At 40.2% G+C, this 72,089-nt stretch overlaps 1 protein-coding gene across 2 annotated transcripts; it reads right to left on the bottom strand.

The window, feature by feature from the left end:
• Nucleotides 1-25,846: 25,846 nt before the first annotated feature.
• ANKRD10 (ankyrin repeat domain 10) lies at nucleotides 25,847-67,542 on the bottom strand. 2 transcript variants are annotated; one of them, XM_089693580.1, is made up of 6 exons: nucleotides 67,267-67,542; nucleotides 61,559-61,711; nucleotides 55,033-55,124; nucleotides 41,259-41,494; nucleotides 36,814-36,897; nucleotides 25,847-28,910 (listed from the first exon to the last, which is right to left on the bottom strand). In XM_089693580.1, the coding sequence occupies exons 1-6, from the start codon at nucleotides 67,498-67,500 to the stop codon at nucleotides 28,474-28,476; spliced, it is 1,236 nt and encodes a 411-aa protein (XP_089549706.1). In that variant the 5' UTR covers nucleotides 67,501-67,542; the 3' UTR covers nucleotides 25,847-28,473. The 2 variants fall into 2 exon arrangements, with proteins under 2 accessions (XP_089549706.1, XP_089549707.1); XM_089693581.1 differs by lacking the exon at nucleotides 61,559-61,711.
• Nucleotides 67,543-72,089: the final 4,547 nt, after the last annotated feature.

Below are 72,089 nucleotides of genomic sequence, written 5' to 3'. Positions count from 1 at the left end.
AATCAATGCCTTCTGCTCTACAACGTCCCTGCACTATTACCTGATCCTGTTGCTTGTATTCTGATCTGACCCTGACTAAGAAAGAACTCCGCCTGCACCAACCTCGGCTATCCCTGACCATTGCCTGCTCCCTTGTACTTGATCTGCCCGCTTAATACTGACCCGGCTTGTCTGACTCTGCTGCATCTACTTACCTGCACCTGGCTTGCATCCTGACAGCTGCCATACTTACAGTACCTGCCGCTGCACCCACGGTCCTGCATCTGGCTTGCATCCTGACTTGTGCCATACTTACCTGCTGCTGCACCCACGGTCCTGCATCTGGCTTGCATCATGATGTGTGCCATACTTGCCTGCCGCTGCACCCACGGTCCTGCACATGGTCTACATCCTGGTCACTGCCATACCTGCATCCACGCTTCGGTGTCCAGTCCCAGTCTGCATCCTGATTACCAGCATACCTGTCTGCTGCTGCACCTACGTTCCTGCACCGGATCATCTAAGTCTTCAGCTACCTGCCGCCAGTTCCAGATCCACCCGGCACTCGTGCCACTCCTGGCTCTGCGCTCTCTGTTCCCACTATCAGGGGCTCCGAGCAGAAGTCGTAAGAGGACTCCTTCTCTCCAACCAGGTACATGACAGGTTGACCATAAATATAGTACACTTGGACTTTGAAAAAGCATTTGACACTGCTCCCCACAAACAATGTGTAAGGTAAAGTCTAAAGGATTAGAATATTTAGTTTGTAAATGGATAGAAAACTGTCTAAAAGACCGTATTCAGAGAGTAGTGGTTAATGATTCATAGTCTGATTGGTCTAGGGTGTTAGTGTTGGGACCCTTACCGAACACAGTTCAGTGTTTTCATCCTTACTTTTAAATCCACTTATATAGAGTTTGGGACTAAAAGTACCATTTCTATGTATGCAGATTACATCAAACTACAGTGGAATAATGTCCTTACAGGATGTCTCCAATGTACAAGCACTGTTTGATTGGGCACAAATGTGGCAAATGAGGTTTATTATTGATATTTGTAAAGTTATGCACTTGGGGGATAAAAACATGCATGCATGATACATTCTAAGAGGAGTACAACTGAGAGAGTCAATGGTCAAGAAGATCTGGGTGTTCTGGTAGATCATAGACTTAATAATAGCATGCAGTGCTTGTTCTGCATTGACATACCCCCTTTAGACCTCATCCCATCTAGCCAGTATGGTCACCCACTGATTAATCACCTTTGACAGAAAGATCAACTCTTCATTAAAACACAACAGTGTACTTCAACATTTCAAATGTTTACCAATCATTTGAGGTATAAAGAGACAATCATTTTCTCAGCCTTATTCCTGCTATGAAGGCTGGTAGCTTGCTAAGGGAACATGAAGAAGAAGGAAAGATTCTGTCAAAGGACTAAACTAACTAGCCCCAACATACAAGAAAGCTGGATTATACAATTAACAGACATAAAAATAACAAGTTGCGATTACACTGAATTGATGCTAGATGTCAGCATCATGACATACATACTATGCAATCCTATGCCACAGCAATAGATACTTGATAAGTGTTAACCTGGCCATACATTATACAATTTTCTTTAGAAATTTGCTTTAGATTTACCAAAAACCATATAATATGAGGTCAGACCTAAACAACACTTTCAATTGTATCCAATTAGGCAGGCCCTTGCACTATATAGTTGAAGGCAAAACTAAAGGAAATTGTGCAGAAAAGTGCAGAAAAGTGGAAGAAAATTGTATAGTGTATGGCCAGCCTTACAGAACAATGCCAAACTGCAGTTTCTAAAAAAAATAATTTCTTGTAATACCAGAGAGATAGACTACATAGACAGTCTGTACAAAGCATTAACAAGACCTCATCTGGAATATGCAGTTCAGTTGTGGGCACCAGTTCATAAAAAGGATATTGTGGAACTGAAGAAAGTACAGAGAATGGCAACCAAATTCATAAGAGGTATGGAGGAGCTCAGCTATGAGGAAAAATTCATTGAACTGAATTTATTCTCTCTTGCAAAGCAGCAATTAAGGGGGATATGATCACCAGGTATACATACATAAGTGGCCCATATAGTGAACTTGGTGTAGAGGTATTCGCTTTAAGGTCATCACAAATGGCAAGAGGGCACTCTTTACATCTGGAGGAAAAGAGATTTAACCTCCACATGTAGAAAGGCTTCTTCACAGTAACAGCTGTGAAAATAAGGAATAGGCTCTCTCAAGAACTAGTTGGTCATCTCAGTAGATTGTCTAAAAAAAACTAGATGCATGTCTAAATACACAAAACATAACTAGATATTTACATTTGTGTGAGAAAAAGGTGAGGAGAAGTGGCTTTGTGGGGGGAAGGGAGGAGGGCTGGGGTCACCTGTAGGAAGGGGACATGGGCTGCGACCTAGCTGGGGTTAACCCTTTTCCACTATGAAGTCCTGGCTTCTGTCTTCCAGCGCTAACTTCCTTATATAATGGAATATATTCACCTCTCATCATCATCATCTGATTTTATAATTCTTCAGGCATGAAAGAGTTACTTAACCCCTTTGTGACCAGTCATTTACACCAGATGCAGATGTATTTTTAAACGCAGCATAAATGCAATGTGAATGCATATGTAAGAAAAACGTATTCCACTGTGGCATGCAAATGCGCATGAACATGTGGAAGCCTGCATTATTGACATTTTATGTTTTTTAGGGGGGCCGTGCATGTAGCTGTATTGCCTAGGGCACAAAATAGTCTAGCACTGGCCCTGTCTGCAACTCGGACATGCCATCCACATGTAACATAAGACTTACCTCAATTTTCACAGAGTTGAACTTTTGACCAGATTAAGTTTCACAAGCAAAATAGGTCATATCCTATATGTACAGTATACCATTGGAGAAGTGTATAAAGTGGTTCTAAAGGTAAAAAGTTTTACCTTAATTCACTATGCCTTGTTGTGGGGCTGCACATGTATTGCAAGGCTTAACTGGAGAAGTGCTTTTATTTACCTGATCCTCCACTTGCCATGGCAGATGGCAGGTAATTATATCTTCTGTTCTGTGTCCCCTAGACCTAAACAGTCAGTAAGTCCTTTCAGTGTGGGTGCATGCCCACTGCAAGGGATAACTTAAAAGTTTCCCTGAGCTGGGCTTTAAAGGATAAGTTCACCTTTCGTAACATGTTATATGTTACACCCATATTCAGGGTGTAACATGTTATGATCAGACTGGCCCCTGCTTCCCACTTTGACAGCTAGCGGGGGATCTTCTCCCCCCTCTCTAGCTGTCACATTTTTTAAAAGTGGCTATGCAGGGCTCCGCCTACACAGCTATATAACTCATTCACAGTCATCTGTGAATGAGAGACTACAAGTCCTGGAAGCCTTAGCGGCTGTCAGCTTGTAGTCCTCAATGAATTACCATGACCAGGGGCAGACTGACAATCTGGAAACTCGGGCACTGCCCGAGGGCCCGGGGTCAGTAGGGGGCCCCATGAGATGCCCCTGGTACCTTTTTTATAGGCTTTTTTGAGTTTGGGCAAGGACACAGGGACCCATGATCCCCTATTGCCCGGGGACCCCATGAGTTGTCAGTCTGCCCCTGACCGTGGCGCTGTGCATATCTTATAGTCCCGTTATCGGATTTTGAAAAAGAAACCTTGAATCACCAACTATTCAGAACTGACCAACAAAGCAGAATGCTGATAAAAGGTTTGCCCATCATGTTTTAAGTTTGATTAGTAATGTTGGGCATAGTTTAGGTATCATACTGCAATAGATGTTTAGATTACTAGCACTGTACTGCACATATATCTGCACGTAATTTTGTAACTCTCATTCACTTATCCACTTTTAGAACTTTTATAACAAAATTTTGTGTGTAGCTTACCTTACATAGTTAGTCTAGTTGAAAAAAGACACATGTCCATCTAGTTCAACCATTAAAATGGAAAAACTTTTTTTTTTATTGTTTGGTTAACTGTTTGCCTTTTTCATATCCTTTATACAATAAGTAATCTATTATTTTCATAGAATATGTGCGCTGCAAACTTCAAAAGTGTCTGTGTTTTCTAAAAATGAAAAAGCCTTCCAATAAAAACCTATCTTATTAAAAAAAAAGACACCAATAGATTCACTTTAATGCATGAACATCAATATGCACCATTTGCAATACAAGTTAGTATACTTGACCTTTTATCTCTATATTTGATCATATACAGTTAGACACTATGAGGGATTATTTATTAAATCTGGAGAGTACAAAATCTGGTGCAGCTCTGCATAGAAACCAATCAGCTTTCAGGTTTTATTGCCAAAGCCTAATTGAACAAACTGAAGTTAGAAGCTGATTGGCTACCATGGACAGCTGTACCAGATTCTGAGTGCTCCTGTTTCAGTAATTTTACAGCTAAAGCTTGCATGATTACATAAAGCATATATACACCATGCAGCCTATACAGCAATAATTGTGATATTACCCCATATAGCTAAAGGCTATTCCTTATAAGTGACAAGTGCACAAGATAAAATATATACTGACAATAGTCTTGTGCTCTACTGTGTAATACACCTTATCTATTAGAGTGCTCTTAGTGCCTATTATAACATTTTATAATCATATGATGTCAAGAGAACCAGAGAGCACACAGAGACAGATTGCACGGAACCCAACGTGCTTTTATTGGGGAGGTTTTTGGGGGACAGACAACAGTTCCTTTAGTCCACACATTCACACCAGACACAGCAACACAGTACAGTTCTCTGGAAGGCAATATGGAACAACAGGGGTATGGTAATCCACAGGGTTAGTCCACACAGGAGGCTCCAGGCAGGGATGGGTTAAGTCCAGGCAGGATCACGGAGAACAAAGGGTTAAGTCCAGGTAGGTTCACGGAGAATGAGGGGTTAAGTCTAGGCAGGGGATAGATCCAGGCAGGTTCACGGGGACAGCAGAAGATTCCTCCACAGGGCAGGGATTCCAGGCAGCACAGACAGTCCAGGAGAGGAGGAGGAGGACGGGGGATGAGAGGAGCTGGCCCTCAGCACAGCGTTCCCTCACACACGCAGCCAGAAGAACACAATGAGGTTTTCCTGCTCACCCTTAAGAATAGAGCTGGTAACCGGATACTTCCTATCGGGTTACCATGGCAACGGGCCCTGTCTCTCAGGTCTCCTGACCTGCCTAGGAATTCATGCATGAGGGGGAAGGGAGGAGATGGCCTGTTTGTGTATTCCTTCAGCAGGAGGCCAAGCTGCAAGCCAGGGGGGTGAGGGGCTGCTGAGGTCTGCCTGTGTCAGGGACAAAGAGGACTAGAAGTTTCAGCATGGATGGGACAGAAGGGTGTCAGCCGGCAAACCTGGGGCATGGGGAAGGAAGGACCAGCTCCGTGACATATGATATCTTAGATTGTAAGCTCGAAAGAGCAGGGCCCTTGAATCCCTCGTGTTTTGTTTTGTTACTGTATTGTCTCATGTTCTGTCCCCCACTATAATGTACAGCGCTGAGAAAACCTTTTAGCGCTATATAAATTCTGTATAATAATGATAATAATATGACAACACCATAATGCAATACATTTTTTCATGTGCTCTATCAGTGATACCTCAGCTGTGAATCAAATCAGTAAGTACTGTGTAAAACTACCTAAAAACGTGCAATCAATGCAGCCTGTTAAAAATTAATTCTGCAATAAAAACAAAATTAATAAGTAATTTAAAAAATAAAGCAATACAAAGATTCATGTGCAAATTCATGTATGTAAAAACAATCTAGAATGTGTGACCGTTATATAATAAATAAATCAATAATTGAATAAATAACCAATCTGCAGTTCATAACTATAAGAAAAGTCCCACTGTGGAGACTTAATTCCAAAATTCTATTTTCTTTAATGCTTCTTTCATCCACCAAAAACATCAAACTGTGCAATCCACCACCAGAGGTTAATAGATGGACTCACCAGAGATAGATGCTGGTAATGTTATAAACCAGCTTATATCATGTTCTCCCTCTGGAAGTAATCTCCTACCAACCCAGCAATTTTCTCAAATACTGTCTTAATCACAAAAGAGTTTTTTATCCTGAAAAGATGAGAGAAAAGCTTACATAGCATAAAATCTTTTAAAACATGCTTCCTTTATTCATAAAACCAATACACTCACACAGGGGCAGACTGACCATTTGGGAACTCGGGCACTGCCCGAGGGCCCGGGGTCAGTAGTGGGCCCCATAAGATGCCCCTGGTACCTTTTTCATAGGCTTTTTTGAGTTTTGGCAAGGACACAGGGGCCCCACGATCCCCTATTGCCCGGGGGCTCCATGAGTTGTCAGTCCGCCCCTGCACTCACATGATAGTGTGTCTCCACTGACACAAGCACAAACAGTATATTCTTATAAAACCGTCTCCCTCCAACCAAAGCTAGTGGCCGCGGTGCTATCTGCGATATATATTTTAGCTGGCTACTTCCAGCTTGAAAGTGGCAGCGCGGCCATTGGTTGATGAGACAAATAGATTCATTTGAAAAATAGATTGATATATATTTTTTGATATAGCATTGCGATTCAAATATTTAATTGGGTGTATTCATTAGTTAAATACTGTGGTGCAGTCAATCAGTATGTTGGTTATAAGTGCACAAGAGCCATAGTGAAACAATGAATAGTAATCCTTTCCATATTAGGGTAGTTGCTTTGTTTTTCTAGTATAAATTCTTGTAATAGGATTGCTAATTTAAATTAACTTAATACTCTTAGATTGTAAACTCCAAGGAGCAGGGCCCTCTTATCCCTCTTATATTGAACTGTATGGTTGCTGTATTGTCTCCCGTTATATTGTAAAGCGCTGAGCAAACTGTTAGCGCTATATTAATCCTGTATAATAATAATAATATTGATTTAAATTATTTATGCCCTGCTTAATTAAAGTGATACTAAAGCTCCAGTGTTTTTTTTTCTTCATTAAAATAAGAAACATGGTATACTTATTTGCTCTATGCAATGGTTTTGCACAGAGCAGCCCTAATCCTCCCCTTCTCAGGTCCCCTGCTGGCCCTCCTGGCTTCTTCCCCTACCATAGGAAGTCGCCTGCTGGTGGGTCCCCTGCTAGTGCTCCTGGCTCCTTCTCCCACCATAGGAACTCGCTTTCTGTGGTGGTCACTCATGTGGGCTCGCTCCTGAGCCAAGCTGCTTGCGTCTATTCAGTCTATTCAGACACACAGCCAGGCTTAGCCCTGCCCCCTGCTCTCAGCCAAGCCTGTGAAAACAGGCAGAGACAGCATTGGACTGAGTTCAGGCTCAGGTGAGTATTTACAGGGGCTTTGGAGAGAGTTTCATGTAAAAGTTTTTTTACCCTAACACAGAGAATGCGTTAAGGTAAAACAACCTTTTAACTTTACAACCACTTTAATCCTTATATTAACCACTTCCCATCCGGCACATGTATATATACAGCCTCCTCGCTTCCCTGCTGGGTCAGGTGGTTGTCTATAAACGGTCTCCCCACACCCTGCTTGTGCGCGCTCCCCGGGAGCACGCAGCACCGCGATCCGGTGCCCGCCGTGTCCTCCGGACACAGTGAAACACCGATCGTCGGACAGGACCTCTGTACGAGGTCCCGATCATGTGATCACTGATTGGCCAATCAGTGATCACATGAATAGTAGTAAGCAAGTTGTCTCTTCTGACATCAGTGCTTACTACGTGTGAAATCTGTGAATGATCACAGAGATCACATAGTACAAGGCTATTCACAACAGTCTTGTACCTTGTGACAAGCTGTGATCAATCACAGCTCACACAGTATTTCTCAATGGCTGAAATAATGCAGCCAGAGAGAAGGAGAAATGATTGCTTTTACAGCCTTTATGGGTGTAAAAGCAATCAGTGAAAACAAAAAAAAAAAAAACCTTCATCACCCCCCACAAGTTGTACAGTGTCACTAATATTTCTTCATAAATCTTAGCCAAAGTTTATTCAGTTATCATCAGTGTCACTATGGTGACACTGTACTGCTAGGGTGACAGTATGTTAAAAAAAAAAACAACTAATAATATAAAAAAATAAAATAAAAATGTAAAAACAAATTTTGAAAATTACAATTTTTGGTTATAAACTAATTTGGGTTTTTTCTTTTTTTTTTACGAAAATGATAACTGAATAAACTTTGGCTAAGATTTATGAAGAAATATTATTTGTTTGCAAAATTTTATAAGAAAAGCACTTTTTGCTAAATTTTTGGACTTTTTCATTTATATAGCAAAAAAAATTAAAATCCCAATGGTGAATAAATACCACCAATATAAAGTTTTATCTGTCTCAAAAAAATGCTAAAAATTCATATGGGTACAATGTTACATGACCACGCAATTGTCATCAAAGTGTGGTAGCACTGAAAGCTGAAAATTGGCCTGGACAGGAAGGGGGTAAAAGTGTTTGGACGTGAAGTGGTTAATATGGTACTCAATGTCCATAGATGCAAATGTGAGTTGTTAAAGTTTTATATATCATGGGGCAGAAACAATTGAGTACTGTCCATGATTATGACAAATCACAGCTTGAACTATCTTGCTTTGCATGTAATGAGTCTATCTCATATATTAGTTTCACCTTTTAAGTTGCATTACTGAAATAAATGAACTTTTGCACAATATTCTAATTTTTCGAGTTTCACCTGTACAACCTTGCAAACAGACAAAACAAGAAGTCTCAAAAACGCAGCCACACTCTTGAGCATCTGTGGCGTAAGACTAAGTCTCACAAAGCTTCAACCAATAAAAAACTGTCCTCCAAAAATACAATTCTTGACTCCACACTGCCAAGCTGACCTAACCTAACCAACCAAATTGCTCTCTTCATTCCTCCCAAGATCTCCTGCTCTCTAGTTCCCTTGTCACCTCCTCCTATGCTTTCCTTCAGGACTTCTCTAAAGCCTCTCCCATCCTGTGGAATTCTCTACCTCAATCTTTCAAACTCTCTTCTACTCTGTCCACTTTTAGGCGATCTTTGGAAACTTTTCTCTTCAGAGAAGCCTATCCTGCCTCAACCTAACAAATGTACTTTTATTTTCTCCATCAGCTCATCTCCCACAGTTATTACGTTTTGTATCACTTGGCCCTCCCCTTTAAGAATATAAGCTCTAACGAGCAAGGCCCTTTGAATCCTCCTATATTAAATTGTATTGTATAATTGGGTGCCAACTTTTCTGCCCCAATGTTTTTGGAAACTACCTCCTGGTATGATCTGTTCGCAAGGTACGGCTGCCCAGGGGCCTGGGATGGGTGTCCTTAAATTTGTGGGATCAAGACTTATCTCCTACCCTCTGTCGGTAACACGCCTATAGGTTGTACTATTATCCTGGTATGTACGTGTTCGTCATATTCCCCTACATGTGTACCACCACAATCTAGCATATTTCTATAGAGGTGTTTCTACCTTAAGATTTTGGTTATCACAATTGACGTGGTGGAAATAGGTGTATCAAGCAGTTTTAGGGTGATAACTTTTCCATTGTATACATACAGCTTGTTATCACTGTTGCCTGTCACTAAGACTGTGATGTCACATCATACTTTTCTGTTCTGCTGCATACCCTTAAATAAAGAATTAAAAAAAATCCCAAAATGAAATATTTAAAGGGGGAAAAATAAAAAGCTTACAATAATATGGTTGCACAAATATGCACACCCTTAAACTAATACTTGTTGAACTAATATTTTGTTTTTGAAAGAAAAGGGTGAGGGATGCCTATTTACACTTAGGAAAAGGGTTTAAGGTGATGTACTGGCTTATTGTGGGAAAATGTATCAGAATTGAAAACATATTGACTGAACAATCTAGAGAATGTACATAAAAGGTCTGCGGGATGAAGCACGCTCAATCTGTCCCTGAAGACGCTGGAAGAGCGAAACATGTAGGGCAGGATTGGTTTTGGAGTGGAGTCATCCCACATGGAGAGCATGTCCTGCTTGCAGCTTGCTGTTGTGTGTTGCTGGAGTTAGCAGTGCTACTGAATACATGTGATATAAAGCTTAGTATTGGGGCAAGACACATCTAAATGTAGGTGCATTTTGTTTTGAATGGTTTTATTTGAATAAAAGGATTTTACACTTTGCAGCACCTGTTTGCTCTCTGTGCATGGTCCCGAGGAAAGAGAAGGTGGATTTGAAGAGGAGAATGGCCTGAGTGAACCCATTATTGAATGGATTAAACAGATTGTAATACATGACACAAAACTAAAGTTTGCTGCTAACGTTTGATAAGTAGCTATTGCTTGTGGTGGAGGAGATCACAAAGTGGACACAGATTGGAGGAAAGATTTTTGGAATACAAACATTTTCTCCTGGATGAACTTTGTGTGCACATGGATTTTGTTGCTCCTGAGCTTGTTAATTTACTGTATATGGGACACTTTACACATTGGAATGCACTGGACGTTGAATATGTGAATAATTGAATACATGAATGTGATTGCACAGGGCACTTTAATATAGGTAATTATAGCACTGGATACTTTATACATTTTTTTCATGCAATGTTTTTATTTTTGCATGTTATTTGTAATATTTGCACATTGTTTTTCATTTTTTTGGGGACACTTTGGGCTATTTATGTTTTTTTTTTATTTTGCACAAATTTCATGGAATTTCACTGTGTATTATATAGTTGTGTGGCAGCACCCAAATATTGCAGAGTTCCCCTTTAAGCTTTAAGGTTTCTAAAGCTTCTGTTTGCAGAAGTAAGCTATCAGTTCGCTTTCTCCCCCTCATTTCCTGTGAAACAGTCTGTTCTAGTTTAGCAGCTGACACCCTGAACTTTCAGTTGGTGATAGTTCAGCAAAATGTGAAACAGCAAAAGGCTATATCCTGTATACTGCTTAAAATGTATTTCAAAGGTACAAGAAAAGTTAAGAGGAAATACATGCATTGTGCCGTAATCATTGGTATATACATATGTAAGATTCTGTTACAACTTACTTAGCTTGCTGGTATGAGCTGCTTGCTAGGTCACTTAGTGCTGATTAATAAACAACTTGTTTTAGGGTCCTGTCCAAGGCAGAAGTTCTAGAAGATCTGGCATTTCTGCCAGTACTCTGCATGGCCGCAGAAGCACACATCAGCCTCAGTTTGGTGCCAGATGGCCTTTATAAGGAGGCTCATCACTTCCTCAAGTTGCTGGATGATCTCTAGCTCTCCGTGCCCTGTTTCCTGTGATTTTCTGTTACCGACTCAGCTTGCTCCTGGACCTGTCTACTCTGCTTTACCCTTGATCTGACCTCGGCTTGGCTTACGGATACTCTCTCTTGCTCCTCTGTGTATGACCTTGGCTATCCCAGCTGACTACGTCTGCTCTGATTCCCACCTGGTACCTGACCATGGCTTGAACCGACTACCCAGTAAACATCTAAATCTTGGAAGGGCTTACATACCATGCACAGGCGCCTCCTGTCTGCAGACCTATCTCCGTGCACCAGCTGTGCTTCAAAGTGGACCACCAACCAGCAATTCTACAGGTGACCTGTGCAACTTTGGGCCTGACTCCCGCTGTCCTACTCTCAGGGGAGTCCGGAACTTAGCCGCAAGGGAAGCCCTCTCTCCATTGGCCTCTATCACCAGGTACGTGATAACTTGTTTTCCTCAAGTTCGTGTCCGGAGTTTTCCTGGTATTCCTAAAATTGCTACTACAGTTGGGTATTGCTAAAAGGGGATAGCATATTTACCATTTAAAGGTTCCATTTTGAGAGCTTTTTAGTGGCAGCAGCTTTCCCTTTTTCAAATATTTGTTTATATATAATTTAGATTTTATTGTGGCACAGGCTTTTGGTAAGCAGGTAATTTTTATGTTGTTCTTGAAGATAGATTTTACCCTATATGGCTGTAATGTGAATGTCTGCACCTCTATAGGGTTTCATCTCTGAAGTTTCAATCATCAAAACAGGCAAAAATGTTTTAGGGTATCAGGGTTTAAAGTGTCCCTAATCTGTGGAGTACTAGTTTTAAAATATGTAATTATTTGAATTCCCTTGCACAGTATGGGTATTATTGCTCTCAAGATGGCATGTAATGCACTGTTTGTATTTACACTTGAACTCTTTAACCACTTGCCCTCCAGAGGATTTAGACATAGACACACAGCGCAGCTTGGTCCTGCCCCTCTCTCGCTCCTCACAGGATTTAAGTCTCCTGTAAGACTAGAAAGAGGGGAGAGAAGCTAGTTTGAGAGAGGACTCCAATAAATGTTTGGGGGGAGGGGGTTCACAACAAGTGGTGAAATATTTTTAACCCTGATGCAGGGAATGAATTACATTTAAATTGTTGACTTTAGAACCACTTTAACCCCTTGTCCTCCTGAGGATTTACCCCCCTTCCTGACCAGGCCATTTTTTGCGATAAGGCGCTGCGTTACTTTTACTGACAATTTGCGGTCATGCAATGCTGCACCCAAATGAAATCTATGTCCTTTATTCCCCACAAATAGAGCTTTCTTTTGGTGGTATTTGATCGCCTGTGCATTTTTTATTTTTTGTGCTATAAACAAAAAAAATACCAACAATTTTGAGAAAAAAACAATATTTTTGACTTTTTGCTATTAAACATGTCCAGTAAAAAAAATAAAAAAAATCCAATTTCGTCATAAATTTAGGCCAAAATGTATTCTGCGACATGTCTTTGCTAAAAAAAAATCCCAATACATGTAAATTAATTGGTTTATGTGAAAGTTATAGCGTTTACAAATGGCGGTATATATACTTTAATTTTTACTGGTAATGGCAGCTATCAGTGCCTTATAGCGGGACTACGGGGGGCATTCTGACACTGGGGGAAACTGACTTGGTTTCACTGATATCCCCAGTGACACCAATACAGTGATCAGTGCTAATAAAAAGCACTGACACTGTACTAATAGCACTGGGCAGGAAGGGATTAACATCTGGGGCAATCAAAGGGTTAACTGTGTGCAGTTTCACTACTTGGGCTGTGTATTTGCTTCACTGTAAGCACACTGCTTTGTACACTGCTTTATACACAGGTGTCCCCCCTGTCGGGGATACTCAGCAATCACCGGGTGCCAGTGAGTAATCACCTGCTGGGACCCAGTGATTGAGGCCGCAAATGGCAGTGTGGGTAGGGCGCACGTGTAGCTCGCTCACGCCCCCTACCCAGAAATGCAAAATCACACATCCCTGCCGCCCTGTAGCAGTATTTCTGCTATAGGGAGGAGGGTTAATACCCCTCTGCAGTTCTTTTTGAGCCTTCCTGTAGGCCAACAAGTCATCTGGTCTAACCGCTTACTAACGGTGTGTCACGGCTGGGCTGGATCACGTACATGTACGTGATCCAGTTCCTCTAAGTATAGGGCTCCCCCACCCCATCTGTGCTGTGATTCGCTACAGCACAAGTTTTGCAGCAGGTCCATAATTTATGGCCAGGACTTGCTGATCGACTATGCCCAATCACAGCACAGGTTCCACTGATTACAAACAACACAGGGTTCTGTACACAGAGCAGCGATGTGGCTGTCGTCTTCCTGAAAAACAGCCACGTCTAACCATCACATATTACACACATTGTTAGGCACACAGTTAACACTTTTATTGCCCCTAGATGTTAACCGCTTCCCGCTCAGTGTCATTATTACAGTGACAGTGTACAGTATAACCACTGATCACTGTATTAGTGTCACTATTGATGTCAGTTAGTGTACCTCCCAGCCAGTACCAGCTAGTGCACGATTGCCTACCTTTTCCATGCAGCCATAGCTTTTGATTTGGAAATATGGTTTAGGTTGGTTAGTAAATCTCAGTACAGAAATGTACAGTGCCTTGAAAAAGTATTCATACCCCTTGACATTTTCCACATTTTGAAACGTTACAACCAAAAACGTAAATGTGTTTTATTGGGATTTTATGTGATAGACCAACACAAAGTGGCACATAATTGTGAAGTGGAAGGAAAATGATAAATGGTAGGAAGAAAAATGATAACTTTTTTTGCAAATAAACATGTAAAAAGTGTGGTGTCCATTTGTATTCAGCCCCCCCGAGTCAATACTTTGTAGAACCACCTTTCACTGCAATTACAGCTGCAATCATTTGGGGATGTCTCTACCAGCTTTGCACATCTAGAGAGGGACATTTTTGCCCATTCTTTTTTGTAAAATAGCTCAAGCTCTCTCAGATTGGATGGAGAGCATCTGTGAACAGCAATTTTCAAGTCTTGCCACAGATTCTCAGTTGGATTTAGGTCTGTACTTTGACTGGGCGATTCTAACACAAGAATATGCTTTGATCTAAACCATCCCATTGTAGCTCTGGCTGTATTTTTAGGGTCGTTGTCCTGCTGAAAGGTGAACCTCCGCCCCAGTCTCAAGTCTTTTGCAGACTCTTTTTTTTCTTCCAAGATTGCCCTGTATTTGGCTGCATCCATCTGCCGTCAACTCTGACCAGCTTCCCTGTCTCTGCTAAAGAAAAGCATCCCCACAACGATGCTGCCGCCACCATGTTTCACGGTGTGGATATTGTGTTCAGGGTGATGTGCGGTGTTAGCTTTCCTCTACAGTGTTTTGCTTTTAGGCCAAAAAGTTCAATTTTGGTCTCATCTGACCAGACCACCTTCTTCCACATGTTTGCTGTGTCCCCCACATAGCTTCTCACAAACTGCAAATGGGACTTCTTATGGCTTTCTTTCAATAATGGCTTTCTTCTTGCCACTCTTCCTTAAAGGCCAGATTTGTGGAGTGCACAACTAAGAGATGTCCTGTGGAAAGATTCTCCCACCTGAGCTGCGGATCTCTGCAGCTCCTTTAGAGTTACCATGGGCCTCTTGGCTGCTTCTCTGATTAATGGTCTCCTTGCCCAGCCTATCAGTCTATGTGGACAGCAATGTCTTGGTAGGTTTGCAGTTGTGCCATACTCTTTCCATTTTCGGATGATGCATTGAACAGTGCTCTGTGAGATGTTCAAAGCTTGGGATATTTCTTTATAACCTAACCCTGCTTTAAACTTCTCCACAACTTTATCCCTTACCTGTCTGGTGTGTTCCTTGGCCTTCATGATGCTGTTTGTTTACTAATGTTCTTTAACAAACCTCTGAGGGCTTTACAGAACAGTTGTATTTATACTCAGATTAAATTACACAGAGGTGGACTCTATTCACTAATTAGGTGACTTCTGAAGGCAATTGGTTCCACTAGATTTTAGTTAGGGGTGTCAGAAGAAAAGGGGGTAAATACAAATGCACGCCACACTTTTCAGATATTTGTAAAAAAAGTTTGAAAACCATTTTCATTCCACTTCACAATTATGTGCCACTTTGTGTTGATCTATCACATAAAATCCCAATAAAACACATTTACGTTTTTGGTTGTAACATGACAAAATGTGTAAACTTTCAAGGGGTATGAATGCTTTTTCAAGGCACTGTACATAGCCAAAACACATTAGTTATATTAACAAAACATGCAGCGCTACAATTGGTTAATATAAAGTAACATATAAGGTGATCCGTGATGAACTACTAGTGCTTAGTAGTGATTTAAGTGTCCTCATAACATAATGCAATAGTCCCAATAAACCGTGCAAACCGTGGTTGACTCCGTGCTGAAAGGTGTCTAATATTATGCACTCACCAGAAAGCGCATAATATGCGCATTTGAGTTGTCAGACCACTCCTGGTCCTAGAAAGTTGAACCTATGTGGATCATCTGGCAAGCTGTCACTCTGATGAGAATAAACTTTTCCTTGGCCAGCAGGGGGATTCCCGACATCCAGAGACCTTTAATAGCATTGATCCAGGTTCCTCACCCAGGGCACTCATATGAAGTATCCACCTTAAGAGAGGGGGGGGCTTGACCAAAAAGCCCACCCCAAAAAACACCGATAGTGTAGTACGTTTCAAAAAAAAATCCTTTATTGCAGAGTAAAAAGACAGGTCACTCACAGGGTTTCCCAGAGTCAAAGATGGCCGCCGGCCTCCATGAGGTACGGAACGGCGTGACGTCACCGGCTAGGCTCCACCCTGACGCGTTTCGTGCGGACGAGCACGTTATCAAAGGGAGCGAGCACTAGCCGGACAAACTTATATATACTGTTTCCCGCGCATGCGCGGTGAAACGAAAAAGCCGGTGACGCCATTTTGGCCCGCTCGCGCATGCGCGAAGCATACGATAGCGGCCATTTTCTTGGTTATCGCGGCTCAGGGTTGGCGATCATTATGCATTTATGTGAATCCATCTCACCTGCACTCCTATATCAAAGACAAGTATACAGGAGACGGAAAACCATCCAAATTACAATGTATACTGGCCATAAGGAGTGTTATATATATTATTAAACTGTCCCTGACTCCCTTGTAATGGAGTTTAGTACAGGTGCAGTCAAATTTGCTGAATAAAGGCTAATTACATAGCACTTATTGCACTTCCCTATAGATATATTTAAATATAGCCAGACATCAATGAAATTAAGAAAAATAATTCATAAATACTAGAAACCATGCCTAAAAACAACCCCCTGAGCCAGGATAATTCACACTTCACATAATATAAAAACCTTATATAAGCCATATGTGTAAAATATATAAACATATAAGTATATGCATTTAGGTAAATAAAAATTAAAACGTAATTAAAAACTTATCAACTTGTATCAATAAAACAATTAATGTCAAGGTCTACATTCAAGCCTTGCGGGAAAAAGGACTGTAACTCATAAATCCACTTTGTTTCCAGTTTGGAAACCGATCTCTTTTTGTAAGTGCCCCTCCAGTGTGGTTTCACAATGTCTATCGCAACAAATTTCAAGCATTTAGGATTATTATCGTGGCACAACCGATAATGTAAAGATAATGAATGGTCCTTAAAACCTTTTTTAATATTTTTTAGGTGCTCACGCAGTCTATCCCGTAACCTTCTTGTAGTCCTCCCAACATATTGTTTCCCACAGCCGCACTCTAATAGGTAAACAACGTATGTACTATTACAGGTGATGGTATTTTTAATTTCATAGGTTCTGTTGGTGATATTGGAGGCAAAGGTTTTCACCGGTCTCTTGTGTGTGCCATTATCAACACAGATCATGCACCTATTACAAGGATAAAAACCTTTATGCCCAAAATTAAATGTTACAGTTTTTGGGGGGTTCACAATGTTGGGGGCTAAAGACAACCTAAGGGGTGGTGCTCTCCGGAAGATAATCTCCGGGCGGTCAGGTAGTTCTTTTCCCAATATTGGGTCATTCAAAAGGATGGACCAGTTTTTCTTAATTATTTTGAAAACGTCTTTATATTGGGTATTAAAATTTGTAATAAAGGGACAGACAATGTTATTATTGGCAGCTATAGTGGGCTTGAGTAATTCATTCCTATCTTTATTTTGTACTTCCTTTATTGCTTTGGTCAAGAAAGGTTCATCATACCCTTTTTCCAAGAACCTTTCTTTTAAAATTATAGACTGTGAAAATCCTCAATATTGTCACAATTTCTTTTTATCCGAAGAAATTGGCCTTTCGGAATATTCATCAACCATTTTGGGTGATGGCAACTATCAAGTGGAATAAAACTATTCCGGTCCGTTTCTTTAAAGAATGTTTTAGTTAGAATATCCATATCTGATACAAAAAGAGTAAGATCTAAAAAATCGATTTGTTTAAGATCATACTGATAAGAAAGTTTAATATTTAATTCATTAAAATTTAATGTAATAAAAAAATTCTTAAGAGTGAATTCATCCCCCTGCCACAATAAGAACACATCATCAATGTACCTCCGATAAAACAAAAGGTTAGGCCATTCCCTAGAGTAGATGAGATCTTCCTCCCATCTGGCCATAAATAAATTTGCCAGACTTGGGGCAAACTTGGCGCCCATAGCGACACCAGTAGTTTGTAAATAAAATTCATTCCCAAACCAAAAATAATTGTGTGTCATGGCAAATTCAAGAAGGTCCAAAATAAATGTTCTTTGTATTATAGGGATGTCTGTGGCCATATTAAGATAAAAATCTGCTGCCGCCATTCCATCATCATGTTTGATATTACTATAAAGTGCTGACACATCTGCTGTGACCAAATAAGTAGGGGAATTCAATTTAATAGTTTTAATGTCTACAAGCATTTGTTTTGTGTCTCTTAGAAATGCTGGTGTCTTGGCCACCAGGGGCTGCAAAAAATGATCGATGTATTCACCAATCCTTGAGCTTAGAGAGCCAATGCCACTCACTATAGGTCTCCCCGGGGGGTTAGTCAGATCTTTATGTATCTTAGGCAAGCAATATAGGACTGGTAATTTGGGTGAGATAGGGCACAAATAATCTTTTTCTTTTTTGGTTAAAATGCCCATATCATAACCTTTGTTAATGATACTCCTCAATGATCTTTTATAGGGGACCAGAGGGTTTCGATCAAGAGTTTGATAAGTATTCTTATCATTTAAGATAAGATATACCTGCTTAACATAGTCAGTCTTGTCCATAATAACTATCCCCCCCCCTTTATCGGCTGGGCGCACTACCAGATCTTTTTCTTCAAGTAATGATTTTACCAGGGAATCTCTGTGTTTATAGTTGTCTCTATTTCTGACCTTAATTTTTTCTAGGTCTTTTAAAACTAAACTTTTAAAAACATTAACATACGAATGAGCTGGGGGGTTGAACAGAGAGGCATTCTTAAGGCCTGAATGTTTAAAAGTACTAGTGGCAGAGTTAGAGGAAATACTTGTGGGAGGGGCATTCAGAAAATATCTTTTCATAGCTAGTTTCCTTGTAAATTTATGAATGTCAATATATGTGTCAAATTTGTTAAGTTTAGCTCTTGGGGCAAATTTCAGCCCTTTATTCAGGAGGTCTACTTCATTCTCAGTTAATTCTTGTTTACTTAAATTAAAGATACCTTTAGAGTTTAAGTCTTTCTTTTTTTGTTGTTGTTTTTTGTTTTTAGTTATATTCATCTAAATCTACACCTTGTGCAAACACATCTCACATGATTTTAAACAGTTCGTCAAGAATGAGGCGGCATCCAACTCAAAGATTTGGACAATTTTATTAGCTGGTCTTGTTCTGCAGATCAGAGATTTGTAGAATGGAATCATCATTATCAGTGAGACGTGATTTGATCGAGATATGGTAAGTTAGTATGCTCTGGGGACACTTGTATATACACTTGTGTTCAAATAATAACAGTGTGTTGAAAAAAGTGAATAAAGCTCAAAAACCTTCTAATAGCTTTTATTTCCATACACACAAATGCATTGGGAACACTACACATTCTATTCCAAATCAAAACAAGAAGAAAAATATATCAAATTTGTGTTGTTCCTCTAAAAAAATTAAAGAAAAGTGAATATTAGACTGTTCAAAAAAATAGCAGCGTTTGTATTCTTCTTTACAAACTCAAACATTCACTATATAAACTGAAAAATGTTTGAAGATTTTGCTTTGTGTTGCATGGAGTCAACCAACTTCTGGCACCTGTGAACAGGTATTCCAGCCCAGGATGATTGGACTACATTCCACAGTTCTTCTCTATTTCTTAGTTTTGCCTCAGAAACTGCATTTTTGATGTCACCCCACAAGTTTTCTATTGTATTAAGATCCGGGGATTGGGCTGGCCACTCCATAACGTCAATCTTGTTGGTCTGGAACCAAGATGTTGCACGTCTACTGGTGTGTTTGGGGTCGTTGTCTTGTTGGAACACCCATATCAAGGGCATTTCCTCTTCAGCATAAGGCAGCATGACCTCTTCAAGTATTCTGATGTATTCAAACTGATCCATGATCCCTGGTATGCGATAAATAGGCCCAACACCGTAGTATGAGAAACATCCCCATATCATGATGCTTGTGCAACCATGCTTCACTGTCTTCACAGTGTACTGTGGCTTGAATTCAGTGTTTGGGGGTTGTCTGACAAACTGTCTCCGGCCACTAGACCCAAAAAGAACAATCTTTCTTTCGTCAGCCCACAAAATGTTGCTCCATTTCTCTTTCGGCCAGTCAATGTGCTCTTTGGCAAATTGTAACCTCTTCAACATGTCTTTTTTTCAACAGTGGGACTTTGCAGGGGCTTCTTGCAGATAGCTTGGCTTCACATAGGCGTCTTCTAATTGTAACAGTACTCACAGGTAACTTTAGACCTTCTTTGATCTTCCTGGAGCTAATTGTTGGCTGAGTCCTTGCCATTTGGGCTATTCTTCTATCCATTCGAATGGTAGTTTTTCGCTTTCTTCCACGTCTTTCAGGTTTTGATTGCCATTTTAAAGCATTTGCCATCATTTTAGCTGAGCAGCCTATCATTTTCTGCACTTCTTTATATGTTTTCCCCTCTCCAATCAACTTTTTAATCAAGGTACGCTGTTCTTCTGAACAATGTCTGGAACGACCCATTTTCCTCAGAATTTCAGAGAGAAATGAACTGTAACCAGCATGGACAACATTTTCTGCCTTCCTTCCTTAAATAAGGGTAATAATTGCCACCTGTTTTTCAAAGAATGAATGACCTCACTAATAGAACTCTACACTGCTATTAGTTTTAACATGCCCCTTTCAATTAGTGATTTAATTACACAGAATCAGCAGCCTGCATGTCATGACTGTTGGGTCTGTTGGATTTCTATTACTCTATTTGCCATGTAGAAATATCATTTCTACCAAAAACAGTAATTGATCAGGTTAGTGATGTCTGACTGCTATTATTTTGAACACAACTGTACTTGGTCAACAAAGTTATTTGCTCTTGTATGGAAGTTCACATTTTTATAGAAAGGAAATACCGACTCCAGCCACAACCACCTTGCCCTCTGGAAGGGTATTCAGCTGTATTTTTTTTTTTATAATTCCTTTATTTTAATAGAGGTTTAACAGTTTACAGATATGGGTTCAAAAGATACAGAACACAGTGTGGTGCATTAGGAAAATGCCATGTCTTGAAAATGTCATCAATTGTCTGAAAACTGATTCCAAAGAACAATAGGATACTGGAGTGTAATCTGGAGACATAAAATAAAAGATATTACACTGATCTTTGTTCACAGTAATGGGATCTAGGAAAAACATGGACACTTACAGTAGTCTAATCCCACATATGGTATTGAATAAATATCAAATTTTAAGCATGAAAACAGCGTGCTGGGGAGAAAAGTGAATGAGAGGAAAACAGGCAGGAGCTCCCAGATAAGGGAGAAAAAGAAGATAGGGGGGCATCCCTCTCTTGGGTAAGATGCTGGGAGACATGGGAGTGGAGTCACTGGGTTGTGGTTATCTCAATGACGTAGGCATCTGTGTACATGAAATAGCCAGGGTCTCCAAGTTTCAGTAAACACTTTCTCCGTATTGTGCAGTGTGGCCATAAAGTCTTCCATGTCCCTGAGTTCATTGGCCTTAGTAAACCATAGAGCTTTCGTTCACGGGTTGACATCTCTCCAGCAGAGGAATGCATGCTTTAACAGCATTCAAGAGTTGTATGGTGAGGTATTGCTTGTATTTTTTAGGTCTCCCTGCCAGGTGCAGCTGGCAGGCGCAGGGTCATCGCTTAGGACAACTGCAGTGAGTTGCTTAATGATGCAGAGCACTACCTACCAGAAGGGCTGAATTAGTGGGCACTGCCAGAAGATGTGGACCATGGATCCATCACCCACCACACAGCAACAGAAGGAGCCAGATATCTGAGGGGAAATGCAGTGTAGTGGGGAAATTATATCACCTGGTGAGCATTTTGTAGCTGGTTTCCTGGAAACTCGAGGCAATAGAGGATTTGCGGGAGAAATAATTTTCTCCCTTTGCTGCGTCATGAGTTGTAGGTCCAGGACTACCTCTCATTTGGCCAGAAAAAGTGGGACATAGTCTGCTCCCAGGTGGATTGGGAATGCATATATCTTGGAGAGGGAATGGCATACCAGTTCCCCCCTATGACATATGGACTCAAAACCTGTTAGAGGTCTGGAGGTGCCTCGAGTGAGAGAGCATCGGCAGAGAAAGAAACGCAGCTGAAGTCCTCCCCAAAAGTCCAAGGGAGGGTCAGCGAGTCAAGAAAAAAAAATGAGCACCCCCCCCAAAGTCAGAAAATCAGTCAGGTGAATGTGGTTGGAAGCCTTAAGGCAGAGAAACTGAGGCTGGCAAAGACTAGGGCCAAATTCTTGGTTACCGAAGATGGGAATCATAAGGGAAGGCTGTGGAGACTGGAAAGGTACGTTGCCCTTGAAACCTGTAACGTGCTGCCTAAGGTAGAATGTGCACAGAGTTCCTTGGGTAATGGAGAGGAAATCCAGGGTCAACTCATGGCAGTGCCCCCAGAGTCCTTCATTTCCATGTCAACCCAGTATTTGCCCCCCCATGACAGTGTCAGTCCACCAATCTGGTAAGATGAGTTTTCCTGTAGTGGGCCCGAATATCCAGAAGGCCAACGCCCCAGACATCTTAGGCAGGGTCAAGCTAGACAGGGCTTCCCATGCAACTAAAGTTCTGAAAGATGGAACGGAGTCTGTGGAAAAACATTGAGGGGAGGCATATTGGAAGGGCTTTTAGTAGGTAGAAAACTCTGGGGAGTAACGTCATCTTGACAGCAGTGCATCATCCAAACCACGTCAATGTTAACGAATGCCAATATAAGAGAAAATTTTAAGAAGTGGTTCATAGTTAGCCCCACGTAATTTAGAGGGATCAGGGGTGATGTTCGTGCCCACATACCTAATGGTTTCTGAAGCCCATCTGAAGGGAAAGGATGGTTTAAAGCCACGGATGGTGATCACGTCTGCAGAGATGTTAAGAGTGGAAGAATTTGACAAGTTGACCTTGAAGTTGGATAAAAAGCTGTACGTCTGCAGCGCCTGTAAAATATTGGGCAATGATGTACGAGGCTTTGTGACAAAAAAATATCAGGTCATCAATGAAAGCTGCGACTTCCCGAAGGTTTACAAAAACTCGTCATATTGGGATCTGTGCAAAATGTACACAGGAAAAGTTCCAGCGTTAAGATAAAGATGAGAGGAGAAAGGGGGCACCCCTGATGCATCCCATTAGAAATGGGGAAGAAGTCAGATCTGGTCTCGTTAACTTCCACTGCTGCTGAAGGGGATGAATAGAGAGCAGAAATCTAAGGAAGCATGGGGGTCCCAAGGCCAATATATTCTAGAATCACTTGCATAAACCGCCACCGGCCCCTAGTAAATGCTTTTTCTACATCCGTGGAGAGCAGAATAAGCAGGCACTTACTGATTTTGGCAGCATGGATTAGATTGAGTACTCGTATAGTATTATCGCATGGCTCTCCAAGAGTGAATATGTGGAAGTAACCGATTGGCTATATTCAGCTGGATGTTAACAGCATCATGTCATTTTCCCAGAGCTAACTTACTTTTGGGTGTGGGGGTATATACACAGTAGTGATTATTACTGTAGAGAATTCCCTAAGTATTTAAAAAAAAAAAGTCTACCTTTCATTATTTGGTATTCCAAGTCTAGTGTGTCCCAGTGTATACATGGGCTCTCCCACCTTTGAACTTACCAGAGTCTGCAGTACTGTCTGCCCTATAGATAGAGTAGTATGATACCTTGATAGCCACATCAGGAATTGAGCCCTCTGGCCAAGTCTCTGTAATAACTATCACGCAGCTGTTCATTTTGTGAAAGGTAATCTTCATCCTGAGTTCATTTATCTTGTTGGTAAGTGGAAGTTGCTAAGAAAAAAAAAAATGCAAAGCTGGTCTGTACAGATAAGCTTTTAGCCTAGCTCGTAGATCAGGTCTACAGTAATAATAATTCCAGTGGCCTCCACTGAGTGTAGGATCCCTGATGGAACAAAGTTCTGGCTTTTTGGAGTGTGATTCTGATAGTCAGCAATTCCTTATGTCCATACCATATATGTTTTGGATGCTTGTTTTCAAAAGCACCAAGCCCCTGTGCTGCTCAAAAGTGGAAGCTCCACTTCTTTACCATATGTGGCACTTTTTTGGGGGGGGGGTGGATACCTATTTATTACAGCTACCTGCTCCCACTTCCAGCTCAGATCACCTCAGCAAAGTGAGAAGGAAGTTCTCCCCCCTTCATTCCTCCAGCAGTCTCCTGGGAATCTCCACAGGTCCTAGAAGACTGCCGGACCAATCAGAATGCACAGCACAATTCACGCAAGTGCAGTGGACACCCGGCTGTGAAGCCACAGGCAGTCACAGCCTGGTGCCTACAGTTATGATTCCAGTACCAGGGAGAGAAGAGAATGCAGATGAGCACATCACTTGACCCTGAGACAGGGGTATTTATTAAAAGTCAACAGCTACAATTTTTTTTGTAGCTACTGCCTTTTAATAAACACAAAACTGACAAACTCCACTTTAGAGCGAAGCTCCACCCAAAAGGGGAAGTTCCGCTTTAAGTCTTTGTCCCCCGCTCCCCATTAAGGATTGGCACCTTTGGGGAGCGGGTACCCAAATTTGACAGGTACCTGCTCCCACTTCCGCTGCAATCGCCTAAGGTGATCGGAAGCAGAAGTTGTCCTCCCTCCCCGTAGTCTTCTGGGACACGTGACAGGTCCCAGAAGACTACGGGGCCATTCACAAAGCACAGTGCTTCTCATGCAGTGGGCACCTGGATGTCCTTTTCCATCTTTATAAAGTTCAATTACCTTGTTACGCAGGACTTTTGACAGTTCTATTCGGATCCCCATGGCTCAGTATCTAGCCTAGTCAGTGCTTCCATGTAACAGCTAATAAACTCATTGACTATTTATACACTGACACTAATTGCAATTTAAAAAGCCACAGATATGGGAAATTAGCCTCTAATTGGCATTGTAAGCAATGTGTGTCACCTTGTGTGTCTGTACCAAGGCCAAACATTCCAGGGTACGTAAACTTTTGATAATGGCCACTTGGGTGATTTCTGTTATGATTTAAAAAGGCTCTCTCCCTCCACCCCCAAAGCATGTTGTCCCCATGTTGATGGGGACAAGGGTCTCTTTCCCACAACCCTGGCCAGTGGTTGTGGGGGGTCTGCAAGCAGCGGGCTTAATTGGAATCTAGAAGCCCCCGTTAGCAAGGGGGCCCCCAGACCCAACATTTCCCCATGTGAACGACTATGGGGTACATGCACCAAAGCACCCCCACGTTGAGGGTATGTGGCCCGCTATGGTTCTTGGGTTCTCACTCGTCCCTCCCTTTCCTGACCTGCATGCTGGGATAAGGGTCCGGTATAGATTTTGGGGGGGCCCCCAAGCCATTTTTTTAAAGCTATTTTGGCATGGGGGTTCCGCTCAAAACCCATACCAGACCCAAATGGGAACCCCACTGACAGTTGAAGACTCATGGGTTAAGGACTCTGTGGCCACCAATTCCTTAACCCATGACAGCACTGATAGATACCAGTACATACCACATGCCTGAACCACTACTTAATTACCGCATGTATTTATTTCCTTTTGTGAATTGAATCCTCAAGAGGGCAAGTGCTTAAGTAACATAACTGCTTCCACAGACACCTCAGGATTAAAAGTCAAAACAAAAGCCACATTTGTTTTAGAGCAACCTTGCCTTTGCATAATTGTAAAAAGTGCTAGCAGACTCAAGTACTGAAATGCTTTAAGACCTTCTGACCAAAGACACAAGTTAAACATCACTTATGAGAAATAGGTTTTCTGCCTTGGATAGGAAAGAACACACTGCTCCAGTACACAGCAGACCAAAAAGCCACCATAAGAGCATGCCCATTTAAGCTATGGTCTCAGCATAATGAATGAAAAAAAAAAAAAAAAAAAAAAAAAAGGTAAGCAGTGTCATCTTTGTAGGTTTAGAAACAAGATGGGAAATCTTACATTTCTGGATAAATGGAACACTGAAAACATGCAAAGCAAACATCAGTAATGCATGGACAACATTGATTTTTTTTTTTTTATTTAAAAACAAAAAAGCTGTTAGGGCACATGCATTCCCTTTGCAATGCTGAACTGTAAAACCAATGAAAAAAAAAAAACAAAAAAAAAAAAACAGATAAACATAGGTCAGTTTCAAAGCAAAATTGCTTATGCCACTGTCTCAGTAAGGATTTCAAGTTACAAAATGTATACAATTCATGATTCTTATAGAGCCATCAGAGATTCAAATACTGGAATGTGTTAAGATTTTCAGGCCATGACTATGCATTTTTGATTATACAAATTCATCTTTATTTTTGAAAAATACTTTCCCTGCTACAAGGAAAAAATATAAAATATGCAGTATATATAAATAAAATAAAAGTAATTTAACAAACTGGCATCTGCCTATCCAGTTACTGAGAAAGTGGCAAAATCAGCTTAACATAGTAATGCTGCAATGCTGATAATCTGTGCATACATATTATACAAAAGGCAAGTGGTTTCAAGCTTAACAAAAATACATAAAATCTGTAACAATACATATGAGGACAACATCCCTGTTTTGCCCTTAATAATGCAAACTACATATAGTAATGGAATATGGAAATCATAATTCCAAGCTGCCAAACCTTGCCTGTTCTTGGTGTATAGTATGGCAATTAAGCTCTTATGATATTTTAACTTGTAGACTGTAAAACAGATATACTTCAAGTCATTACAGCATTGCAGGGGCAATAACAAACCTCCTCAGCACAAAGGTATTCTTGTAAAATACATGTTATCTATACTGAAATAAAGGAGGACCCTAAAATCTGAACGGTAAGTGACAAATTCACCTGGTCAAAAAAACATCCAAAACAACAAACAAGCGCATCATTTCTGGTTTTGAAAACCTAGTGTTTTAAATTTCAGAAGTGTTGAGTTATTTGTAACCTATTTCACTTCCTTCCTCAAAAACTTTATATTTGGTTAACATTTTCCGCACAATGAAAACATACAAAAGGTGTAGACCATGGATTTAGCAGTGTTGCAGTATGCATCAAAGAGACACACATTTGCTGAAAAAAACCCCAAAAACCTCTCTCTCTTTCTTAAAGTGCATCTGTGCTCAGACTATGAAAATAAAAGTATTTACACATTCCTAACATACAGTAATAACGTTATTAAAAGCCCTCACAGAATTTGGTAGCTGTAGGCTATATAGAGTAAAATCATCCTCAAAGATCACAACAGGGAAAAGGAAGCTGCAATTTTAGTGCCTGTCAAAGTTTGATTTCTCCACAGTACCTGCAGCTACAGAAGGTCAGTGAGGTCTCCCCCCCCAAATTCTTTATTTTTTATATTATATTTATTTTATCAAGCATACAGTCGAAAACAAGATGCATTACATTTCAATGTAATTACAATATATCTTTGGGGAACAGACTTTAAAACAATATTTAATATCATCTGCAAATTGTGAGATGAAGACCATGGTCTTACATACCAGAACAATTACCTGAGATATAGGCGGATCAATAGATAGTTTTACAGATGCCAGTCTCCTTGACTGTATGAATTTAGGTATAATTAAGGAGGAGGTAAAGAGAATTGGGAATAGGATAAGAGGGTACAGCACATACAAGGTAATACCAAGACAGTCCTATAACCTAAAGGCAGGTGCTGGAACATTTACGTAGCTAAAAAAGGAAAAATGAAGAAGGCTGGGAAGGGGGAGGAACCACTTCAGGGAAGCCCACTCAGCTCCACAGGTGACATAAAAAGAAGCTCCATAAATGCTTTGACCAAATTAGAGGGAGTCTGGGGGTTGAGCTTGGCCTGCTAGAAAGCCAAGCACATAGCTTTGTCGTTGTAGATGAACTAATGCCAACAAAACCAAGTCATATTGAAAACAGACTTTTTTTTTTTATCCTCGCAGGTGTGTGGTCCTCCATTCTCAATCTCCTCTACCTTGTTCACCCAAATTGGATTGAGGGTGGAGTATATGATCCCTGTGAGGGCTTGTTTTAAACCGTTTTCACTGCCTAAAATGTAAATGCTCTAATGTCCATAGTATAGGCACAGGTGCACATTAAGCCAACATAAAAAAGGATGATATCAACATCACACATTCATTAGAAAAATATACTTAATACACAAAACACATCAACTTTAATTTGCAAGTTGGATAGCTAGGATACGTTTGAAAAAAAATGTCCAAAAGATAAAGGTCAATTTTGTAACTCATCCTTGTAAAACATGGTTACACTTCAAAACTCAGCAAAAACGTTTAAATAGGTCTCTGCATTTCCCAATATGCTCTGTTCTCTATTAATTAAACCTAATCTCCGTATTTTAGTGAAGTTCAAAAATCAACTTTTAATATTCAAAAAACATTTTTTTTTTATTTTAACCCTAATCCAATGCTGCCTCTGGAGCACTGCATAGAACCACAACACTACCTTAAAGATTTGTCTGTTTGGGTCATCCTTAAACTTGCAGATGCCAACTTCTTGATGGCTAAATTATAAAGAAAACAATTTTGGGTGATAGGATTTCCCTTTAAACAACCACCCTGCATAACAGTCAGTCAATCTAAATGTATTGAGTAAAAACTGAAATGCAAGTATAGTATTAAATAAAATTATAAAAAGGATATCATCTCAGAATCCTTGATATTGATGAAGTGTGCTTATGAATGTATGTTTATACTTGTGTTCATCACGGACTGAATCAGAATGCTCTACAAGGCTACTGTGTTCAGGTAAACCTTCTGCAGAGTCTCCATACCCATGGTAATAGCTATACTGCAAGATATCGGCCATACCCTCACCCCAGGGAGGCCTAGAAGCCACACAATTACTTGGACTTCCATTAATATGCAAAGAGCCACAAGAAGATGAATTTACAGTGTCAATCTTATTTTCAATGTATGTTCCATTCCCATCATGTTCTTCGTTTCCATTTGTGACAGTGTTGTATCCGTTGATCGACTGAAGGCACTTGGCAGGGCTGGTTTCCATTTCACTGAGTGGTGCAAAATGTCCATTACTTGCTGGTCCATTTGTTAAGGAACTGAAGTGCATGCTACCATTCATATCTGCATTAAGAAACAAACCTGTCAAAAATGTTTTGTAAGCCGATTGAAAACCATTGGATCTCAACTTCATAATTTTCCAATTCTTTACTTTGGGAACATGCTAGGAGACTGCACAGCCGTTCAACATTACTTCATGTGCACTTGTTATCCCCATTTACACTTGAACATATCTTTACTACAGTGTAAAGCGCAGTTATAGAATGTCAGTAAAGCAGTAGTAAACACCTCTTGGTCAGTTGGACCTACAGGTAAGCTTACCTGTAGGTCCAACTGACCATCTCCTAAAGCGTGCACCGGCGCACAGCGAGAAAGCCCTGACAACAATTGCAGCTCGGCCATTCAAAACAGCCAGACCCGGCAAACCTGGAAGGAAGACTGGGTGAAGAGGGAATCTCTGGCAGCGGAGAGATCAGTTATGTAGGAAAGTCTCAATGTGCTAGTATACGGTGCATACTAGAACATTATGTCATCTTGCAGGGAGAACCTTTTTTGTTTTTTTAGGCTTAACTACCACTTTAAGTATTGCTCCACTTCCAATTAGCTACAGTCAAACTACAGCTCCATACTGTGCCAGGGGAAGGGGGAAGTCCAAAAATGCAGGAGCCCTCAATGAAAAGCCTTACAGCTCAAAATCTAAATGCATGTGGTTTCTTCAGTCATTAGTGCAAGTTTTCCTTTTAAGATTATGTTCCCTCTGTGGATGAAAATCCAAATTTTCTTTACTGGTCAAACCAGAATTCTAGTGGGTCAGATTTTAACAAGACCTGATTTAACCACTTTTGCGCTGAGAGGCCACATATATATATGTGGCCTCCTGGCAGGTGGGCCTTGATGTAGAGGCCGCATATACAGTATCTCACAGAAGTGAGTACACCCCTCACATTTTTGTAAATATATATCTTTTCATGTGACAACACTGAAGAAATGACACTATTACAATGTAAAGTAGAGAGCGTACAGCTTGTAGAAGTGTAAATTTGCTGTCCCCTCAAAATAACTCAACACAGCCATTAATGTCTAAACCGCTGGCAACAAAAGTTAGTACACCCCTAAGTGAAAGTGTCCAAACTGGGCCCAATGAGCCATTTTCCCCTCGCCGGTGTCATGCGACTCGTGTTACAGGTGTGAATAGGGAGCAGGTGTGTTAAATTTGGTATTATCGCTCTCACTCTCTGATACTGGTCACTGGAAGTTCAACAAGGCAAAGAACTCTGAGGATCTGAAAAAAAGAATTGTTGCTCTACATAAAGATGGCCTAGGCTATAAGAAGATTGCCAAGACCCTGAAACTGAGCTGCAGCACGGTGGCCAAGACCATACAGTAGTTTAACAGGTCAGGTTCCACTCAGAACAGGCCTCGCCATGGTTGACCAAAGAAGTTGAGTGCACGTGTTCAGCGTCATATCCAGAAGTTGTCTTTGGGAAATAAGACGTATGAGTGCTGCCAGCATTGCTGCAGAGGTTGAAGGGGTGGGGGCTCAGCCTGTCAGTGCTCAGACCGTACGCTGCACATTGCATCAAATTGATCTGCATGGCTGTCATCCCAGAAGGAAGCCTCTTCTAAACATGATGCACAAGAAAGCCCGCAGTTTGCTGAAGACAAGCAGACCAAGGACATGGATTACTGGAACCATGTCCTGTGGTCTGATGAGACCAAGATAAACTTAATTGGTTCAGATGGTGTCAAGTGTGTGTGTGGCGGCAACCAGGTGAGGAGTACAAAGATGAAAATGTGTCTTGCCTACAGTCAAGCATGGTGGTGGGAGTGTCATGGTCTGGGGCTGCATGAGTGCTGCTGGCACTGGGGAGCTACAGTTTATTGAGGGAACCATGAATGCCAACATGTACTGTGACATACTGAAGCAGAGCATGATCTCCTCCCTTCAGAGACTGGGCCGCAGGGCAGTATTCCAACATGATAACGACCCCAAACACAACTTCAAGATGACCACTGTCTTGCTAAAGAAGCTGAGGGTAAAGGTGATGGACTGGCCAAGCATGTCTCCAGACCTAAACCCTATTGAGCATCCGTGGGGCATGCTCAAATGGAAGGTGGAGGAGTGCGAGGTCTCTAACATCCACCAGCTCCATGATGTCATCATGGAGTGGAAGAGGACTCCAGTGGCAACCTGTGAAGCTCTGGTGAGCTCTATGCCCAAGAGGGTTAAGGCAGTGCTGGAAAATAATGGTAAGCACACAAAATATTGACACTTTGGGCCCAATTTGGACATTTTCACTTAGGAGTGTACTCTCTTTTGTTGCCAGCAGTTTAGACATTAATGGCTGTGTGTGGAGTTATTTTGAGGGGACAGCAAATTTACACTGTTATACAAGCTGTACACTCACTACTTTACATTGTAGCAAAGTGTCATTTCTTCAGTGTGGTCACATGAAAAGATATAAAAATTTACAAAAATGTGAGGGGTAGACTCACTTCTGTGAGATACTGTATGTGTACCTAAAAGTAAACAAAACGTGTGCCGAGAGCGTGCACCCTGCACAGTCACCTGCGCATAAACAAAAACCTCCCGATCATGTGACAGCCAATCACAGCAGTCACATGATCATAAGTCCTGCCCCCCCCAAACCAGAAACCCCTTAAAAAGGGCTGGGAGGTGCCAGCGCTAAGGGGCTATAATTGACCGATCATATACAAATACAATTGTGTTCCGATATCTGTCTATACTATACTCAGCTGGATAGCTCAGTAGATATTCTATTCAAAGAAACACCCACTGAAAAACTTGCAGTATATTCAGTGACAGAGTGGTAGCAGTGTCTTGTCATTGAACGGATACAAAACAACCCATTTACTATGATTCAGATCACTGACACTACACTTCCTTTTACAAATGCAATTCAGAGTAATGCATGCATTCTTCTAGAATCGCACAATACCACTGCCCCGATCACCATGTAGCTGAACTCAAGCACAATGTCTATAGCAGCACCACTGATGCAGTTATCTTACAGCTTTGGACAAAACTGACTGGGCACTATGCACAATGCCTTCCATTTTTCCAGCATTATAAATCAAAATGGTCAGCTTTCTTCTGTCTCTTTAAGAAGATATATAATATTCCCCTTTATGCCATGTTTGTTAGGTATCATACAGAAGAAAAAATAAAGGCAAGAATGTTTTAAGAGAAACTTATTTTGTATATATTTATTACACAAGTTATTTTGAAATAAATGTGGAAAGCATAATTTAGCAACTGGAGTGCAGGTAGACTTACAGAACAGCAGGCATGGCATTTTTTACATTGGTCTAGCTTGAACCATAACTATGCATATACCATACCAGAGATATCATTCAAGTAAGCTGTAATTCACTGTAGCAGGTGCCACTACTCCAATGAACTCCACTAGCTTCTGGCTCCCTTGGGTGAGGTAGAGTGTGACATCACTACAGCGCCTCAACTCATCCTTTCAGAGAATGATTTCCATTCAGTAAATAAAATGCAACGCATTCTCTTAATGGTGCCAGTGTCAAGCAACTGACCACCTTTGCGCACAATGCAGAAGGGCAGCCTCTTGGCACAGGACCTGGAAGTTCGTGGAGATCACTGGGATAGCAGTGCCTACTACAGTGATTTCCAAGTACTAAGGACATCCCATAGGTATGGTATTTACTCAGTTACATTGGGCAAAATTATTCCCTATTTTGTGGTACTTTAATTGGAAAAAAAGACAATTTTAGAATTATGAATGCTTTCTTAGGATCACATACAAAGTCATATCCAAAAAATATTCCTCAATAAAATAACATAGTTGGACCATATCGGATTACAGTGACATTTTAAATTGCATATGCAGAGATCATATAAGATACCCAACATGCTTCAAAGTCAAGAAGCTTATTCTTTAGGGATAACTCTGCATTCAATGTAGTATATAATAAAAACAAAAATCATCAGACGTTAGAAAGAGTATTTATCATAAAAACAACAGCAATTCACCAATCACACCTCCTTCCTAACAGACACGTCATGCAAATCTGTTTAGTATTGTGGTCAATACAGAACTAGATCTCTATATATAGTTGGAGATACAACATTCTAATTGGAGGTTTTGAATCTATTGGTGTTAGAGGTCACCCAAAGAGTAAAATGATGAACCTGTCAGTCTGATCTGGTCCACAGGATTTGAGAACTTCCTCCTTTCCCCCTTTTTTCATCTCGGGGGTAGGAGAGATCATAGGATTGGTGGTGAATTTCTCTTGTATTTATGATAAATACACTCCTCCTAGCATCTGATGTTTGCATTCAATGAAGTATAATAAAAACAGTTACCCCTGAAGCAGCTACTTGTCTTAAAATCTTAGGTATCTTATATGATCTCTGCATATGCAATTTGAAATGCATCATTGTAACCAGATATGGTCCAACTACATGTAATTTTGAGGAATATTTTTGATCTGACTGTTTTTGGTCCTAATAAAGCATGAATAATTTTAAAATTGTCTTTTTGCCATTAAAGTCCCACAAAATGGGGGAATAATTTTGCACTATGTTCAATATAGAGATGTTGGCAAGCATCACAGAAAATGTAAAATTTTACAGTTACATTATTCCAATCTGGACAAACCTGGAATTTTTCTACAGGTACCCCTAACCTGCACATGCCAACTAGCATGAGTGACTCTAGAAAACAGCTGTCATTGCAGGAACAGACGCTCTGCAAAAAAGACGTCAGCGTCACAAAAGAAGAAGAAAAAAAGAAAAAAAAAAAATCATAAAATTTTTACATAGACAGGAGTCTACCTGGTGGCTTGTGTCACCTGAAATTATTAAGTGGTTGCCTAGCCATATTGTAAATAGCTAGGGAGATTGATACCCATTTCGAGAAACCGCCAATCCTGAAACAGTTCAAGGGCAGCCATTGTACCTGTTCATGGCTGTAAATGAGCCATCAGATGACCAAAAACAGCAATCATGAATGTGAGAGTCTGCCCATTGCTCTCAACAGAAGATGGCAGAACCAATGAAGAAATCATCATTCATTAGTTCCAGGGCACAAGCAACAGCAGATTAATGCTGCCCATACACAGATTTTTGGGCTAGAACATTTGTACAAACGTTCATACGAAAATTATTTCCACATTTGTTGAATGGGCGAATGTCGTTTGACAACTTTCTTTTGCTTTTAACATTCAAATTTTAAAATGAATGTGATTTTTGAATGAAAACCACGTACATGTCCGAAAATGTATTTTATCAAGAAAAAAAGGTTTTCCTTTCAGACCCATCACTACGGTCAAAAACATCGATTTGACCCCACTAACAATTAGAAAATCAAACAAAGGTTTTAAAAAGGGGTAATTGTGTGTTTAACCCTTTCATTTTCTGCACATCTGAAAACCTTAACCTTTTCATCCTCCCACTGCACGTGTACATCAACCACTTCACTTCCTCCTAAATAACCAATGCTGCTTTGACTTGTGCAGTATTACCAAGCTCCACGTTTAACCACCTCAATACTACTGTTTATTTTCAAAATATTGGGGCTAAAAATAGATCATTTTGGAGTGTCTACTTTCCAAAAAAGGGTCATTTTAGCAGTGTTTGTACTATTTGTTTTGTTTAATAGCAAACAAGGGAACCTTTTTTTCTAAATGTGTTTTTTTCCTTTAAAAAAAAAAAAATAAAAAAATTAAAAAAGGATATAAAATGTATTTGGGTAAATTATTGCATGACTGAGTAATTGTCAAACTACTGCAACAATACAAAATGGCCTGGTAATGAAGGGCTATATACAGCTTGATGATGAAATGGTTAAAAGGATACCGGTTATGTGAGAAACATTGGCGCTGCCAATCCTAACCACTTGTCTGGTAATCACTAATAACTTCTCCAAGTAAAATTACAATGACATCACAAGTCCAATTTGCACAGGTCCTGTGTAGTTTTCTGAAGTTTAGGCCATGGCAATTTTTTGTTTATTTTTTACATTAATTGTTTTTTTTTAGCCAAAGGCGCCACTTCCATTTGAGCTATACTGTTATTTTAGAAACACTTTGGGGCTACTGTTCCTTTTACGGTGTTAATTTTAAGGGAAAAAGATTACAAATTGTTGCCTACAATAATCAGATTTTATGACATTTTTGTGGCATAAAAATATAAACTGCTGTCACTGGCAAACCACCAGTCTACTTTGATGAAATTCACATAACAATGGCATAGCCAGAGGTACATACATTTAGTGGGCCCCAATGCTATCCTTCAGCAACACTGAGAACTTTACTGTGCAGCCTGCTTGGAAATGCACGGCCCCTTCTTGAAAAGCCTCATTGTGGGGTCTAGCTCCCCCTCTCCTTATGTGTCACAATCTTCAATAATAATTTCAATTGAACATTTGCTGTGGTACAGTATGACCTTTTCATTGGGACATAAGCTGTAGAGCACATGTGCAGGAGAAGCTGGATCAAAACTGAAGGTATTCCAAGTGGACACTGTTCAGTGATTACTAGGCCACACTGACGTTGACATAACAATGGGGGTACACAAAGGGTAAGATCACTAAAATTGCATTTCTCCTAAATCCTAAGAAAGTAGGATGGACTATTTTTTTTCGATACATAGTATATAGAGGTTTGTGCTTGGCAACGTCAACTGAACACAACTTAGCTTATTTAAAAGCACAACTAAAGGCTCTTTTATGACAGTCTAAATTCCAAAAACCAATTATTATATGATGAAAAATCCTCAAAGTAAACAAACTTCCTTTACCTTCCTAGATTGTGCCAAATCCTCCTCCTGTCTCACACACTGCTTCAAAAAAAAAAAAAAAAAACTACTTCAAAAGCGAGAAGGTTTCAGCAACAGAGGTGGTGCTGTCAATTCAGAAATCACTGGGCAGAACCTGGTGCCGATTGACAAGCTACAGCAAATCGGCGACAAGGCCGACAGCCACACCAGCTTGCAACATCTTTGCATCTCACTGTCGTGCAAGCAGGCACAATCTACGAGAGGGTGTCAATGCTGCTCTGAATTCTAGAGTAGTGAAACATCACTGTCACTCCATCACAGGGAGATTAAGTGGACTTTATTAGCAGGATTAACATACATGTGTGGGTCCTTAAAGGGGGAGTAAGAGAAAACTAAGTGCAGATGCGCTTAAGTGCTGTAGCACTTTATTTTTTTAACTGAATGCCATAGCTTTGCAAAATGCAGGGACCCTCTATTTAAAAAAAATAAATAAATCTGACAAAATATATTTAAAATTCCTTATAATCTGCATAATAAAGTGTGCAATAGCATTAGCATTCAGAATCCGGTAGCAATGGAAGCAAACACTTACTAAACAATATGTATGCATTATACCACAGGTTATCTAATTTTCTGCCAGTTCATTAAGAAATATACAACCGCTGGCTTTGTTGTGGAGAAATACATCCAGGCTTTCACTACACAGTATATAGTTTAATGGTTCTTAAAGTCAAAACAAGCTCAGACTTTAATGCCAGAAATAGCAAGTTTTCATTTTAGAGAAATGAAAGTTACTGGTCAGTTAAAAAGCGGTTCTTGGGAAAAAAATGTAAAAATAAATAAGCTAAAAGTTAAGACCCATTAAACAAAAACGAACAATGCAGATTAGACTGTCACACTTCAGAAAACAGATTGTGCTTGATGAAAATACTGTTCTCATCCCATGACATATATTCCTCCCCAGTCTTTTATTAGGTATGACAAGATACTACGGTACCAATGGTTTTTCCACCATATCTAGATATTGGAAATCACTTTAAAAGTAAGCATACTGACTGATACAACGAAAGGGGGTTTGTGTTGCAGATACTGTAAAATTATTAGTATCTGTTTGTCTATTAGATGTGCTCTCCTGAGGTTTCAGATCTTCAATCATCTGAGTGCTGCAGCATCTGTCAGAAAACTGCCCAATCCCACCTGATATATCTGAGTGATTTTCTACATGCATGCTCTCATCATCCTCCATTCTTCCAGTCATGTGATCTGTGCCAAAGCTGTTCGCTGAAATAAAAAACAAAAAAACACAACACCTTACATAAATATTTGCATTTAAAGAGAACACAACCTTAAATTTTCAGCAACCAACAGTAACCCCAGCCAAAACTTTGTTGGGCAGGGGCAACTTGAAACCCCTATCAAGTTTTAATTGATGTCTATGCTCAAAGATTTCCTGACACTTCATACTGGCGAGAGGAGTGATGAGAAATATCTTCTATGGGGGACTTTTAGTAAAGTCTGTGATAGAACCTGTGAGGTTTATATTGCTGTCTGTGTTTTCTTGTCTAGAAGACTCTTATTAAGTGTTCTTGCATGGCAAGACCACTTACTGTTATCTCACATATATATTTTTATTATTATAGCCAAATGTACCACCCTAACTCCTCCCACAGTTTTTACACTACATAGACAGTAATATACGGAAACGTGTGGATTGTTCCCGATTGGTGTGCCATTACTTTGTGGAACGTTTCGCCGAATGGTTCACGAAATATCGGCGTTTTTGTGGTGAAATTGGTCCCATAGGAATGAATGGCGGAATGTTCAAAACTAGAGTGGGAGCTGACAAAAGCTAAAGTGTGAGCTGAAAAATCAGGACATGATTTCTAAACTGCCATCACTCCCTCATTTTCAAGCCCACCTACACAAATCTTATATCAAAACGTTCAGCTAACCCTGCTGTCACTAAAAATGTCCACGGCTAAGCCATAGTCCTGATAGTTTTCACAATATGACCATTTGTTTGCAACTCACCCCCCCATTGACATTCATTGAAACTCCACTCTAGCCACCTCAAATTTGAAGGGCAATTTCTAAACTGCGACTGTGCCTTCATTTTTAATATTTCAGAGACATACTATGCACCAAAAATGTAGGTCTGGGTCTTGTGATTCTCACAATAGAAAAAGCTCTTCAGACGGTTGTAGTTTAAAAATTATAAATCCTACACTGAAGATGGCAACCGCCAGTGAAGTGAGCAAGTTGGAGCAGTTTATTTTTAACCACTCTTCTCTGCCCTTGCTGTAGAGTGAGTAGCCATAGGAACCCAGGTGTGCGAGCAGGCAAGAACACTTCACACAATTTCCCCAGAAATTGTAGCTTTTCTAGTTCCAGTTTGTTCTTGTCCAAGTGTAACAGGATAACGTGGAGGGGGAATTTCACTAATGCAGAAAACAAACTGACCAAAGTTCTAAACCTTCCATGCTGAAGGAGAAAAAAAAAAAAAAAAAAAAGGTTTAAAGCTTGAGTTGGGAATGTGATAACCTGAAAGCACACTTATACCTTCTGGCCAAGAAATACTTAGAATTATTCATGAAAATTGTGATTCAAGCTTTTTTTTTCCCTACAGCTGTACAAGCAAATACTCATGATAAAGTCTATTCCCATTGCTATGCTTTTCAGGGTATTTAGATCTGTACAGGGTAGTATTCATACATATTCCCATCTCTCCCTCCACATTTTGTGACATTACAGCCTAGGCGCAAGATAGATTTAACCCTCTGACATGCAAGTCAGTGGGTTAAATCTATTTTAACCCTGACATACACGTAATGGAATGCAAGTAGTTAAAACAAGCGAATGGCTGTAATAGCAGCTGGCGGTTTGCTTTAAAATCCAACAATGCTGTATATCTAAGAGATCTGGGCAGTGTTTAAGCTACCCTATCATCCCTAAGCCCCTCATGGCTCCCCCAAAGCTCACCCTGTGCCTCCAGGAAGCCTAGGACAGTGACATCAAGCAGAGAAGCAGAATAGGATCAGGGAACACACTGCTTTCCCAACTAGCTATGGCAGTAAAAGGAGTGAAAGCCAGGTCTGCACATGATTAAGAGGGAATAGGGCAGTTCTCCATATATAAAATGGCCACAGATTTCCAACAGATATGACCTTGTCATAGGGGAAGTGAGCCATCAGCAGACAGACAGCTCACGTCCTCTTTGCTTGTGCAGAGATTACACTACACAAGCAGAGCCTGCAGGGTTGACAAACCTTCTCCTTCCTGCTCTGAGCTCACAGCAGAGAGATTGAAGCATTCTTTTACGTTCTTTGGCTCATGCCCCTTTTGTTAGGAGCAGTCTGTTCCATTTTGCTAGGTTTAGAGGATTCAAGCATGGTGCTTGCATTGTTCTGAATTCCTCCCAAACAGTACCCACAAGTACAGTATGCCAATGTGCTCTGAACTGTCCTGTCAGTACACCTTATTTCTCTGATGACTGGAAGCTACTGCAGAAAACATGGCATGCTAGCTGAAAAGTGAAACATCATTCTAAAAAAAAAAAAAATATATAAAAATATTACCATAAAGACATGAGGGTTACAATCATTCAGGAGATGAATGAATGTACGCCCAGAGAAACCAAATGACATCTACACTCACCGGCCACTTTATTATGTATACCTTGCTAGTACCGGGGTGGACCCCCTTTTGCCTTCAGAACTGCCTTAATTCTTTGTGGCATAGATTCAACAAGGTGTTGGAAACATTCCTCAGATTTTGGTCCATACTGACATGATAGCATCACGCAGTTCCTGCAGATTTGTCGGCTACACATCCATAAACAGTTAACGCAAGGCAGGATGGATCCATGCTGTCATGTTTATGCCAAATTCTGACCCTACCTCCTGAATGTTGCAGCTGAAATCGACTCATCAGGCCAGGCAACGTTTTTCCAATTTCGGCGAGCCTTTGCGAATTGACGCTTCCCGTTCTTAGCTGACAGGAGTGGCACCCAGTGTGGTCTTCTACTGCTGTAGCCCATCTGCTTTAAGGTTCGACGTGTTGTGCATTCAGAGATTGTATTCTGCATACCTTGCTTATAACGAGTGGTTATTTGAGTTACTGTTGTCTATCTATCATCTTCAACTAGTCTGCCCATTCTCTTTTGACCTCAACAAGGCATTTTTGTCCACACAACTGCTGCTCACTGGATCAGGGGTGTAGAATTTTTTTTAAAAAACTACTTGACCAAGGACTAAATCTGGCTCCCAGTCTACTTATCCCGCATGACAATCTACTTGACAAGATGAAAAACAGTATTTAAATCTGAGGTGCTGTTAGGAATGTCTGGGACTTTTAAAATAAAATAAAAAAAAAAAAAAAAGCTCTACGGCAACTTAAATGTTTAATTTTTTTTTTTTAACATTGCGCTGTATATCTCCTCCTCCCCTCCCTGCCTCTCTCTAGCACATCTCCCGGGGACTAGCACAGAGGAGAGAGACCTTGCAGTGTAAGGAGCATTGATTGGGTGGTGGTCAGGAAAGGGGAGTGTCAAGCTTATCCTTTATCCCTTTTGCTGCCAGAGCCGTTTTTTGCACACGTTTAAAAAATTATTTTAGGCTTGAAGATTACACAAAACCCCCAAACATTATATATTTTCTGAAGGCAAAGACTCTAGAGAATAAAATAGGGGTAGTTCCAATTCTTTGTCACACGATATTACCGCAAAGGTCTAGGAAACGCAAAATTTCAGTAAAAAATAAACTTAAAAGTAATTTTAGGGCACAAAAAGCAATAGAAATTATCCTATGTTTTGGTAAAATATAAAAAGATGAGGTTCCACCGAGTAAATAGATATCCAACATGTCAAACCTTAAAATTTGCATGCGCTCGTGAAATGGCGACAAACTTTAGTACCCTATATTTTTTATAGACTTACAGAAGAGGTGTTAGTAGGTGCTAGTTATTGCTTCCATTCTGGCGTGTGCGGCGATATGCAACATGTGTATTGCAATGAACATTTTGGTGGGTGTGCGTGTCTCAAATTAATTCAAATCACCACCATGGTGGACTGTGTGAAAGTAAATTGGGCGGCAACTTTCACCTGACAGGTGAGCCCTGCTGCTTGCCCACAGCAGGGCTAAAGGTTGAAAAAAAAGCTACCTGCTCGACACCCAGAACTACATGCAAATTCAACATCCCTGTGGATAGAATTTCTTTTTTGGACTGTTCTCTGTAAACCCTAGAGAAATATCAGTAAATCATCAGTTTCTGAAATAGTCAGACCAGCCCGTCTGGCACCGACAACCATTCCATGTTCAAAGTCACTTAAATCCCCTTTCTTTCCCATTTTGATGCTCTGTTTAAACTTCAGCAAGTCAACTTCACCACGTCTAGATGCTTAAATGCACGGAGTTGCTGCCATGTGATTAGCATATTGGGTTAACAAGCAATTGAACAGGTGTACCTAATAGTGGCTGGTGAGTGTAAGTCAGTACAGCTCAGCGAGCATGAAGATCATAGCCTTTAAACCTAATAAAGGCTACCCTTAGGGAAAAATATAAGTAATTAAAACTGCTCACAATGACTTTAGCATTTAGATATGGAATAGTTTTCTCCATGGTACAGTGTACAAACATATCACTCACCTTCAGTTCTCAGCTTCTTAACAACAGATACCTCCAAATCATGAAATGACCTCTTACGATTGTTTATTCCTCCATTAAGGTGATTTGATGCATTCTGTGGAACTCCATTTAAGGAGTTTGTGCAATAGAAACCGTTGAGCTGACTGTTCTGGAGGTTAAGAAGGAATTGAGCACACTCTGTAAAGCCCTGGGAGTGTGCAAGGTCAGCCGCTGTCAAGCCACTGGCATTCTTAAAGCTGTGTAACAAAGAACTGAATTAGATACACCATATTGTAAAGAGAAAGCCCTCAGTTCTCTAACTATCTGAAGGCTAAGCATTCAAACAAACTCGCTACAAAGTCCTGCAAATTTCTTTGCTTCAAGAGAGGTCTTTTACGGTATGTATGAAGGCCTTCCCAGCAGTAAAGAAGGGCGTTGTTTTAAAATACAAATTTCTACTGTCATTAACAATCCTAACTTTTACAGAAAACTTACACATTGTACTTGATTAAAAATATCTAAGTTTCTAATCACCTATTAATTTTACAGAAAAATACAGTCAGGTCCATAAATATTGGGACATCGACACAATTCTAACATTTTTGGCTCTATACACCACCACAATGGATTTGAAATGAAACGAACAAGATGTGCTTTAACTGCAGACTGTCAGCTTTAATTTGAGGGTATTTACATCCAAATCAGGTGAACGGTGTAGGCATTACAACAAGTTGCATATGCACCTCCCACTTGTTAAGGGACCAAAAGTAATGGGACAGAATAATAATCATAAATCAAACTTTCACTTTTTAATACTTGGTTGCAAATCCTTTGCAATCAATTACAGCCTGAAGTCTGGAACGCATAGACATCACCAGACGCTGGGTTTCATCCCTGGTGATGCTCTGCCAGACCTCTACTGCAACTGTCTTCAGTTCCTGCTTGTTCTTGGGGCATTTGCCTTCAGCAAGTGAAATGCATGCTCAATCGGATTCAGGTCAGGTGATTGACTTAGCCATTGCATAACATTCCACTTCTTTCTCTTAAACTCTTTGGTTGCTTTTGCAGTATGCTTTGGGTCATTGTCCATCTGCACTGTGAAGTGGCGTCCAATGAGTTCTGAAGCAGTTGGCTGAATATGAGCAGATAATATTGCCCGAAACACTTCAGAATTCATCCTGCTGCTTTTGTCAGCAGTCACATCATCAATAAATACAAGGGAACCAGTTCCATTGGCAGCCATACATGCCCACGCCATGACACTACCACCACCATGCTTCACTGATGAGGTGGTATGCTTAGGATCATGAGCAGTTCCTTTCCTTCTCCATACTCTTCTCTTCCCATCACTCTGGTACAAGTTGATCTTGGTCTCATCTGTCCATAGGATGTTGTTCCAGAACTGTGAAGGCTTTTTTAGATGTCGTTTGGCAAACTCTGATCTGGCCTTCCTGGTTTTGAGGCTCACCAATGGTTTACATCTTGTCGTGAACCCTCTGTATTCACTCTGGTGAAGTCTTCTCTTGATTGTTGACTTTGACACACATACACCTACCTCCTGGAGAGTGTTCTTGATCTGGCCAACTGTTGTGAAGGGTGTTTTCTTCACCAGGAAAAGAATTCTTCGGTCATCCACCACAGTTGTTTTCTGTGGTCTTCCGGGTCTTTTGGTGTTGCTGAGCTCACCGATGCGTTCCTTCTTTTTAAGAATGTTCCAAACAGTTGTTTTGGCCACGCCCAATGTTTTTGCTATCTCTGATGGGTTTGTTTTGTTTTTTCATCCGAATGATGGCTTGAGTCACTGATAGTGACAGCTCTTTGGATCTCATCTTGAGAGTTGACAGCAACAGATTCCAAATGCAAATAGCACACTTGAAATGAACTCTGGACCTTTATCTGCTCATTGTAATTGGGATAATGAGGAAATAACACACACCTGGCCATGGAACAGCTGAGAAGCCAATTGTCCCATTACTTTTGGGCCCTTAACAAGTGGGAGGCACATATGCAAACGGTTGTAATTCCTACACTGTTCACCTGAATTAGATGTAAATACCCTCAAATTAAAGCTGACAGGCTGCAGTTAAAGCACATCTTGTTAGTTTAATTTCAAATCCATTGTGATTGTGTATAGACCCAAAAAGGTTAGAATTGTGTCGATGCCCCAATATTTATGGACCTGACTGTATCTAAGATTGCTTGAAGTTCCTAATTTTACATTGAACTCCAGAGCTGCAATTCAAGTGCTACAATACTCTGGCTACAACTTAAAATAAATGATACAAGAAAAAAAAAAAATAAAAAAAATCGAAAAAACTTTATGCATATTTATAGATTGTCTGTGGCATTTTCATGTATCAACTTAGGTACTCTAAAAACATTCTATAGAAGTAGATAAAAAGGGAATTTGTCCTAGTTAGTTCCACAAAGTGCAAATCCCACTGGCTGAAAACTCCCAATTGTGAAATGGCATCAAGAGGATGGAGATCAGGATATTGTGGGTATTTAGTGATCAGACTGCAAGAATAGCAGTTTAGAGAATATATATAAAAAAAATACAAAAAAGGTATAAATAAAATACAGCAAAAGCTGGCAAAGATTAAGCCAAACGAGAAGAGCAAGAGTGTGTGTTGGTATAGGCTCTCCTTTTTCTAGGGATTAAAAGAAAAAAAAGTGAATGTGCGACTTCACTAATCTGACAACACAAAACAGTGATCTAAAGCACCAAATGTACGCAATACATTCAAAACAGAATAAGTGCTAGTTGAGTCTCTCGTAACCATTGATGATAGCGGTTACAAATTAAGTTGTGTAGGCCCTGGCTATTTTTTAAGCCTCCTTTTACAGATTGGCAAAAACTAAGAGCTTTACTACTGCTGATTGAATTCTATTGATTGTAAATTTCAGTGGAGAATCAAGCAATAAATGGAGTTTGCAGCACAAAAAAAGGCAAAGACATCTCATGTAGCAATTTACGTGGCTTTCAGAAATGTGTGCAACAACTCCATTAATCATCTTCCATGTCCATTTTCCATGAAAAGGTTTCCAAACATTTAGCAACTTTGGTCTTTTTCAGCCTTACTTGCAATACAAGTAACATAAGGAAAAAAGAATCAGCAGATAGCTCAGAGTGTACTGAATACTTCCAGTGCATTTATACTATGAAGTAGTAAGGAATCTTCCTTGAAATGAACAAAAGCAGCCTACAATCCAAAATCTCAAAAGAAATGGATACATCTTCTACTGGTCTGGGAGACAAGTTGGAGGAAAGCTGCTGATGATACACAGCAATTCTGATGTAGATATTTCTCAACTTCGTGAAAGTGTATAAGCATTAGGTCTCCATTTAAAAAATTAGTTGTATGCAAAGCCAGAGCTGTGAAATAGCCAAAGAAACAAGGAAACAGAGAATCCAGCTGTGTTTACCTCAGTTCACATCTAGGTCTTGTCACAAAAGGGAAGCTACTGAACTGGTTATCAATTGCTTATAGATTAAAAACAAAACACTTGCAGGGTTTTTCGGGACTGGAAGCCATAAGCAATATGATTTCACTGCTTAAAGTGGAACTAAAAAATACCTCAAATCAGCATTAACAATTTTTATTCTCATGTTGCAAGCATTTATAAATTTAAAAGAAAAAGGAAGGTGTATATACAGATAGGTCCATATATATTTGGACACAGGTACAATTTTAGATTTTTTTCAGGTATTTACCAAAACATATCAAGCTATAGTTATATAATGGAAATGGGCTGAAAGTGCACACTCTCAGGTTTAATTTTAGGGTATGTACATCAAAATTAGAGGAAATGTTTAGGAATTACAGCTCTTAAAGGAGTAGCTATTCCCCCTTTTTCAAGGGACGAAAAATAATTGGACAAATGATTATAATCATAAATATTTTGTTGAGAATCCTTTACTGGCAATGACTGCCTGAAGTCTGGAACCCAAGGACATTACCACAGTTTGGGTTTCCTCCCTTCTGATGCTTTGCCATGCTCTAACTGCAGTTGTCTTCAGTTCTTTGTTTGTGGGTCTTTCTACCTTTAGTTTTGCCTTCAGCAAGTGAAATGCATGCTCAATTGGGTTGAGATCAAGTGATTGACTTGGCCATTGAAGAATATGCCACTTTTCCTTCAAAAGCTCCTGGGTTGTTTTTGCAGTGTATTTTGGATCGTTGTCCATCTGTACTGTGATGCGCCATCCAATCAACTTTCCTGCATTTGGCTGAATCTGGGCTGACAGTATCTCTCTAAACACTACAAAATTGATCCAGCTGCTTCTGTCGCATCATCAATAAACACCAATGACACAGTGCCACTGGAAGCCATGCATGCCCATGCCATCAAACTGCCTCCATCATGTTTTACAGAAGATGTTGTGTTTTCTCTATTATGAGCTGTTCCAAGTCTTCTCCACACTTTTTTCTTCCCGTCATTCTGGTACAGATTAATCTTAGTTTCATCCGTCCAGAGAATGCTTTTCCAGAACTGGTCTGGCTTTTTTTTTTTTTTTAGATTTTTTTGGCAAAGTCTAATCTGGCTTTTCTATTCTTCAGGCTTATGAATGGTTTGCACCTTGTATTTGCACTCATGAAGTCTTCTCTTGATTGTAGACTTTGACAATGATAAGCCAAGCTCCTGGAGAGTGTCCTTTACTTGTCTGGATGTTGTGAATGGGTTTTTATTTACCATAAGAGGATCCTGCGATCATCCACCACTGTTTTTCTGAGCTCACCAGTGCGTTCTTTCCTCAGAATGTACCAAACTGTTGATTTGGCCACTCCTAATGTTGCTGCTATCTCTCTGATGGATTTGTTTCGTTTTTGAAGCCTTACAAATGGCCTGTTTCACTTGCATAGGCAGCTCCTTTGAACACATGATGTAGGTTCACAGCAATAGATTCCAAATGCAAATACCCCACTTAGAAGCAACTCCAGACCTTTTACTTGCTTAATTGATGAAGAAATAACGAAGGAGTAGCCCACACCTGGCCATGAAACAGCTTTTGATTCAATTGTCCAATTACTTTTGGTCCCTTGAAAAAGGGGGGATGGCTACTCTTAAGAACAGTAATTCCTAAACCCTTCCTCCAATTTGGATGTACATACCCTCAAATTAAATCTGAGTGCGTGCACTTTCAGCCCATATCCAATATATATATAACTATAGCTTGAATGTTTTCTTCAAAGAAATTTCTCAAGCATGGAGACATGAATGGATGGGGGATTTGCACTGAATATTAAAAATAAATGAAAGTGTTTTGTTTGTGGTGCTCAGATACAGTTTAAGAAGAAATTCAATAAATAACATATGCTACTTTAGCAAGGGGAGTGTTAAAATAAGACTGCTGTAAAATTTACTTGAAATTATTTTAGATTCAATTTCAAAAAGGTAAAGACAATGGAAAATCTCTATAGCCACCAAACGCATTCAGTGCATTGCCAATGCCAAAAGGTTAACTTCAATTTCTGTTTTACGTACTTATTCCATTGTAACCCGATTGTACAAGGCCTGGCTTTCAGAGAGACTTCGACTGCAGCCTCTCTGTACTCATTCTGTGCAACCTCTCTCTTCAAGCAGTGAAGTAATACTTACAGAAACATACAAAGCGCAGTTTAATAAATCACGCCTTGATAATTCCAAATTCTTAAAATTTGGTCAGTTCTGGGTTGAGTGCAATATCAATATAGGTCATCTGTACACTTTTTAATGACTGATGTTTTCTGACATTCTTGGGAATTGAAACAGGTTGCAGACCATTACAAAAATTCTGGCATGTTTGGTGGTGTTCACAGTACAATGCCAGAAAGAACAGGAGGAGGTAATGAGCAGGCAAATCAAAAAAACTATGTGGTTAAATCCCAAAATCCTTATACCATACTTTACTAGATGCACAAAATTTAATGTATGTGCTGCTATACAAGAAGCTTAAAGTAATGGTAAGATTCAAAAATAAAATATATCCAAAAAGGTGCTTGAACTTTATGTTTGCCATAGTTTTGGACAATAAAAAAAAATTATATATATATATATTTATTTATTTCCCCCCCCCCCAGAATCAAAAACAAATATAATTTGGGAATCTGAACTACTGATAGGCAAGCAATTTTCTGTCCAGAATTAAAAAAAGAGAAAAAAAAATATTAACAACATGTATAGAGATGAAATAGATGTCTAAAGTTTTACTGCATTCTTAAGCTGCATCTGAAAATGCAAAAATAAAAGGAAATGTGAGCTTTCAGCACAACTAGTTGAGAATAAGACCAAAGTGCCAAAAACTGTACAGAAAGGGGTTGGAATTCACCAAGGAATGACACAATGACTTGCATGGATGGACATGTTAAAGGAATGAAGCCAGTAGGATTTCAGAATAAGGGGAACTAACTGCTCTCTCATAAAACACCCCTTAGAATGTGTTCTTAATGCAAAATTATACATGTCATTTCAAACAAAATATCAATATTAAAATTACAAAGCAAAATCTAAATCCTGTAAATTTGGTTTTGGGACACTGCTTTATTAAATAATTAAACCATTGCAAATGTGTACAATGCCACCAGACAACTTAAGAGTTAAATTCTACTCTCAAAATTAACAGTAACTAGCTTCCTCTTAACTATTGTTAGTTAAAAATATGGCAGAGTCTTTATATTAGGGTAACATGCATGCAAAGCTAAAAATTCTATAACTGAATTCCTAAATTAGCATTAAAACCAATCACCGCAACAAATACCTCAACAGTATGCCTTGTGTGCAGAAAGGAAGCGATACTGAACACTCATTGCCACAACTGTAAGGTTTTCGGAGAAGCACCTGTGGCAGTTTCAGCAGTTTCTATTTGGGATGCTCCCCTTTCTAGGATTACTTGAAAAAATCAAGTCAATTCGAATTACGTAGCTGTAAAACATTGACATGTGTAGTTTTTACAGTTTTAAAAATACGTCTAATTAATTTAAAGAGGGACATGGCAAATTACAGAAAAATAAACAGGTAACTGATCATGTAAGGGATCACATATCTGCAGCCAACATTTAAATTTCAGTTACATCTACATATACCCAAAAAAGTGTGCTGGAGCCCATGTCACATATATATTTAAAGTCAACTGATCAGTGTAAAAGCCGTTTTTAAAAACCCATTTATTATAGGGCTGTTAGCTCCAGAAGAAGTGTCTATCGGCTATGTTTACATGATCTGTAAAAGGGAATGGGTAGAGTATGGCAACAAAAACAAGAAGTAACTGTACTAAGACACCTCACATTATCAGAGTAAAATACGAGAACGGTTTGTGCAGTTTGACAGTCAAATTTACAAAGCATGTTTTAATTCCATACAAATGCTGCAAAACACACAATTCCTGTCATTACATTCCTAATCAAATGACTGAACTGTAGGAGAAAACATCAATTTGCAAAACATAGTAATAAAAAGAAAAAAAAAAAAAGGGGACATTTTCAAATCAAAGAAAAATAAATAGAAAGCTTTTATGGACTATAGCACAGGGAACATGAAGTGACAAAGCGATGCCACCGTACAGGATGGAAACAGTAGAATTATATTACAATAAGGACAAGTGCTTGTGAATTACAGTATAAGCTCATATTTCATAGATTCTAGGTTTATTAAAATGGGGTTACAAAAAAGCAAAGATGGACCAAAGTTGGCATGTTAAAGAAGTTAGACTGATAACCAACATCAGTTTAGAACAGATTGGCTCTATTAAACAAAAACATTAGCATGGATGATTACTAGTGACTGCAAGTTTATTAACCTTTATTTTACCGAAAAGAAAGCATCTGAAAACAAAACAAAAAAAACTTTAACAAGTCTTAGGCCTCATTCACATGGCGTTTAACTCACAGTTGCGGCAAGAATCCAGCATATTTCTGCAGCTGGATTCCCTGATGGCTGCAGATAATTCTGACTACAAAGCAATAATGGGCTAACAGTGGCCACAGCTGTCTAGATATAAAACCCCACATAGACCGATCACCTGCAGCTAGGGACAGATTATCGTCCCTGAATGAAAGCCTTCTTGCTATACTTGTGACATAAATCCCATGTGAAATAAGCCTTAGCCTAGCTGCCTGAATGAAAAGAACTATACTTAAACATTCATCAGGTGTAATTAGAGAGAACATTTCCGGAAATTTTGCAGCCACAGAAAGAAAAACGTTTACCCTGTCTTTTTTCCGGAAAAGGAACATTAAAACAAACTTTCAGCGTGGAAAAGTTTTACAAACTAAAAGTAAATTTTGTTACACTGGGCATTTGAAATGCAGTGTACATAAAAGTATCATGCTTGAAATAAAAGTGCAGTTTATTTAGTAAATAAACTAAACTTGCTTTATTACAAATGGAATAACAAGGACTGTATGGATTAAGATTTCACTTAAAACACAAGGACAGGTAACCACCCCCTTCCCCTCATAATAATGTAAAAGCTTCCTGCCAATATGCATTTTTAGTTATTGACAATGCTGATCCAGAAGCATATATTGCTCTATGAAGAGCTTGATCAATGCTCCCCTGATTATCAGGTGTCATTTACTCTACAAATGAAGGGATTGTGTATACTTGTGAGGCAGTGGTTTGGCACTTTCATTATGGTTCTCAGCTTTTCATTCCATAAAGTACTGTATATGTCAACATCTTTAGGGCACCTCTGGCATGCCGGGATGTGTTTTGTCATCCTTGTAGCATTTGGAAAACAATATATTCACAATATTTGCAAATTGTGGCTTTGCACTCAGCAGAAAGTGCATTGTGGAATTGTATCTAAGCTCTAGATGTTGGTTTACCATTTGGCAGGACTTGCATCAGCACTTGGCAGGAAGGCCTTGCAGGCAGTGGTCCCACCCTAAGGGTCCAGTAGGACAACAAGGAAATAAAGGAGAGCTTGGATTCCCAGGAAGACCTTGGTTCCTGGTGTATTTCCCAATACCTGGAAGAGGTTGAATCATTTTCGTATGGGCTTGTCCTGATACCCTGTCATCTAAGGAAGGTCACCCACTCCCAGGCTGTTTTTTGGATCGCCCATGTGAAGGGACCCATGATTGATTTACCACATTATACACAACGCGCTTTTCTATAGCGCATCTGGTGAGTGCGTATTTTTTACACAATATTGGCATATGCACCCATGAACTGTCTGCACACTGGGATCCTATTACTCTATGATTTCTAGCTCATGTCATCTCACAACTCGGATGCATTCCAGGCTCATGCGTTTTGCATCATTTTCATACAGAGTTGGACTATTTTCACTTTATATGTGACTACTGTGTATCTAGGAATATAGCGTGCTGTTCATGATATTAACGATTCATTTGATACGCAATTATCTTATACCTTGATGGGGTGCGTTTTGTTTGGTCATATATTTGTTATCAACATCCCAGTTGGTTTCAATAGGTTTATATGGGTATCTTTGTAGTTTTATCCTTTCAGGTACAACGCACCTATCAAGTGTGTGCGTTTTTCATGTTATTAGCTTTTCATCCCTCATTTTAGCGCTGCACTACCTTTTTTATATTGGTTTTCCATTTTACTGAGCAGATTATAGGTAAACATTATGCTGTGATGGTGAAGAATATTAATAGTACTCATTTAAAGGTTATAAAGAAACTAATTTGTCAGACAAATGTACCCTCTTGCCTGTCATTTAAGGCCTGTGGAGGACAGAAACCATAGTCTACTGTATCTCAACAATAACCCAACTGTAGGAGGTACAAGATGGAGCCCACAACCAAGCTAAACAAACTTTTCCCCTGTAGTGCCCCTACTGGCAGATATGCATATTTCTTATTTGAGAACTGCATTAAGCAGTACAGTGGTAAAGTGTGTGCCAGGATTTGCATGTCGTCAGCTAAGAGAACTTGCAATAATTTAGGACTTAACATAAAGTCTAAGAAATCTTTCATTAAAGGTCTTTATGTTATATAGTTTGAATACCAATGTCATAGATATAATATTTAGCATTGTAAAAACATATTTCACCCTCATCTCCCCCCAATTGTTTTTTGCCCCAAACCTTCTCTTTTTTCAGGCCTTCCCCATCTCTAGGTGTAATAAATATGCAGTACACTATGCTTGCATGATCTACAAAAGATCAGCAACTATTAAAAAGGGGTGTGAATAAAAATATCCATGAAGAAAATGGATTCAAGTTGGGAAGCAACAATATGGAATTTAGGAGAGATGGCTGCTGAACAATGTAAATATAACAAATGCAATCTGAGAAAAGCAACCCTTATTTATGAGGGCCACATGGCTCTTACGTTCAGTCAAGTGGAAGGATTTCAGAAGTAGGTTTGTATTCCTTTCATAGCATGCCATAGCTGAAAAGGACCACAAAAAAACAAAAACCCACACTGTTAGAATTATGCAACTGGTCAGCAGAGGTTACATTAACACCATGGTCTTCCTAGGCTCTTGAATCACTAGAGGAACAGATAAAACGTATTTTATGTGTCTCGCTAATTATCAGAAAATGAGTCAATAGTTATAAAGTTATTTAAAGAGCTTAATAATTTAGGTCATTTAAATCTTCAGCATATAAGATACACCTATGAAAAAAAAGAACTAGGATAAATGGGACATCCAAAAACCAACCATCATAAAAAAACCTATGGCATCCAGGGCTTAATGCACCAGTGTAAACAGTACATAAAGAAAAAGGGGATAACGTACATTATGAGCAAGAGGGGAATAAGAAAAAAAAAAGTGCTATAACCAATATGAGTGTATCTCACATATTACCTAAATCATTATAGGAAACTCAGGGCCTTTCCTCTGAAAAAAACAGAGTACTACAAGGTGAGGTAAGAAGAATCATCAGGTGTCAATGTAAACCGAGGTCTAATGAGACATTAGCGGATGTGCTAGAATTCATTTTCATATATTTTACTAGTAGAGCTCTTTCAAAAGCGAGTGGAAAGGTACAAAAAGGTAAGTAGGCAGCAATGAGATATGAATAGCACTTAAAATTCAGTTGTCAATTAATGGGCAATGCCAAGTTAGTAAAAACTGCTAACACTATATAGGGAACACTGCAATTGTGCCTGCAATTTATAACATTTGCTCACTTTATCTTAATGCAAGTTCTACAATATTTAGTGCAGCCAGATCAATTGGGCTTTTGGTTAGGGCTGTAGCTTTAAAAACACACATAGAATGAAGCACTTTTACTGTGCATCGTCCGTATGTGGGTTCAGTGAAAAAGATTGGTGCAAGATTTATTAATGTGCCATTGTGGTTTTCAAACCCTAAAAATTCTAAGTCATTCATGAGATGGGCGTTTGTTTTAGACTATGGGGCAAACACATAAGCAAGGCAAACCTCTGACAGGTAGGCCCTGTCACTTTCAATAAATTTCATTTTATTCCGCTTTTACATTTACGTGCCAAGATATACTGAAGTACAGAATATATATATAGACATGCAGCAAAATGTACAGCACTGCAAAAATAACAGAAGGGGGGAAAATGTTATATAAATAATATGCTGCTTTTGTGGATATGTTCAACAGGTTAAAAGGAACTACAAAATAAAGGTCAGCTGTAAAATATCTATATCTTAAATTATGGCTGAACTACTAATTTCATACAACAAAGCTGGGTCTTTCCATTACAAATTATTTTACATTTCTTTTAAAAACGTTAAAAAGAAAAAAAAAGGGGGAATATTCGTGCCTTTATAAAATATGCCAAAAACAACAAATGTAAAATTGTTACTATTTAGGCACACTAAATCAACTACTTACATATTAGGATGTATTTTATTTGCAGGGGACATATGCACTAATACAATCAGTACTTTAAAAAGGAATATGCTTCTTTCAGTTGGAAAAAAAAGCAAAAATATTGTTACAAATGCCATGTTGCATTTTCATTAATTTGTTTCAGTATTAATCGGCAGCGAGCCATGAAGAAATATTGAAAAAATTATGAATAAGAGCCATGTTGCTTGGAAGGGATATCTTGTTTAAACAAATCAGTGCAGTACTTAAACAGTATTTAGTAGCATATATAAAAAGAACCTGCCCCAACTGGTGGATGGATGGAGCTGCAGGATTAAATCCGGAGCTGTCATTGTACCACTACACCCCCAGATGTGAGATATAAACAGATGCGCTGATTTGTTTGCGGTCTGGTGAGTGTACATCCATCCGAGGCGGTGGATTCCCTTCATGAATAACTGCACGTTTGCACTTGCACACTTGGAATAATTAAAATATTATAAAGGACATTAGCAGTTTTTACTGCCTGCTTTGCGATATTGATGGTCGTCACGGACTTTCATTGATTAGTTCAGTTGCACTATTCACGCACTTTATGTATTTGAGTATAAGATATTTATGTTTCATGCGTTTACAGCGCTGCACTTTTATTATATAATTATTTAGTGGCAGGATCTTTATTTTTGTCCTTACCATAACGTGACCTTACTCCACAAAGCCATGGTGCTCATTTTTTTGCACTGACAAGAGCTAACAAACCTTTCAAGTTGAATAAAAATGGCTCTACATTTTAGGTAATTTCTGAGCTAGGCAAGGGGGAACAGCTGCATGTGCAATGTACATCTGACTCTGTGCCTTTGGCCATTTGTATAGTGCCATTGCGTCAGGAATGACTCATGGTGTCTTTTTGGAGTTCTATAAACCAGTGCCTCTAAATTCAGATGACCACTGTCACAAAAGCATGCTTTCCATGGTACCAGCCACTAACCATAAGAGAGCACTAAGCACTGTGTATTTTATGACATATAAATACTTTATTTAATGCCATACTTGCGTCTACTTTAATATGTAAAACTTGGTTATATGGAGCACTTGAGTAAAACTATGGCCACCTATTAAAATTTGAACTGAAGCACTTAAGTGAATCAGCACTTGCAGGTCTCTCTTCATCCTTCAGTTCCAAATACCTGTGGATCCTTCAGTCCATCCAATGCAGCTTCCTGTGATGGGGTAGGAACAATGCTGCATTGCTTCTGAATCAGAGCAGAGTTGTAATTCTCATGTTGGCTGTGTCTCCTCACACTACATTGGCATGACAATATGTTGTAGGGGCTGTGATGATGAGCACTGCCATGCAACACCTAGTCCTGCCCCACTTATTTCTGGATTGACAGCACTACCTTTGTTTCTGAAACCTTCCCACTCTGAATTGAAGTTTTCCTAATTTGAAAAGACAAATGAAGGAGGATTTGTCCTAGTAAGGTGACGGTAAGGACGTTTTTGTTCACATTAAGAAATTTGCACATCAGTGACTAGATTTGGTACTTGTTTATACTATCATACAGGTGCATTTATTTTTTATCTTAAAAAGGAAACCCATTTACAAAACTTAAAAAAAAAAAATTAGCCTTATTTCCTTTTCATTTGTATGTTTTGCAGCATTGCAAAAGAAAGAAAACATTTTAACTGGAACCAAATTCCACTCCATGGTTTACAAGTTGTGTGAAAAGAGAATATTTCTGAACCTTCGAGACAAAATGGTTAAACAAAATTTAAACCGAGCATACAGAAAACAAATATTATAATACAGCAATATGTTATTGATAACTGCTTGGCATATGAGACTATGTGTGCCTGTTATAGTTCCTGTTAGAAGCATCATGCATTATATAACTACAGGTGTGCGTTTATAGGTTTAGACTACAGAAATCCCAACATGAGTCCACTCACTTGTACGTGTTACAAAAATGTGTGTGTGTGTACTGTAACTATTTTATGCAATGTAGAATAGAGAAAAAACAAAAAAAAAACAAAACAAAAAAAGGCACATACTCTATCTGCCCTCCACTGGACACAAGGGCCTTAAGGCAGTCCATACTACCAGCCCTTGCTGCTTTGTGCACAGGGGTCTCCCCTACGTAGTCCTAGAAAACAGAAATCAAAGAAGTCTGTATTTAGTGGCAATTTAAATATAAACATGGCAAAATCATTAGGTACACAAATAAACAGAAATAAAAAATAAATCAATCTCAACTATTACTTTAGATTATGTTTGAGGGTGTTGCAGGTAGGATGTGTGCAAATTTATACTTGCTACCACTTACCACCATATTTAAAATGGTAAACGTTGCTCTTTAGCAGTCAGCCATTCTCAACCCTAGGGTTCCTTGAGATGTGACTTGCCATTTGACAGTGCCTGCAAAAATTCCGTTAACAATGCCACTTGGCATAACACCGATGATCTTTTCTGCTATCTGTAAAGGTGGCATTCTGACCACCGCTATAAGGGAATTTCTTACATAGTTAGTCTGGCTGAAAAAAAGGACACAAGTCCATCTGGTTCAACCATAAAAAAAAAAAAAAAAAAAAAAAGGGGAAGGGGGGGGGAGTTTGGTTGTTGTAATCCTATATACACACAATCCTATACCCACAGTTGATACCCAGAGAAAGGCAAAAAAAAAAAAAAAAACCCTCAAAGCTTCTGCAGGGGAAAATCCTTCCTGATCCTCCAAGAGGCAATTGGATATTCCCTGGATCACCTTTACCTATAATTGTTAGTATCCAGTTATATTATGTGTGTATGTATATATATAAAGAATCCAGGCTTTTTTTTTTTTTTTTTTTTAAAGCAATCTACTGAGCTGGCCAGAACCAACTCTTGAGGGAGACTACGACACATTTCACAGCTCTTACTGTGAAGAAACCTTTCCATATTTGGAGATTAAATCTCTTTTCCTCCAGACGTATAGTTACATGACTTACCACAGATTACCTACAGTGTATAAAGGGGCATTTTTCTCCACTGACCCTCTATGAATTGGTTTTAACAGGGGTTCCCTATAACCTGAAAATTTCAAGGGTTCATATAGAGCAGGGTTTCATGGAACCCTAGGATCTCTCCAGGAGGTTGCTAGGGGTTCCGTGAGCAACAAGCAATTTCGGCCTCTCAGATTAGTTCCTGCTGAAACCACTGATCTTTTTAGCCATCTGTAAGGGGGTTATTTATCCCAATGTCCAGAAGTGTAAGAAGCATTTTTCCCACTGACCATCACACTAATGTATTGTGAGTTATCAATATAGTAATTTTCAGCACTTAGAGGATCAGTTTCAGTATTCTGCATTGCAGTGTTACACAATGGCACAATGAAATCTATGAGGCAAAGTCAAATAAAAAGCTCCTACTAGTTCATTTACAAATCTCTAGATTAAATAGAGCAAAAAATAGTCAGCATTTAAAAATGACTACAATAGCTCAAAATCAGTACTTAACCCACTTGCCTACTGGGCATTTATACCCCCTTTGTGCCCAGGCCAATTTTCAGCCTTCAGCGCTGTCGCACTTTGAATGACAATTGCGCGGTCATGCAACATTGTACCGATATTAAATTTTTAGCATTTTTTTTCCCACACACAGCTTTTTTTTGGTGGAATTTAATCACCAGTGGGTTTTTTTTATTTTTTACACTCAAACAAAAAAAAAAGCAAAAAAATTTGAAACAAAAAAAAAAAAAAGTTTTTCTTTGTTTCTATTATAAAGTTTCGCAAACAGGTAATTTTTCTCCTTCACTGATGTGCATTGATGAAGCAGCACGGATAGGAAGCACTGATGGGCATTGATGATGCTGCATTGACTGGTGACAACTGCTGGGCGGTACTGCAGGGCACTGATGATCACAGCCGATCTGCTCTGTGACAGCTGCCGGTTATAGGCAGTACTTTCCTCATGCTGTGACAGCGTGAGGAAAGTTCTGCCGATAACCAGCAACTGTATTTACTCCATTATCTGCTGTGTCATTGGACACAGCGAACACAGATTGCCGGGCGCGTTCTGGGAGGATGTCTTATGACTCCCACCCAGAACTGGGTAACCGCACTATAGCTGTCATAAAGCTATAGCTCGGTTACCAAGTGGTTAATAAAAACATAGTAAACTTTCATTTAATGTTGTTGTCTAGGCCATCATCTTTGTTATTTGTGGACCAAATAGTGAGCAATTGTAGGGAGCACATGCTAGTACTGAGAGACAGAAAATCTGATGTTGTAGCTTTGTGTGCTCTCTTCCAGCCTGCCTGTCCTCATCTCCTATCAGAGTGGAAGGACTGTAGGGAGAAAGGAGGTGGTAGGCTGGAGCACACAGCCTAAACTGACAGTGCTAGATTATTTCCATCTCTCAGTATGGACAACCAGTCACTACACTTGCTGGTTATATAGGGCATGAATAACCAGCAATATTGGGATCTATGCCCATCATGATGTCACTACTATGAAGGCAGCCTTGTTTGCCAAAGCACACCAGAAGAGATAGTATAAAATGAATGCATGTAATTCTGTACAGAAAGGCCATCAGTACATGAGCATGTAGTGTTACAGAAGCAGGAAACGGAGAAGCCCAGAGAAAAAGCTGTAGATGAGAGCCACTCAAGCTTTAAAATATCAGGGACAACAGAGTTTTATATATTTGGGTAGACTGGGGAAATGGAAGTACCCCAGTCAGATGGCTTTTTTCCCTGCTGCCTCTCCCAGCTTACAAATCATGGTTAGTCCAATGAAGAGAAATCTTCAAAAAGGGAAACACTTTTCAATTTAAAAAAAAATAGACTGCCTTTTCAAAGTTTACCATAAATAAAATTTATGATCTTTTTAGACATATTATATTGCCAAAAGTATTAGGACACTCTTCCAAATCATTGGATCCAGGCATTCCAATCAACTCCATGGCCACAGGTGTTTAAAATCAAGCACCTAGGCATGCAGACTGCTTCTACAAACATTTGTAAAAGAATGGGTCGCTCTCAGCTCTGAACTTTAGGGGTGGTACCGTGATAGGCAGCCACCTGTGCAATAAGTCCATTTGTGACATTTCCTTGCTAATAAATATTCCACGGACAACTGTTAGCGGTATGATAAAGTGGAAGAAACTGGGAACAGCAAATCAGCCACCAAGTGGTAGGCCACGTAAAGCGACAGAGTGGGGTCAGCGCATGCTGAAGCGCACAGAAGTCGCCAACTGTTTGCAGAGTCAATAGCTAAAGCCCTCCAAACTTCATGTGCTCTTCAGATCAGCACAACAACAGTGCATAGAGAGCTTCATGGAATGGGTTTCCATGGCCGAGTAGCTGCATCCAAGCCTTGCATCACCAAGTGCAAAATGTAGGATGCAGTGGTGTGAAGCAACTGCCACCGGACTCTAGAGCAGTGGAGACATGTTCTCTGTTGTGATGAATCACGCTTCTCTGTTTGGCAATCTGATCACCGTGTCTGGGTTTGGCGGTTGCCAGGAGACCGGTACTTTCTTGACTGCACTGTACCAAGTGTAAAGTTTCGTGGAGGGGGGATTATGGTGTGGGGTTGTTTTTCAGGGGTCTGGCTTGGCCCCTTAGTTACAGTGAAAGAAATGGCCCCTTCTTGTTCCAACATGACTGCGCATCAGTGCACAAAGCAAGGTCCATAAAGACATGGATGAACAAGCTTGGGGTGGAGTAACTGGACTGGTCTGCACAGAGCCCTGACCTCAACCAGATAGATCACCTTTGGGATGAATTAGAGCAGAGACTGCAAGTCAGGCCTTCCCGTCTGACATCAGTGCCTGACCTCACAAATGCGCCTCTGGAAGAATGGTCAAACACTCCCATAGACACTCCTAATCCTTGCAGACAGCCTTCCCAGAAGAGTTGAAGTTATATAGCTGCAAAGGGTGGGCCAACTCAATGTTGAACCTTACGGTCTAAGACTGGGATGCCATTAAAGTTCATGTGTGTGTAAAGGCAGGCATCCCAATACTTTGGCAATATAGTGTATTTGTGGAGTTGGTCCAAGTGAAAACTGGCCTTGTATTAATGTTTATACATCAGGAGAAAATTACATTGTTAAATGGGTATGGGCTGTGGTGGTTGGGCAAAACTGGGAACAACTTTTAGCAGACATTAGGAAACGTGCTTGTGAATCCACCTTTAAACAACTACACAATATCAAATGAACAGTTTAAGGTGGGACTAGCCTGTAAAAAGTACCAAGTATTGGGTTTATTCATATTCAAGAGACCTTACATGCAAGGAGCAGTAATATCACAGTTTTAAGTGTTGCAGATCTCTCAACATGGATTATTTTAACAAACATTTTGCATGCAGTTTCCATATGAACTTCCTGTAATGAGGGTTTCTACTCATTTTGGGAATGCTGAGCTTCACAACTGTCAGTTAATTTCAAGAGAACCACAGTGATTAAGCAAAGCTGAAAATGTCCCATAGATCCCCTAATTATATGTTTAGGCAAAATTTTAAAACTCGGGTTTACACAGTTGTAGCTTGATATCACTACACAGGTGATTCGTCTGCAGTTTTTAAAAGCAGAACTTTACCCATAATAGTTTGATAATTAATGTTCTTTTACAAAAGAACATACATGCTACATTAATAAATATGCTATGAAAAAGTGTGCTGTAAATTGCCCCCAGCATTGCTTCGGTTTCCTCTTGCTGTAGGCTGCCATTCTGCTGAAGCCCAGAGCGGTAAGTTAATTAATGGAAACTCTCCCCTCTCCTTGGTTATGTGAGCATAAAATAGTTGGAAGGGACAAGGGAATGCCAAAAATCATATTACACTAAGGACAGTTGCCAGCCATACAAACTTTCATATTTGGGGTGGATCTCCAATATACAGTCAGGTCCATAAATATTGGGACATCGACACAATTCTAACATTTTTGGCTCTATACACCACCACAATGGATTTGAAATGAAACAAACAAGATGTGCTTTAACTGCAGACTGTCAGCTTTAATTTGAGGGTATTTACATCCAAATCAGGTGAACGGTGTAGGAATTACAACAGTTTGCATATGTGCCTCCCACTTGTTAAGGGACCAAAAGTAATGGGACAATTGGCTTCTCAGCCGTTCCATGGCCAGGTGTGTGTTATTTCCTCATTATCCCAATTACAATGAGCAGATACAAGGTCCAGAGTTCATTTCAAGTGTGCTATTTGCATTTGGAATCTGTTGCTGTCAACTCTCAAGATGAGATCCAAAGAGCTGTCACTATCAGTGAAGCAAGCCATCATTAGGCTGAAAAAACAAAACAAACCCATCAGAGAGATAGCAAAAACATTAGGCGTGGCCAAAACAACTGTTTGGAACATCCTTAAAAAGAAGGAACGCATCGGTGAGCTCAGCAACACCAAAAGACCCGGAAGACCACGGAAAACAACTGTGGTGGATGACCGAAGAATTCTTTCCCTGGTGAAGAAAACACCCTTCACAACAGTTGGCCAGATCAAGAACACTCTCCAGGAGGTAGGTGTATGTGTGTCAAAGTCAATAATCAAGAGAAGACTTCACCAGAGTGAATACAGAAGGTTCACCACAAGATGTAAACCATTGGTGAGCCTCAAAAACAGGAAGGCCAGATTAGAGTTTGCCAAACGACATCTAAAAAAGCCTTCAAAGTTCTGGAACAACATCCTATGGACAGATGAGACCAAGATCAACTTGTACCAGAGTGATGGGAAGAGAAGAGTATGGAGAAGGAAAGGAACTGCTCATGATCCTAAGCATACCACCTCATCAGTGAAGCATGGTGGTGGTAGTGTCATGGCGTGGGCATGTATGGCTGCCAATGGAACTGGTTCTCTTGTATTTATTGATGATGTGACTGCTGAGAAAAGCAGCAGGATGAATTCTGAAGTGTTTCGGGCAATATTATCTGCTCATATTCAGCCAAATGCTTCAGAACTCATTGGACGCCGCTTCACAGTGCAGATGGACAATGACCCAAAGCATACTGCAAAAGCAACCAAAGAGTTTTTTAAGGGAAAGAAGTGGAATATTATGCAATGGCCAAGTCAATCACCTGACCTGAATCTGATTGAGCATGCATTTCACTTGCTGAAGACAAAACTGAAGGGAAAATGCCCCAAGAACAAGCAGGAACTGAAGACAGTTGCAGTAGAGGCCTGGCAGAGCATCCCCAGGGATGAAACCCAGCGTCTGGTGACGTCTATGCGTTCCAGACTTCAGGCTGTAATTGACTGCAAAGGATTTGCAACCAAGTATTAAAAAGTGAAAGTTTGATTTATGATTATTATTCTGTCCCATTACTTTTGGTTCCTTAATAAGTGGGAGGCACATATGCAAACTGTTGTACTTCCTACACCGTTCACCTGATTTGGATGTAAATACCCTCAAATTAAAGCTGACAGTCTGCAGTTAAAGCACATCTTGTTCGTTTCATTTCAAATCCATTGTGGTGGTGCATAGAGCCAAAAATGTTAGAATTGTGTTGATGTCCCAATATTTATGGACCTGACTGTATGTGCAATAAATTAGTAAACGCTCAAATTCTACATACCTCACATCGTCTTACCTGTTTATTTACATTAGCACCTGCCTGAATAAGCCACATAAGGCAGTGAGGATGCCCTCCAAAAGCAGCAATGTGCGCTGGTGTTTGAGCAAACCGAGTTGTGCTGGCATTAACAGAGCAACCTGCTCCAACCAACTGGACCAGACACTCCAACTGTGAAAATGAGGAACAACATTAATTCAGATAGAAAGATCAGAAAGTCTGTGCCATCATAAATTAATCCATACTCAACTGATTGTTCATTAAAGCAGCGTTCCACCCAAAAGGGGAAGTTCCGCTTTAAAGATTGGTCCCCCGCTCCTCATTAAGAACTGGCATCTTTGGGGAGCAGGGGTGGAATTGTGGGGAAATGGGTACCCGAATTTGACAGATACTCGCTCCCACTTCCGCTGCGATCGCCTTGGCGATCGGAAATGGAAGTTGTCCTCCTACCCCGAAGTCTTGTGGGACACGTGATAGGTCCCAGAAGACGACGGGGCCATTCAGGAAGCGCAGCGCTATCACAGACGAGTGGCCACACTAAAGATGCCAGCACCTGAAATACAGGACAGCCGGTGAAATGGGCTGCGGTGGAGGCAACGCGGGATTGTGGGACAGGTGAGTGGAACTCTGCTTTTGTACAGCAACAAGTGTAGTATTTTGTTTTTTGTTTCTTCATGATTAAAGGATAAGTTCACCTTTCATAAAAGGTTACAACCTGAATATGGGTGTAACATGTAAAGAATGGACCGGCCTCCGCTCCCCCACTTTGACAGCTAGCAGGGGATCTTCTCCCACTAGCTGCCAAAATTCCTTGCATCACTCAATCACAGTCCTGTGTGAATGAGAAAACCTGAAATCCTGATAGCCTTAGCGGCTGTTGGCTTGTAGTTCTCAATGAATTACCACAGCACTGTTGAGCGCTGTGGCAATTTGATTCTTCCTGTCAGTATATCTGCTTACCTGTATGGGCAAGCAGACATACTGACAGGTCTGCAGGAGACCTGCATGGCACCAGTAATCTGCTGATCACTGGTGCAATGCTTTCCAGGTCCATGCAACAAAAAAATAATAAATTCACATTTTTTTACTTGCAAAAAAATTGCATATATTATTTTTTGTTAAAAGGCAAAAACTTACCCTTTGAATAAGAATAGGAAAACTTGTTTGATAGAGTAAAGGAGGGTTATAACCCATGACAGTTTATTTTGTCATCCATGTCCCATTGGGGAGATTTCCCTTCACTTCCTGTCCCATAGCCAAAGCAGGAAGGGAGAAAAAAATCCCTGCAAATTAGGGGAATCTCTTGGGGACCCCCAGCTCACCAGAACTAGTGCCCCCATTGGAAGATTTCCCCTTGATTACTTTTATGGGGACAACCCAAAATTTGTGATTTTCTTTTACTTTCAACCTTGACAGGAAACAGGACAAAACTAGAGGGCGAATCTCCCCAACAAGGGCACAGACAGCAAAACCTTGCAGTGTTCTAATCCCTCTCCACTCTTATCCAAAACTAAAGTAAAAAAAAAAAGTTTTACCTTTAGTAATACTTTACCATTATCAAAGTCTTGTATCTATGAACAATTCTATACATTATTTCCTGACACTAAAGGATGGTACACACAGATCGAAATTCAGCTGGTTCAGCAGGGACTTACGTCTGTGTTTGGCACTCCCTGTTCAACAGAAGTCTATTGGTAGATCGACTTCTGTCAAATGGCCACCCATCGATAAGTACCTGCAGCCCCCACTGTCAGAATACAATGTTGCAGCGAGGAGGATTCCTGCATCCACCTCACTTGTGTTGGTAGTGGTTTTTTTTTTGGGGTTTTTTTTCAGCTCATAAAAAAGAAAAACAAATAACCCCTAAGCATGCTCATTAATAAGCTCCCAGCTTTCAAACGGACAGCCCATATGGAGGTACAGGCTGAAAGCTGTAGGACTTGTCTGCAGAAGCCTGATCACTGCTCTCCTGATCCACTGATCATGGGTGCAATGCTTTCCACGACCCTACAGCAAAAAAATCATAAGTCCACATTTCTTTCCTGTAAAAATATGTGCCTGTATTATTTTTTCCCAAAAGGTGAACTTACTCTTTAATTAAAAGCTTATAAGAACATGGATTACATTTTACAACATTTGTAGGCAGCACAAAACCAGGTACTGGAAAGACACAAGGTTATTACATAGATGGCATTGTTTTACCTGTCAAACAATGTTTCTGTGCACCTTCCCCATTCCTTCCTCCAGCACAGGAGAATAACACCACGTATGGCTTTGAAATACAGTATATATGGAAGTCAGGACCACTTTGTTCCTGCTAGTGGCCTCTCTAGTGATGTATCCAACAATTCTATCAATTTTTCCCACTGTTTGCGCTATAGTGGAAACATTTGAAGTTAGAATTGATGTGTGTATTGCCATTAGAGAAAAACTCATCTCTAGCCAGGGTGGATAAAAATCAATGATTTTTAAAGGAATAAAAAAAAAATAAAAAAAAAAAAAATTAAAAAAAAAAAATCGATTTTTAATTTAAATCGGATTTTTTAAAATAAAATGCTTTTTGAGGAAAATATATTACCATCCAAAGGTTATGCCATCATGACAAAAAGATAATTTTTTTAATTATGTAGAATAAGGCTGTATATGTTTAATTTTTTTGGTAAATAAATTCCATTAATCCATTCACAATGTCATGCTCTTCCAGAGGTTTTTGTAAGATTATTGGGCAGTTTCTCTGCCTACAAGATATTATCACAGATGCTTGCTTTACTTTTGCAGTTTTCAAAACTGAATTTGACTCAGCGGAGATCACATGCCTCTTCTTCACAGCAAAAATGTTATAACATGAACAGCATTAAGAAAAAGACCTTAATCCTAACTTCTACAAACCTATGAATACAGAATCAACCCCTTCAGTGCTAAGTTTCAAGAAGTTCAGTGAATAGAATCGAAACAATATTTTTCTGATTGTTTGGAGTGGAATAGATCTGCACAAGAAGAAAGTGAAACTAAGTGTGAGGAGGAAGGGGCTGACAGTCTAAGTTTCTTAAAATATATATATTTTGTTTAGCCAAATGAGTTAACAAACATGGATGTTTGTTTAAGCAAATAACATATGCTGGAATGTTATTGTTTCAGTTGAATAAATCTATTTAAATTGTTATTAAGGTAATGATTATTTTTCTCCTTCCTAAGTACAACAGAAAAGTTGTCCAAATACGAATGATTAACCTATTAAACTGGGGATAAAAAACTAATATGAAAAGTTGTTATTCTAAAAATCTTCATCTACTTGTATATTAAAGTTATACCAGCAAGAATTAGTCTTTATGTAGAAAACTATGATTTAAATCAAGCCTTACTGACTAGTGATTTAAATCAGTTTGATTTAAATCAAATCCACCCTGTCTCTAGCTATTATAACAGGTGTGATTCGAACCAAATGACTAAATCTGCAGTCAAACAGCAATAACTTCCCTTCCGATCAATTTAGATAAGATTCGATCACACCGAGTGAATGGGCCAGAAATATTGTTATCGGCATTTTGCAGATAGGGAAGAAGCTGCCGATAATTGCCACCGAAAAACACAATTTTACCATGTTTAGGGTGCATTTTTCATAGGTCATATGACAACAACAAAAAAAAAAACACAACACGTGTGCATTTCTCATGGGGTGTCAATGCATTCCAGGCCTGATTCACACCAATGCAGTGTTTTTGATGTTTTGTTATGCATTTTGCGGGGTTTTTTTTGGCCAACTTGTTGATGGGCAGATTATAAATGCATCAACAACCCAACGCATGCCTTTCAGGCCTGTGACACCAATGCAGTTTGTGCTTTGTCCATTTTGCATGCACGTTTTTGAATGCTTTTTTGTATTTTTTGGCCAATTTGTTGCTGGGCTGATTAAAAAACCCCAAAATGCATCAAAAACACAACACAAGCATTTTGATGCGTTTTGTGGTGCTTTTTGCAAGGGCACTTTTGACGCACTTTTTGATGAGTTTTGGCCAACTTGTTGCTGGGCAGATTAAAAAACACATAAACACACCATGTGCATTTTTGATGCGTTTGCAATGCATTTCAGTCCTGGTTCACACCATTGCAATTTGTGTTTTGTCTGTTTTGCTTTTTCACTCGCGTTTTTTAAAAACATTTTTGCCCATTTTTTTGCTGGGCAGACTAAACGCAAAACCTGTGAAAAAGTGTTAAAAATGTGCTACATGTTTTCCGCAGCATCTCCAATGAAGTCTGTTGAACCAAAAATGTAACGTTTTGCATTTATATAAGTCCCAGACCCTTTACAAAAATGCACCAGCTCAAAAACAGAGGCGAATGTGTCCCATAGGAAGCCATGTTAAATGGACTATAGTGTGTTTCTGCAAAAAGCCCTAAAAATGCATTGGTGTGAACCAGGCCTCAATGGGGGAAGTGGCAAAAAAAAAAAAAAACAATGCAAAGTAGGATTTTTAACACTTCATGGGAAATGTAAGGGACAAGTGTGAATACATACATTGAATTTAAATGGAAGCATTTTTCTTGTGCCTTTATTTTTTTGAAAGCACTGCAAAAACTGTTGATTGTAAAAGCAGCCTATTGGCTGAAAGATGCAGATTCATATTCATTTAAATTCATGACATTATTTAAAAAGTCAAATACAATTTTATATATTATATATATATTCTTTTTTTTAAATGTCCATTTCGGCCAATTGCATCCTGAATTTTCAGTTTCAGTCCAATAATTTTCATTTTGGTGCACCACTAGACCAATCAGATCATGAAACTACATAGCTGTAACAGGGAAGTAAGCATTAACATACCATCGTATATCTCATCTATGGAAATCCACTTCCCTGTGTGCAGCACATTGATCAAATGTCATTACTTATAGATCAATTGGAAAATACATTGGTCATTTATTGAAGCATGTATGGGCACCATTACTGATTGATGGACAATAGTCTGACAGTAAAAAGAACTAAATATCTGATCCCAAATGTTTACTAACTTGAAAGGCTAAATTCTCTTCTATATATGACATGCTGCCTATAACAGCCTTGGGATGATCGAATAAGAAGAGGAGGGTGTCTGGAAGTGGTGGTGAGAATCAAAGGTTTCCGTGTTCCTAGGGCCAGAAAGGACCCCTTGGTAAATCTCCTGGACTTACAGCTACCCATGACTATGCCCATTACTCAGCGTTGTAACAGACAGCTATTCTCCACAGTCACTATATTATAAATAAAGCGCTGACCGAGCTGCGAGGAGCTCATATGAACTGTCTGCATACCTCCTGCCAGTCTCACCGCAGCAATTGCTGCTCTACACCCGACCTTCTCCCTATGTGATTAGCATGCCCCTCCCAACCTACACAAAAACTCCACCCTCATGCACCTCCTCGTTTTATCGCAGCTCTACGCCCCAACACAGTAATTAGCAAGCCCCGCCCCGCTATACACCCCTCCCTGTACCCGCCCCCTCGTCACTGCTACTCTTCCTTCTGCAGACTGCACCCTCTCAAGCCGTTAGAATACCACTCCCCACACCCGCCCCCTCTAGGCCTCCTCTCTTTGTCTCCAAACCTCGAGCTGCTCGCCCCGCCCTCTCCACTATCGTGCAGTAGCCGAATAAAATGGCGCCAGCTCCGCCCACTTTCCATCTCTTCATTGATGTGCCAGAACCCGAAGTACCCGAACCCTCCGCCCGTCTACCCCGTTTGGTCACCTTCCCGAAGTGTGCCGCCCAATGGATGGGCGTCCAGCCGTAACAGGAGTCTTCCTTGCCGAGCTGTTGAGCGGTGTTCCCGGGCGGGCCTTGCAGTAGGGAGCGGAGGCAGTGAAGGTCCCCATCCCGGCAGGCTCGGTGAAGAGGAAAGCGCAGGTTCAACACCTCCTCACTAGAGAAGCCGGGCTCCGAGCACACTGACATGACTGCAAGCACCCGAACACAGGCACACATACACACACACACCAAGGCTGGGGGTGGAGCTAACCTGTGCCCGCCTCCTCTTGGCTCACTGCCGGGGCGGGAACACACCCAGCATGGCAATGTATACACTCGGCTTCCATTCCTGCCTCTAAAAGATCGGTGTGAACATTATACTGTCACGTGACAACGTGTACACCCTGCACCCGTAATACATTCCCGCATATAGAAGATCGGTGTGTACATTATACTGTCACGTGACAACGTGTACACCCTGCTCCCGTAATACATTCCCGCATATAGAAGATCGGTGTGTGTACATTATACTGTCACGTGACAACGTGTACACCCTGCTCCCGTAATACATAACCGCATATAGAAGATCGGTGTGTGTACATTATACTGTCACGTGACAACGTGTACACCCTGCTCCCGTAATACATAACCGCATATAGAAGATCGGTGTGAACATTATACTGTCACGTGACAACGTGTACACCCTGCTCCCGTAATACATTCCCGCATATAGAAGATCGGTGTGTGTACATTATACTGTCACGTGACAACGTGTACACCCTGCTCCCGTAATACATTCCCGCATATAGAAGATCGGTGTGAACATTATACTGTCACGTGACAACGTGTACACCCTGCTCCCGTAATACATTCCCGCATATAGAAGATCGGTGTGTGTACATTATACTGTCACGTGACAACGTGTACACCCTGCTCCCGTAATACATTCCCGCATATAGAAGATCGGTGTGTGTACATTATACTGTCACGTGACAACGTGTACACCCTGCTCCCGTAATACATAACCGCATATAGAAGATCGGTGTGAACATTATACTGTCACGTGACAACGTGTACACCCTGCTCCCGTAATACATTCCCGCATATAGAAGATCGGTGTGAACATTATACTGTCACGTGACAACGTGTACACCCTGCTCCCGTAATACATTCCCGCATATAGAAGATCGGTGTGTGTACATTATACTGTCACGTGACAACGTGTACACCCTGCTCCCGTAATACATTCCCGCATATAGAAGATCGGTGTGAACATTATACTGTCACGTGACAACGTGTACACCCTGCTCCCGTAATACATTCCCGCATATAGAAGATCGGTGTGTGTACATTATACTGTCACGTGACAACGTGTACACCCTGCTCCCGTAATACATTCCCGCATATAGAAGATCGGTGTGTGTACATTATACTGTCACGTGACAACGTGTACACCCTGCTCCCGTAATACATTCCCGCATATAGAAGATCGGTGTGTGAACATTATACTGTCACGTGACAACGTGTACACCCTGCACCCGTAATACATTCCCGCATATAGAAGATCGGTGTGTGTACATTATACTGTCACGTGACAACGTGTACACCCTGCTCCCGTAATACATTCCCGCATATAGAAGATCGGTGTGTGTACATTATACTGTCACGTGACAACGTGTACACCCTGCTCCCGTAATACATTCCCGCATATAGAAGATCGGTGTGTGTACATTATACTGTCACGTGACAACGTGTACACCCTGCTCCCGTAATACATTCCCGCATATAGAAGATCGGTGTGTGTACATTATACTGTCACGTGACAACGTGTACACCCTGCTCCCGTAATACATAACCGCATATAGAAGATCGGTGTGTGTACATTATACTGTCACGTGACAACGTGTACACCCTGCTCCCGTAATACATTCCCGCATATAGAAGATCGGTGTGAACATTATACTGTCACGTGACAACGTGTACACCCTGCTCCCGTAATACATTCCCGCATATAGAAGATCGGTGTGTGTACATTATACTGTCACGTGACAACGTGTACACCCTGCTCCCGTAATACATTCCCGCATATAGAAGATCGGTGTGAACATTATACTGTCACATGACAACGTGTACACCCTGCTCCCGTAATACATTCCCGCATATAGAAGATCGGTGTGGACATTATACTGTCACGTGACAACGTGTACACCCTGCTCCCGTAATACATTCCCGCATATAGAAGATCGGTGTGGACATTATACTGTCACGTGACAACGTGTACACCCTGCTCCCGTAATACATTCCCGCATATAGAAGATCGGTGTGGACATTATACTGTCACGTGACAACGTATACACCCTACACCCATAATACATTCCCGCATATAGAAGATCGCTGTGTGTACATTATACTGTCCCATAATACATTCCCGCATATAGAAGATTGGTGTGTGTACATTATATTGTCACGTGACGTATACACCCTGCTCCCATAATACATTCCCGCATATAGAAGATCGGGGTGTGTACATTATATTGTCACATGACAACGTATACACCCTGCTCCCATAATACATTCCCACCTATAGAAGATTGGTGTGTGTACATTATATTGTCACATGACAATGTATACACCCTGCTCCCATAATACATTCCCGCATGTAGAAGATCGGGGTGTGTGCATTATATTGTCACGTGACAACGTGTACACCCTGCTCCCATAATACATTCCCGCCTACAGAAGATCGCTGTGTACAGTATGCAGTCACATGGCAATGTATACACTCTACATCCACAATACATTCCCGCCTAATAAAAGATCAGTGTGTGTACATTATATGGTCACATGTCAATCTGTGTCCATTCCTGCCTATAGAAGATTGGGGTATGTACATTATAATGTCACATGGCAATGCATACACTCTACTTCCATAATACATTCCTGCCTATAGAAGATCAGTGATCAGTGTGTGTACATTATAGGGTCACCTGGCAATGTATACACTCTACGTCCACTGTCCCTATGGAAGATGAGTGTGTACATTATGTTGTCACCTGGCAATGTATACTCTACGTCCACTGTCCCTATAGAAGATGAGTGCTTGTACATTATAGGGTCACCTGGCAATGTATACACTCTACGTCCACTGTCCCTATAGAAGATGAGTGCGTGTACATTATGTTGTCACATGGCAATGTATACACTCTACGTCCACTGTCCCTATGGCAGATGAGTGCGTGTACATTATGAGGTCACCTGGCAATGTATACACTCTACGTCCACTGTCCCTATAGAAGATGAGTGCGTGTACATTATGTTGTCACCTGGCAATGTATACAATCTACATCCACTGTCCCTATGGAAGATGAGTGCGTGTACATTATGTTGTCACCTGGCAATGTATACACTCTACATCCACTGTCCCTATAGAAGATGAGTGCGTGTACATTATGAGGTCACCTGGCAATGTATACACTCTATGTCCACTGTCCCTATAGAAGATGAGTGCGTGTACATTATGTTGTCACCTGGCAATGTATACAATCTACATCCACTGTCCCTATGGAAGATGAGTGCGTGTACATTATGAGGTCACCTGGCAATGTATACACTCTACGTCCACTGTCCCTATAGAAGATGAGTGCGTGTACATTATGTTGTCACCTGGCAATGTATACAATCTACATCCACTGTCCCTATGGAAGATGAGTGCGTGTACATTATGTTGTCACCTGGCAATGTATACACTCTACATCCACTGTCCCTATAGAAGATGAGTGCGTGTACATTATGAGGTCACCTGGCAATGTATACACTCTACGTCCACTGTCCCTATAGAAGATGAGTGCGTGTACATTATGTTGTCACCTGGCAATGTATACACTCTACGTCCACTGTCCCTATGGAAGATGAGTGCGTGTACATTATGTTGTCACCTGGCAATGTATACACTCTACGTCCACTGTCCCTATGGAAGATGAGTGCGTGTACATTATAGGGTCACCTGGCAATGTATACACTCTACGTCCACTGTCCCTATGGAAGATGAGTGCGTGTACATTATGTTGTCACCTGGCAATGTATACACTCTACATCCACTGTCCCTATAGAAGATGAGTGCGTGTACATTATGAGGTCACCTGGCAATGTATACACTCTACGTCCACTGTCCCTATAGAAGATGAGTGCGTGTACATTATGTTGTCACCTGGCAATGTATACACTCTACGTCCACTGTCCCTATGGAAGATGAGTGCGTGTACATTATGTTGTCACCTGGCAATGTATACACTCTACGTCCACTGTCCCTATGGAAGATGAGTGCGTGTACATTATAGGGTCACCTGGCAATGTATACACTCTACGTCCACTGTCCCTATGGAAGATGAGTGCGTGTACATTATGTTGTCACCTGGCAATGTATACACTCTACATCCACTGTCCCTATAGAAGATGAGTGCGTGTACATTATGAGGTCACCTGGCAATGTATACACTCTACGTCCACTGTCCCTATAGAAGATGAGTGCGTGTACATTATGTTGTCACCTGGCAATGTATACAATCTACATCCACTGTCCCTATGGAAGATGAGTGCGTGTACATTATGAGGTCACCTGGCAATGTATACAATCTACATCCACTGTCCCTATGGAAGATGAGTGCGTGTACATTATGTTGTCACCTGGCAATGTATACAATCTACATCCACTGTCCCTATGGAAGATGAGTGCGTGTACATTATGAGGTCACCTGGCAATGTATACACTCTACGTCCACTGTCCCTATAGAAGATGAGTGCGTGTACATTATGTTGTCACCTGGCAA

Source organism: Staurois parvus, unplaced genomic scaffold, assembly GCF_062004578.1.
Source record: "Staurois parvus isolate SC_StPar_1 unplaced genomic scaffold, SC_StPar_1.0 ptg000634l, whole genome shotgun sequence".
Taxonomy (NCBI): Eukaryota; Metazoa; Chordata; class Amphibia; order Anura; family Ranidae; genus Staurois; species Staurois parvus.
This window is presented reverse-complemented; position numbering and strand designations above follow the sequence as displayed.

Bases quoted from the DNA above. Each gene is read 5' to 3' on its own strand.
- ANKRD10 (XM_089693580.1), bottom strand. From the start codon at position 67,500: ATGTGTGCCTGTGTTCGGGTGCTTGCAGTCATGTCAGTGTGCTCGGAG. The intron at 61,712-67,266 runs GTGACCAAACGG...TCATTTTCACAG, and splicing joins GGGCGGCACACTTCGGGAAG to TTGGAGTGTCTGGTCCAGTT. The intron at 28,911-36,813 runs GTGGGATTGGGC...TTCTTAATGCAG, and splicing joins AAATCACTCAGATATATCAG to ATATGAATGGTAGCATGCAC.